At 39.5% G+C, this 72,089-nt stretch overlaps 6 protein-coding genes across 9 annotated transcripts in view; 2 read left to right on the forward strand and 4 right to left on the reverse strand.

The window, feature by feature from the left end:
* Positions 1-1,840: 1,840 nt before the first annotated feature.
* On the reverse strand, positions 1,841-7,058 carry LOC124113797 (protein unc-93 homolog A-like). The gene is made up of 3 exons (XM_046474318.2): positions 6,043-7,058; positions 4,696-4,963; positions 1,841-4,288 (listed from the first exon to the last, which is right to left on the reverse strand). The coding sequence occupies exons 1-3, from the start codon at positions 6,886-6,888 to the stop codon at positions 4,011-4,013; spliced, it is 1,392 nt and encodes a 463-aa protein (XP_046330274.2). The 5' UTR covers positions 6,889-7,058; the 3' UTR covers positions 1,841-4,010.
* A 6,819-nt stretch (positions 7,059-13,877) lies between these two features.
* Positions 13,878-36,434, forward strand: LOC124113778 (protein unc-93 homolog A-like). The gene is made up of 3 exons (XM_046474295.2): positions 13,878-14,772; positions 16,009-16,276; positions 34,665-36,434. Exons 1-3 carry the CDS (start codon positions 13,927-13,929, stop codon positions 34,946-34,948), a joined length of 1,398 nt encoding a protein of 465 aa, XP_046330251.2. The 5' UTR covers positions 13,878-13,926; the 3' UTR covers positions 34,949-36,434.
* Positions 36,435-41,103: 4,669 nt separating this feature from the next.
* LOC124113777 (protein unc-93 homolog A-like) lies at positions 41,104-47,259 on the reverse strand. Of its 3 annotated transcripts, none has more exons than XM_048381369.1 (4): positions 47,173-47,259; positions 43,097-43,964; positions 42,060-42,327; positions 41,104-41,426 (listed from the first exon to the last, which is right to left on the reverse strand). In XM_048381369.1, exons 2-4 carry the CDS (start codon positions 43,940-43,942, stop codon positions 41,161-41,163), a joined length of 1,380 nt encoding a protein of 459 aa, XP_048237326.1. In that variant the 5' UTR covers positions 43,943-43,964; positions 47,173-47,259; the 3' UTR covers positions 41,104-41,160. The 3 variants fall into 3 exon arrangements, with proteins under 3 accessions (XP_048237326.1, XP_046330249.2, XP_048237325.1); XM_046474293.2 differs by lacking the exon at positions 47,173-47,259 and adding an exon at positions 45,986-46,068; XM_048381368.1 differs by lacking the exon at positions 47,173-47,259 and having other exon boundaries at positions 43,097-44,108.
* A 10,922-nt stretch (positions 47,260-58,181) lies between these two features.
* LOC124113792 (protein unc-93 homolog A-like) lies at positions 58,182-60,967 on the reverse strand. The gene is made up of 3 exons (XM_046474310.2): positions 59,867-60,967; positions 59,076-59,343; positions 58,182-58,647 (listed from the first exon to the last, which is right to left on the reverse strand). Exons 1-3 carry the CDS (start codon positions 60,710-60,712, stop codon positions 58,319-58,321), a joined length of 1,443 nt encoding a protein of 480 aa, XP_046330266.2. The 5' UTR covers positions 60,713-60,967; the 3' UTR covers positions 58,182-58,318.
* Positions 60,968-61,804: 837 nt separating this feature from the next.
* On the forward strand, positions 61,805-67,267 carry LOC124113793 (protein unc-93 homolog A-like). Its single transcript, XM_046474311.2, has 4 exons — positions 61,805-61,907; positions 63,002-63,867; positions 64,946-65,213; positions 66,937-67,267. Exons 2-4 carry the CDS (start codon positions 63,013-63,015, stop codon positions 67,161-67,163), a joined length of 1,350 nt encoding a protein of 449 aa, XP_046330267.2. The 5' UTR covers positions 61,805-61,907; positions 63,002-63,012; the 3' UTR covers positions 67,164-67,267.
* A 969-nt stretch (positions 67,268-68,236) lies between these two features.
* The window catches only part of LOC124113791 (lactase-phlorizin hydrolase-like), a 22,768-nt gene continuing 18,915 nt past the window's right edge, over positions 68,237-72,089 (reverse strand). For both annotated transcript variants that reach the window (XM_046474309.2, XM_048381397.1), the window contains exons 14-17: positions 71,979-72,089; positions 70,993-71,122; positions 69,471-69,652; positions 68,237-68,466 (exon numbers count right to left, since the gene is read on the reverse strand). The exon at positions 71,979-72,089 is cut by the window's right edge and continues 129 nt beyond it. In XM_046474309.2, coding sequence (XP_046330265.2) covers positions 68,267-68,466; positions 69,471-69,652; positions 70,993-71,122; positions 71,979-72,089 — 623 coding nt within the window. In that variant the 3' untranslated portion in view covers positions 68,237-68,266. The remainder of the gene's footprint in view (positions 68,467-69,470; positions 69,653-70,992; positions 71,123-71,978) is intronic.

The following is a 72,089-nucleotide window of genomic DNA, read 5'->3' on the forward strand; positions in this document are numbered from 1 at the left end:
TGGGGTAGTCTAGTGGTTTGATTCCCGACATGGTTACGATGTGTGAAGCTCATGGACGTTCTTGAATGAAGGTTCAAATCCTTGTTTGGCCTGTTCAGGGAACTCACAGTGGAGGCACAGTCTCCAGAGTCACCGCAATTCGCCGTGCAGAGTTGCATCCCTTTGGCATAATTACGTTTCCAGATTTGTCAGCTTCATACCCATGCTCGTGGGTTTTACCCCTCGTGCTCGTGTTTTTGTATGTACCCTTTCAAAAGTGAGTGAGTTATGTTCAATGCCGCTTTTAACAGTATTACAGGTATATCACTACGTGTCAGCTTAATCTGGGAGGAAAGCCCGACGTTATGCAGGTCTCAGACGTTTACCACTCCGTCGAAACCCACGAGCACGAATATGGTGCTGACAAACCAAGAAACATAATTGGGGCGAACCGGGATTCGAACCCACAATCATAGGTTTCTGGCGTGCCCAAGGGACGCAACTCTGCACAGCGATTTGCGACGACTGGGCCGCCCGCGGCCCCTCCCTTCAAAAGACTAATATTTAAACGTTTTTAAACGTTTATTAAGTACTTGAAGACAGACCATAGCACATTTAACAGAGCACACAGCACAGACAGATGCTTATGATGGCCGATACTCAAGGCAAGTAGAGATTGCTGCAGAGCATCAACTGTTCCCTGCCATATAATGTCATTTGCAGAGGAAGGAAGAGTAAAGCAATGGAGAGGATTGGTGTAAAGTACAAATTGGTTGTTGTTTGTGGACTTATCTTTAGAAGGCACAATAAAAGAAACAGTGTCTTTAAATTGTCAGCACAAGGGAAACCAAGGCAAGAAACATAACTGGTCCTGTCAGGCAGAACTTGGTATATACCCACTATTAGTACTAATGATATAGAAAATGATTACAATTCCTATATACATAACACAACAAATGTCTTTCTCAAACAGCAAATATCAATCTTTCTGGTAAAAAAATATTGGCAGGGTATAAACTTCAGTCTAAACGTAAAAGTATGTTCACGCATTCATGAAGGGATTCCCATTTATCCAATAGCAAGTACTGAACATACAGGTTGGTCAAGTCATCTATAAATATTTAGAGTTATCTTACATATTGTAAAACTAAAGTCATAGTTCACATTTTTCAAAACTAAAAATTAAAAATGGTAGATATATAAAAACACCAACCCCATGGGAACAACGTCTCTGTGAAACATGTGATGTCTCAGAAGATGAGCAACATTATGCACTATCTTGTATAAAATACAACCAAGAAAGAGAATCACAAATTATCCTCAATCATGATAAAGAATTTGGTACACTCTGTTAAAAGGAACAATTCTTGATAATTTTAACAACAGTTATCCAGAAACAATTTCCAAGATCTGTTATCATGTCTACAATTATATACAAATTCCTTTGTTCACTGAATGTTACGCAATACATTTTTCATCTTAAACATCTTTGTTGTATGATGTTACTGTTGTATACAGGGGCACGGTTGACCCAATCGCCTAAGGCCTGCAGTTCGCTATGCAGAGTTGTGTCCCAGAAACCTAGGGCAGAGTGTTCGAATCCCGGTTCGCCCCGACTATTCCCGTGCTCGTGGGTTTCACCAAAGTGGTGAACGTCTAAGACCTGCATCACTTCAGGCATTCCCCCAACACCAAGCGGACACGCCGTGATATAAGTGGAAAACTATTCAAAGCGGCCTTAAACCCAACTCACTCACTCACTACTCTTGTGTACGGTTCCGTTTGGTAAACTGGGTTTGTGTTATTACTCCCGGTTTAGTATGTTTAGAAGAATGTTACTATGTTCAACCAAAACATCGTGAATATATCATGCAACCGTTTTATTTTTTAGGAAATAATTCCAAACTACAGACCAAGCTGTTGATTGACTATGTATCAAGAAACAGACATACATGTATACGGGTGTATAATCTCTGCCGGAGGTTAAACAAAACTGTCAAAACAATAAACAATGCAGAACCGTATACCGCCGCATGAAACGGTATTACAATACACACAGTGAACTTCTTAAATCAATACTGTGCTCAACTATGCACAGCAAACACAATGCATGTGATTATGAAGGCAAGTAATTACAATTTTTTTCATATCAAACACTTTCTTTCACATGTGTCGATTATTGAACAAAGTCATACTTTATAGAAGCCTTGTATTTAACCGTGTTGAACAATAAGTTGCAATAGCAGCGTGAAGGGAGAATGATTGAATACGCGTTACATGTTTGACCTAAATTCCTCCCTGGAACCCTTCTTTCTTGCTGCCTGAATAACATAGCAAAGGTAGTGCTCAACACAGCTATTCGGTAAGGAAGATAATCACTCACTCTCAATGATACAGCTTGAATAAGATACGATGTACAGTATTGCAAGGTCAGTGCGTGATAAAGCTCTATACTATAGCTACTCCTATAGCTAAAGGAGATATCGCTCAATGCGCAAGTTTATTCTTACGAGATAGAGACCGGATATATTTCCCTTAAACATTTTTAGCTCTTTTAAAAACACAATGAACAAATTGCATGGATTATCTACATTCCGAAACATAACTAAGTCTTAGAATGTGACAGGCGATTGTTTAAAACATGTCCAGATTAAGTCACTCTCATTTCATTTTAAAAACTCTAAATGTTTCAGAGAAACCAAAATGGCGCTAGCCATCAGACAAAAACAAACTAACACCTTAAAAAGAAGGTTAGTAGAGCAAGTTTGACACAGAAACACTGCGACCATGTAAATGATGCTCCAAGCCAAGCTACTGGTCCGGACTTTCATCTACATCTCTCCTATCTAGTAACATGTACGTAGTTGTCACATTAAACATTCCTAGGGGAATGTACAGCAATATATGTTGTCTCCCACCGCCACCAATAAACTTTCCAGATACCCTATATCTTTACAGAAAGTGTACAAAAACATCATGCCACATGTTTCGTTACGATAGAAAAAGTGAGAAACGCCCTGCGCACTATTTCAAGAGGCTAACGATGCACGTTGATTGAAGCGCGCAAAACATTTTAACCAAGGCCTGGCGTATCAGGCACAGTGAGTCAATATCATAAATTATACTTCACATACGACAGTTGACGTCTTTGCGTGAATAAAAAGTAGACCTACGATAAGGTTTTGACATGATAGGCAGAAATACTGCCCCTTTCGCAAACATTTTCAGTGATACTTATCTTTTTTTTTAACTGCTATTTTGCCGCCCAATGAAATGTATTTCGACGGGATAACAGAGACTTGTGATTCCCTGACGTTGATGGTTTATATTTGAAAGAAATGGTCTTCGAAAATTCAAAGCGTTTCATACGTCTCTTGCTCAAAAGTTCTTTGTTTATGGCTACATCATTCAAGGCCTCAAGTAGACATGTGGAGTACATTTCCAATTTTGGCTTGAACCTTAGGTTCCCGTTTTTTTGTATTTGAACAACTGACAAATCCGTTCACACCCGAACACCTAGTAGCATCATTATTTGATAGTGATTCATAAACGCATGCTCATGATATGGTCGGAATCGTTCAATGGAGATTTTTTTATGATGATGGAAAGGGTTCAAAATGAGACCGGAAGTGAAGTGGATACATGCTCTGTATTTAAAGGCACATACAACAAGTATGATATTCATACATTGTTTTTATCAAACCGTCCATATTGTCGTGTTGTTAGGTAGCCAACATGACAACCTCAAACAGGGATACACATAAAACATGAATATTTGGAAATTTACATTCTGAACATAGGATGGGGAAAGTTTGATTGGACAATGCTAACAATGAACCTTCAGCGGATTGCTTACCAGGGCGATAGCTCCCCATATTATCGTGACATTATATTCGTCTTACCTGAATACCCAGAAATCACAGATACGGTTTCGTGAACCGCATTGGTTGACAACGATTTGAACAAACGAAGAGAAGCAAACAATGTTGAAACTACACACCCTTGTCAAATGTGTATTCTAGCACATGGTGTTAGTTTGTGAACGTAGATTTTTTTATGCCATTTGAGGTAATTTCTACTGAAGTGGTAGCTGTGACCTCCTTGCGCTTCTTGTGCACTCGTGCATAAATCTCTACGCCTGTGTACATAGTCATAGCCAAGGCTAACAAAGCCAGCACACAAATAAGTTTTGTCTTCAAACACAGAAAGTTGCTGAGTGCAAATGTGAGCGTGAATCCGATGGCTTTCCATGTGTGGAAGTTGGCAAAGGCTGGCTCCTTCTTCTCCGGGAACAGCATGGCTATCAGAGCTGAAGAAAATCAAAACAAGGTTGGCATTAGTATAAGCTAAACAGCGCTAATAACAGTATTTTAACGACATTATGTCCGAGAAGACGTCGTAGACCGACAACGTCTTTCGTTACGTCATACCGTCAAGGGATGCCGGTCGTTTAAATGAATGCCCTTGTTCTGTTTCTGACTATACTCTGCGTACCTTCTTCTTTCCCTTGGGTCAGTTTTACTTTGGTGAAACTTACTTTCATGGGTATGGTGCTGACAAACAAAGAACTCGGGTCTGAGATTACACCCCACGTCCATACGTTTCTAATAGGCTTGAGGGCACAAATGTGCACAGCGAATTGTGCCCTAATAATTATGAGATTTTATCATTCGGAATAGCGTTAACAAGAGAAAGAGACTAATGCCTGGTTCTTACAGTTAGATTGTGTTTCCCATATTCCTTCCCCGATGGCCCACACAATGGGGATGACGAAGATGTACTTGGTGTCGTCGCTTGTCGGCGTCCACAGATACAGCGTTATAAACACCCCAGCTTGTAAGACAGCAGCAGTGAAGAAGAGAATGTAACGTCCAATGTACTTCGCAATGCGACTGAACACGAAGGCACAGGAAGAAGTGGTTGCCCCGTACGTTGCCATGATGAAACCAACCATGTGTATTCCGATAGGACAGCTGACATAGGACTGCAACAGACCGTATGATGACTATTGATACATCCAATGCTATTAAATACCAACTGGCTATTGCATACATACTTCTTATTGCATACATACGGCTTTATGTATTCAAACTGTCTATTGCATAAATAATGTCCATTGTATTCATTCTACCTGTTACATACATATCGCTTATTGTATTAATACTGCATAAATATCACATTTTAAGTTCATTCTGCCTATTGCATACATACTACTTAATGCATACATACTGTCTATTGCATATTTTAAGTTCATTCTGCGTATTGCATACATACTTCTTACTGCATACATACTGTCTATTGCATATTTTAAGTTCATTCTGCCTATTGCATACATACTACTTACTGCATAAATACTGTCTATTGCATATTACTGTCTGTTGCATACATATTGTTTTGTGCTTACATACTGCTTTATACTGAGGGAAACTGCAGACTCTCATATCAACAGCATTGTTTTTACATTTTAAGTTGGGGCGGTGGGGAAGCCTCGTGATTTAAGAGTTCGCTGGCCATGCTGAAGACCCGGGTTTGACTCCCCACATGGGTACAATGTGTGAAGTCTATTTATGGTGTCTCCCATCGCGATATTGCTTGGATATTGCTAAAGCATCGTAAAACCATACTCTCTCATTCACTCACTCACTTGAGTGAGCAAGTGTGTTGGTACGCCATCTTCAGCATTAGTCCAGCAACACATGACGGGAGACACCAAGAATGGGCTTGTCACAATTTACCAATGTAAGGAATTGAACCAGGACCTTCGGCGAGACGAATCAACGTTTTAACCACAAGACTAATGCCATCGTAAATTGTGATACACAAATCACAGGTGTGGGCGAGTGTATCTTGGTACATATAGTAACACAGATTCTTCTTGATATACAGTTACTGTCAACTGAGGGACAATCTTACCGCTTCCATCGACACCATTTTTTCTCCATTTGCGAAACACACAGCATATATAGAGAAACGAGAAACGTTCATGCGATTAATAGATATTACATTTTCATAATGTGTTGCAAATATCATCACGATACAATGGCTAAAGAACAAATAACCTACCCTTGTGTAGTCTGACCATAATATGGCTTGTTCCACTGCCTGGAACATCATGAAAGGAACCAGGAATATCATCTTGCTGGTGAATAACGTCACGAAGAAGGAAATGAGAGATTGCTTCAAGCTCACATTGCTGCTCCAGTCACTTTTCGGTAAAGGTGGTAAGAAGACAATCGTGATGATCAAAGCAATAACACCACATCCAAGATAGATGCCAAGAAGAATGTACACCAGACTCATCTCTGGAGTGGCTATGTCTGTTCCGTTGGATACCCCAGGACAATAGTCAGACCCACAAACAGCTTTTCCTGTGACATTGCTGTAAGTTCCTGATCGTAGGATTAGTGACGACACAAGGTTGCCTGGAATCTGGGTTGTTTCAAAAACGGTGAAGAACAATCCATTCAATTTACTGAGGACATCGTAGGGGGCTGCTCCTGTAGACTTGGCAAGAGAGTAGGAACAGACTGAAATATAAATACTCTGACTCGTCCACAGAAAACCAGAGATGGCCCCGAGGAGAATTGAAGAAGGTATGAGGGTGGAAAATGCCGGATAGAAGTTCGAGCTTGTGTACAGAAGGTGGATCACCCAAGACAGGATTAAAGACAATTTAATTCCCATGAACCGGATTACAGCCGGAGCCATAATTCCAGAAAATATAATGCATGCATACAGAACGCTCAGAGAAATGATTCCAAGATCTTCCGCTTCATTGAGACTGCTTTGTAGGTTCTGAATAGCCATGTAAGCAGCAAACGCCGCAAAGAAAGCAGCTGCAAGCACAGCGCTACTTTTTGTTTCCTTCCCTTCAAAGGCATACGTCTTCGGTTCCTCTTCGTTCTTCATTTTGAGATAGTTTTGTCAATAAACTATACCAATGCCAGTTGGGTGGAGATTCAATAAGAATCTAAACTGACTTCAATTTCAAAGTGCAAATGTGTCCATTACAGCATTACTCGAGGAGTGTGAAGGTGAAACTGCGGTTCCCTTAAAAAATCAACTCAGGATCCTTGTGCAGGAAACGTCTTAGGTGGCAGTGGGCGGATCTAGGATTTCGGAAAAGTTCATTTTGTTCCCATGGGGTTGTTATGTTTAGAACTGGGACCCGCCAGTATTATATCAGCATAATAAACAATAGACATGAATCCTGGCAACCCCCATAGGAATGAGCTGCTCTGATAGTGTAATTTATTGAAAAGGCAAAGGTCAAACATATGTTTACCAGTATAAAGGAATGTGGATGTTGACGGACGTTTCTAAGCATGGCCATGACTAAGCAACAATGACTAAGGGGATCTTGCATCTAACCGCTGGGTACACAATAACACCATTCTCTTATCTGAATCCCTTTAAATACTGTGATCACTATGTGAATACTATGTTTTGACCTCAATGATTAGGCATGTGAAAGGAGGCTTCAGGTAAACGTTTTGGTAGCTATTCATCTTACTTTCAGATGTACATGTTTAACCTTTCTTCCTGTTGTTGACCAGATTGATCAGATGCCCTCAGTTGGGATTCAAGATTAGAATGGTAGATATATAACGTCAGCGACAGAGAACAGCCATCTTGATTCCAGTGGGTGTAAAAGGCAAAAAATATTGGGGCGGTTAAGGCTGGATTTTAGTCAAAATTGTGCACTTTGGGTTAAAAGCACCAAACTGAGCACGCTTATACATTGAACCATTCCGAACATTTCTGGATATGGATCCATCTCAGCAGCGCCACCTTGTGGTAGGAAAATCCAAGATGGCCGCCCAAATGGTTAAAATTTCTTACAATGTCAATTTAAATTCAATTTATCATTATTATTTTGTCAATGTTAGTAATTCATGCAAACTAAATTGAAACAACGTTGTATATAATTCAAATCTAATATGCAGCGTCCACTGGTGGCGACGAAAATCCAACATGGCTGCCAAAATGACTTAATCTTCAAATGTCAAATGTTTGTCCATAATATCAGTATCATTTGTTCATTGCAATCATTTCAATCAAATTTGGCTTCAAAACTGTAGCGGCCCGGACCCGAACTTCTGATAAACCTCGAAGTCTGGATGTAACTGAGAGTCAAAACACTTCTTTTCAATGAATAATTAGTTTTTATTCATGTGGGTATAACAATGCCTTATATTGACAACACAATGCTTCCAAATAAGTAGATCCCTCTGAGCTTTAAGGTTTATTTGTAAGGACTAGTGTCAGGGCAAAATAATTATTGCCTGTAACTATAATGGTAGTTTACTGCTATAAATATATATATATGGATGACTTCTTTATCTGAATAACTTTACAGTTACTTAGATAGCAATTTGTGTCTGTGTTCAAAAATTCAGTCTATTTATAGAAATGATTACATAAGGACAAGAGGAACTTTTTGGCTGAATTATCTGCCCTTTGATTGAAACTGACCTTTAGACTGCCAAAGTCAGAATGACCCAGAATGGATCTCATCGTATTTATAGGTGTGAGAAAATGGTCACATGTCTGTTATTGACCAATCAAATTACGAGAAATTACGTCTCTTTACGTCCTTATTCCTTTGAGGGATCTACTTTCACAATGTAAAATCACTGAAATAAAGAGGAAGGCAAACCATCTCAGGAGGTAATTTGGTATAAAAATGAGTATTTATACCAATCAATTAATTCGGTCTAATTGATTCACTAATTGCCTTCCAATATCACAAGATAAACAATTACGTCCAGCTACGTCAAAGCTACGTCCTTGCTGCCTGCCGAGAGGACGTAATAACAACAAGCAACATCGACTGGGAATTACGATGGACAATTCAAAGAGGAAGATTACAAATGTCAGGAGGCAATTGGAATTTATCTGATGCATAAGACGTTTAATAACACAAATTGGCCACTGGTATGCTTTGACAGAAGCACTGGATGTCATATTTATGAGAAACATGTTCATAAATAGTGACGCTAAATACTGCGCATGAATACATCAGCGAAGATTACATAGTTCCTGATGTCAGAATTAACAGTAACTTAAAACACGTCTTGACATATCATCAAATACGATTCTGGGTTCCTCTGGACATAGTTCATTAGATTAAATAAACTTTATAATGCAAAATACTAAGCATTAGCCAAATTCAGTAACTTCATCGCGACCTAGGCTAGCTGTCACAAAGTTAAAATGGCGGGCGTCGGCGAAACACGTAGCTCAGCCCTGATCACAAATTCACACAAATATGGATAAATATCAAGCTGCCAAGTGATTGTGATCTGTTTGTTGAAGAACAAAGGTATGATTAATCTGTATCTGATGGTTAATTTGCGTAACTGTGTGCTTAGAACGATGAATTCTTCAAAAGTTACGGTCAATGCAAAACTCTTGAAAAAAGTAAACAAGATCGTTTTGACAGGCACGTTGTTGACATCGATGCTTATGAGGTAATGGCACATCCTAAACAATATGCGTAACATGATGGCATGGACATGTGATTATTTTTACGAGATAACAGTGTGCCATGAAGCTCTATAAAAGCATGCTATGATCCTCTGATAGATTTCTTACCAAAACGGGATTCAAAACATTGAATTACGTGAAAACGAGGTTGGCAAAAGTATACTGATATATACCTGCAAAACTAATTACAGTTTACAGTATAATTATGATATAATTCGTGCACTGTCATATAACCATCAAAAATACAACAGGGAAATATTTAGGAAATATTTCTAATTTTTACAAGCTGTCATAACTTACATATTTTATAATAATAATTAATATTTATATATTCTTCGTGATGGCCATCACAAAACAATTCCAGGTAACGCTTTACTGAATGTATAAGCCTTTGGTACTAAAATTCATTCATTTGATGCAAGATCTGTATTCCGGAAGGCAGGCCTGGCGAATATATTAGACTGCATGAACTTAGTTTAAATTCTATAACTGAACAAAATACAAGACTGGTATCGAATCTTGCTAGCATTTTTGAGAGATTACAATCAAGGCAAAAAGGTCAAATTGGAGTTTGATAAAGATATTGGACCAGCACTGAAACATGCCTTTTTGATTCTGAATCATTAAGGCTAACTAAACGAGCAACACTTCCGCAAAGATGTTTTAAGGTTGAAACAAACTTTCATGGAAACATTTCCTCCTGACTGCCATAAACAGTCTGTACCTGCCTTCTTTGAAAGCTCAAGTCAGTATGAAATTTGAAGGACCAAGTAAAAAAAAAACAATCCTCAAGCATCCTAAACTATCTCAGAACACCTTGTCTTCAAAGCGTGAAATCTCGGTGCACCAGCATATCATCACAAAGAAACCACTGAGACCGAGAAATGCAAGTCCCAGTTTACTTGGTATTAAAAAAACCTGTGATCTTGTTGACACATTTCATACATGTTGTTCTTTTATACACATATCAGGAAAACCATTTCCAAACAGCCCAAGTATATACTAATGTACCCCAATCCTGTTTTAGCAAGATGGGTGATTATGTGTCTCATTTAAGGACCTTTCACCCAAGACGTAGATAGTGTTAACACAATGCATGTGATATGCCTGACCATGAGTAAATCTGCTCATATCACATGAAGGAAGTACTGCGAAAACAAGACAAACGCATCCTTCAACAACTATGTCCCATATGCCAATATTTTAGAATGTTCTGTTGCTATGATACAGCATTCAATTAATTTGGTAAAAAGGAGAAAAAAAGAATTGGACATTTAAATCCTGGTCAGATGCATTTGCTTGCCATGGATGAACCACTATACACAATTACTGAAACAATCCAGTGGAACAGTCCTGAATTAAATGATGAAGTTCGTTACAAGTTTGGTAGATTTGCATATTGAAATAGTTGCTTTCAGGATTCTCAGAAACTGTCCCGAAGGAAGTGAAATGAAAACTGCAATTTGTGCTGCTGGGATTGCCTCAGGCAGATATGCTGATTCCTTCATCATGTGTACCCACCTTGCTACAACATCACGCATATGTGCAATATAAGGAAATATAAGCGAACACAGAAATCGAAGATCCTTTCAAAAACTGTAGTGCACCGAAGTAAGCTGCTCAGCCCTTGTTTCACTACTGGCCTCTTGTTCTTAAACAAGAAATTTGCATATTGTGTCTGGTGGATGCATTTCAAAAAGCAGATTTCCCAAAGTTTGCAGCATCACTTGTTATATAAATAGCTTGCATTTATGTCCCCCTTACAGTAGAGCACACGCACCGCTGTACCACGAATATTCTTCCAGTGGATTAGTGACCCACAAGACTAAACGGACATTCTCTGGTGTGGCACAAGGTGAGACACATGAACAATTCAATAGCCGTATGAAAGAAGATGGCGGTGCAGTTCGATTGACTGAAACAGGCGAAAGTGTTCTTCTTGAGGCCCTAGGAATTCAAAAACATTTTCACGATTTAATGCCTTCACCAGTTCATATGCTTGGGATACGTGTGAAGTATTTCCTGAAGTCACCAATGCTTTCCCATCATATGCAGATTCATATGCAGTTTGTCGTTCTCAGTGGTTTATTTGAAAAGTCAATGAAAGGCGACATCTCTGTTCATGAAGATCTCAGACAACTGACAACATTTCAACGTCCCAGAATCTTGAAGTCAGGGTTTGGGAGAATACATGTTTATAGATACCCAAGACCCAACACTTGGTCAGGCACAAAGAAGTGTTATAAACTAACACTACACCTGTAAGAAGTCTTGCACCCCTTTGTAAACTTAACACTGCCTGTCTTGAGTACAGTGCTATGTGATACGTTTGGGGACAGTGTTCACTGTAACTGAAATATAGAACTGTAAACACATACATTGAACCGATATTCCTGGTCATAATTAAGTAGGAAGTACGTTGATGTCATATGTTCATGGCCATAATGTAAATAATACGTGTACATACATTCCAGTTGTTAAGATATGAATCCATTCCGAGATGATTATGAGTGATTTTAGGGTGATCTAATATAAACTAGGTAGAATATTTCTCAGTAGACCATTTATAAAATAATATGCCGAGCCACCATACGATTTGATCATACACAATTCATATAAATTGATACAATTTGATTTATAAATGTTTCATTGTATCAAAACGTATGGACTTATCCTTAGTCCAAAGATATCAAATGATATATATATGATATATATATAGAAATAGACAATTTCTGAAAACTAAAACATATTGGAGGCCATCTTGGATTTTCGTCATCACCAGGGGGCACTGCATACCAGATTTGAATTATATAAAGCATTATTGAAATTGATCCTGAAAAAGTTACTTTGATAAATTGTATGAATTGACCAGATAATTATGATAAGTCATGAGGGATTTCAACAATGTCGGCGGCCATCTTGGACTTTAATCACCACCAGAGGGTGCTACATACTAGGTTTGAATTATATACAGGATTGTTGTGATTACTCCTAAATACATTACAATGATAATTTGTATATATTGGCCAGATAACTATGAAATATTGAGTATAGATTGATATCATTTGAGATTTCAGTCATGCTGGTGGCCATCTTGGATTTTCAACCACCAGGGGGCGCTGCAAACTTTTTTTGAATTATATACAGCTGTGTTGAAATTAATTCCGCATGCACTATTATGGATATATGTCTAAATGGACCAGATAAGTATGATATATTGAGTATGTATTGATATCATTAGATAGTTCAACCATGTTGGCGGCCATCTTGGATGTTTTTACCACCAGGGGGCTCTATTGAGGTGGAACCATATAATAAAATGTCCGGAATGGTTCAATGTTTAGGTGTGCCAAGTTTGGTGCTTTTATGAATGGATGAAAATCAGTGATGACACAATGTGTTCGAGATACTGCTGACCCAAGTTTTAATTTTCTTAGACCTTCATCGCTTCGTGCTTTCTCCCCACATTTCAAAGATTAACTTAGCTGTTTGATGACCGCTCGCAAGGTGCCCTGAACCTCACGAGCATTTCAATCTATTCATATCTTCTTTTGGATTTTCTAAATAAGAACAGTTTTGTGTGTTTATTTGTTGTTTATCACCACATATTGCACTATTCTAGCCTTATGAGGGAGGCCAGTAAATAATGTAGTCAAGACCAGACCAGCAGTGATGCATGTAACATACACATCCAACGCCTTCAGAGTACGACACGCAGTCACCTAGCCTGATCACCCGAGCCATTTAGTCGCTTTTTATGACAAGCATATATTACAAGGGACAAGATCTACGCCGGTATTCCTAAAGGAGACTATACATGACATATTTTAGACATAGAAGGGTCCATAAAAGTTTCATTAGAATCGAATTTGCTGGTAAGACATTCAGACAAGAGGTACGCATCCCCAAGGGCAATAATTTTGCTCCTCTTTTGCGAATCTGTTTCTTAATGCATGTGAATCGGAATTTCTGCTCGGATTGGCAAAATCAAAATGAGCTTAAGGTATATCCATGATCTGATATTGTTCAATAACAATAAATAGTCAATTCAGACATGTTACCAATTCAATTAATCTACCTCTTACGACAAGCTCTATCGTCTTGGGGACCTATACTAGTCCCCACAAGAACGTTTCAACTTCTGTCAATCATGATCAATCAATAATAAACTAAACCTCTGAAAAGTTTAAACAGCAAAACAAGCATGCCGAAGTATACCGTGTGCTGTACTAATGTACAGCTGATTTCGTTAAGGAGCACGTGTTGTTCTGTTGTCCGTGTCATTATTATGAAATGCAATGACACGCTTTCGCGGACATTACTATCCATAGACATGCATGTCCTATGTGCTGTGACCAAGACAATGAAATGCCTGGCATGCTTGAATCACTACACCAGCAGAAGGCTTCAGTGGCCATATACACAGACTAATTGAAAAAGCAAATACCTTGTCCAGCAATGGCTGACGAAACAAGGAAACAACTAGGTTCGTTTGGGGGCAAAGAAACAAGAAGCTGTGTGGTACTATCAGCTTCCTTCTTCTGGGCTTTTGCTGCGTTTGTCGCCATCCAGAACCTACAGAGCAGTCTCAACGAAGAGGCAGATTTAGGAATAATTTCATTAAGTGTGTTATACGCGTGCATGATATTTTCTGGAATCATAACTCCAACTGTTATCCGACTTCTTGGTGTGAAGAGCTCAATTATTGTTTCCTGGGTTTGTCATATTCTGTACACTGCCTCCAATTTCTATCCAGCTTTCTTCACCTTGATTCCCTCTTCAGTCCTTGTTGGCGCAATCTCTTGTTTATTGTGGACTTGTGCGAGCACCTACGTCACCGCCTGTTCCAACTCCCTTGCCAGTTCTACAGGACAATCTCCTTACACTGTGGTAAGTAAATTGAATGGACTGTTCTTCACTGTGTTTGAAACCACCCAGATTCCAGGCAACCTTGTGTCGTCTCTTATTTTCCAACAAGGATCATACAGTAATGGAACAGGAGAGACTGTTTGTGGGTCTGACTTTTGCCCTCAGGCATCCAACGGGACTGACATTGTCACACCAGAGATGGGTCTGGTGTATATTATGCTTGGCATCTACCTTGGATGTGATATCATTGCGTTGATCATCACAATTGTGTTCCTGCCACCTTTGCCGAAAAGTGATTGGAGCAGCAACGTCAGCGTGAAGCAATCTCTCGGTTCCTTCTTCGTAACTTTATTTACCACCAAGCTGATTTTCCTTGTTCCTTTCATTATGTTCCAGGCAGTGGAGCAAGCCATATTATGGTCAGACTACACAAGGGTAAGTTATTGGTTCTCTAGCCATTGTATCGCGATGAGATTGGTCAAAGTTTAGCAAGGTTTAAACCTGAGTGGGGCCTCAGTTATTTACTGCTATTTGCCAGCTTCATTACCTCCTTGGAAAACAAATATACTACTTGATGACTTCAAAATAACACATAATCTTACCGCACTGTACAAAATCAATTTAAAGTGCTGAAGCCATAATAAGAGTTTCCCATCGCATGTCGACACACAAAACCAAAAAATGAACAAACAAAATTCATATTTCCTTCTTTTAGCTGCAGATATGTTTCTTCTTTAAAACAGATGTCTTTCAATATTCAAACAGTCCATGTTCACAAGGCTTTTCATTCAACATCATTTGTAAAGTGCACTTGTATTGTTTGCTTGCATGCAAAGGTGAACAGCGAAATGATACTTTTGAAACAAAGCATGTTACATTCAGCGTTCATCAAATTATAATTTTTTTTAATTTGAAGTTTACACGATTATATGGCTTTTCGATTAAACGAGAGGTAGGTCACATGACCGCGAGGTTGACGTTCATAAGTGTATGAACGACACTATTTGACGTTCATACGTTTTTCACTAGAAAATGACGTAAACACTGGCGGACTACTTCCACATTTCTGGGGGAACCCCTGGGAATTCCCTAGCACGAATACATACAGAATCGTACTTTCTGACCATTTAGACACTTTAATCTTGAACTCAGCGTTTTAGTATGCATTGAGACACGTCAGAGAGTTTGACTGCATGATGGTTCACTAAACGAAGTAGGAGATTGAGGTATGAAATTGCGATAAATAATTATAAGAATTGACTTTCACATTGTTCATACAGTTTGACGTCACTCTATGGAGGTTCATACTCAATGAACTGACACAAAGTGAAAGTCAGTTCTTAAATAACAGCTGATAAGTTGGAGAGAAATAAACCGTAGTTTCATGGAGTAGATATCAAACACAGTGTTTATGTAGTTGAGTCTACCGAATCACATAAAGATCTCATTCTGATGTTTAGAAAATTATTATTAATACATTTAGGTAGAACTCATACCCTTTAATTATTCAAGATATTGATAGGTTACAAGCTCCAAACAAAACAATAAAATCAGATTTCGGTACATGCTCATATTTGTTCTACTATTCATCAATATTCATCTAAAAAATAAGCAACCACAATTATGTTGAGGATAACACTGTGTATGATGTATTTGTGTATTTCTTTGTAGTCTTTTGTCAGCTGTCCTATCGGAATACACAAGGTTGGTTTTGTCATGGCAACGTACGGGGCAACCACTGCTTCCTGCGCCTTCCTATTCAGCCGCATTGCGAAGTACGTTGGGCGATACATTCTCTTCTTCACTGCTGCCGGTTTACAAGGTGGGGTGTTTATAACGCTGTATCTGTGGACGCCGACAAGCGATGACACCAAGTACATCTTCCTAGTACCCCTTGCCTGGGGAATGGGGGAAGGAATATGGCAAACTCAGTCAAACTGTAAGGAGCATATCCCACTTAACTTTACAGTAAAAATTCATTATATTTGTCCATTTTTTGTTGAGCAATATGTTATATTTAGGGCCATTCAACCACGACCAATGTGAAAACTGAAATTTCACATTAAAATTATGCAACCGTTTTATGATATGTGGCATATGTATAGGTAGTTTTTTGTAATGTTTGCACAGAATGGCAATTATATATAAATGGCAGGTCTTGGTTGTTAGAGTGTTGCTGATAAGGTATATGCATATATCGATTATTCCAGCTATATCAGGGATGCCTGTGAACAACTAAATCTGGATCGAGAACTACAATGGTTGATGGAATGAGCAACGATCTAAGCCTTCGGTTAGGAGGACATACAATCAGCCACACAACACGGGTAGAAAGTGTCCCCAGAACCCCATTGTTGGTCGTAAGATGCCACGTAATTGGGAACCTGTGGGGGTTGCGGGTCAAAAGTGATCCTCAACAACCAATGTTATTGTCTGTTGTTTAACACCGCACTCAGCAGTATTCCAGCTATATGGCGGCGGTCTGTAAATAATGGAGTCTAGACCAGAAATTCCAGTGATTGACATCATGAGCTTCGATCCACGCAATTGGGATCGATGACATGCATCAATCAAGTCAGCGAGCCTGACCACCAAATCCCATTAGTCGCCTCGTACGATAATAGATACTGAACCAGACATATCAGTCATGGATTCCGTGAGTAATGTGCCACGCCATCGGGTACGATGACACCCATTTTAGCAAGTTAAACACTTTTAGTCGCCACTCACAGCATAGGTTGCTTAGGACCTATTCTAACCTGAAATCGCAAAGGTGGGCATCTGATCAACTTGATATGCGTACACCTGACATGATTTTTTGTCTTGTTTGTTTGTTGTTTAATGTCGCACTCAGCAATATTCCAGCTATATGACGGTGGTCTGTAAATAATCGAGTCTGAAACAGACAATCAAGTGATTTGGATAGGATGACTTGCATCAACCAAGTCAGCGAGCCTGACCACCCGATCCCGTTAGTTGCCTCTTACGACAAGCATTGTCGCCTTTTACGGCAAGCATGGGTTGCTGAAGACCTATTCTACCCTTGATCTTCACGGGTCTGTGTAGGTAGTTGTAGAAGGGGTCAACACAAATATCTTTAGACTACATTCAAACATGCACTTATGGCCAATTCTCAGCAATTTCATCTCAAACGTTTGCCTCTGTAAACATCTCCTGTGAAATTGCCGGCCTAAGGAAACCGAACTTTGGCATGTATATTTCTCCATATTATAACATAATATTTTGCATAAATCATTAGGATTTTATTAGATTTTTTGTGTGAAACAAGTGGATTCATGCACATGACTCGGGGTTAAAGGATGATACTTGATGTTACCTTACCTGGAGCTAGGCATCAAGGCATCTAGGCATATGACAAGGACTGTTCGGCTTGGTACATGCAAGTCACTGTCTTATTTCGATCACAGCAAAAAAAATGCAGTTTCCGGTATCCGGATACCTGCCGGATACCACCGGACACTTACCCAAAACGCGTCCAGGTATCCGGTGGCAGATACCTTGCCGGATACCAGATCTGTGGTATCCGGCATGGACACCTCACCGGAAAGTATGTCACCTGGAATCCGGGTATCCGGCACCGGATACCTCACCGGATACCTCAATCTGGGTGTCCAGGGATCCGGCACCGGATACCTCATTCTGAGTTTCCAAAAACATGTCACAATTTGGGGGGTGCATTTTGTTCAATTAAGTGTGAAACACCTAAAAATATATTGGAAACTAACCATGAAAATTGAACATTGCTGAAGGTATCCGGCAGGTATCCGGCAGGTATCCGGATGCAATTTTTCGAGATGTCTTTCTCCTAGTAAATAATGTTAGCCTGGGCATAGCAGATAGCTGTAGTAATATGCTGTGCTATTTTAGTTGTAAATATCCCCTTGAAGTTGAGATCTATGGGCATGTACTTTTGGTGAAAACATTTTTCAAGTTCATATATATTTCAATTTAGATGTTCAGCGTATTAAATGAAAAGCATTCAGTCCTGGTATGATGGTATCCTTACATTTCATCTTCATATTCCCAGTTTGTTCTAGCCTAGTGGTTGAAGCATTCGATTCACCACATCGGTACATTGCTTGGTGTCACCCATCATGATATTGTTTGAATTTTGCTCATAAAGTGGCATAACACCATACTCACTCTGACAAAAAAATGAAAGTCATTGGCTATGTGCTCACTTGGGCCTTTGTTCCTGATGAGATTAAAAGTTTATTTTGGAATTGTATCAATACTTGTTACATCTTGACAGACGAGTTTCATTGAAGTTCGAAACAGAATATCATTAACCCAAATGGGTGCATAAGACTAATGGCATCCACAGAAAACACCAAATAAAGTACTGGTACATAAAAATATCAATGTAACTTTTCTACTGACATGGAACTAAAAACTTTGTTCAGTGAGCTGCATTAATTGTAGGAAAACATTCAGGGCATTAGTATATTTGATATATGTTAGCACCTATGTTATGAATGATCAATATCATATTTCTTTAAAGAAGCAAAACAAAAAATTTGTTAAGATAAAAAATCATATTTATTGATTTTATGACATTTCATTGGTTCAGTAACCAGAGGTGTTTGCAAGAACATTCAAAAACAGAAACAGATGCTTCAATGCCATTTTCTAAATAAACAAATTAGTCAAATCTCAGAAGAATTTCAAGGTAGAAGAATATCTAAAGTCAATTATGTTTGTGCAGTAAACCACAAAAGTCATTCAGATTTGTATAGTCAGCTTCAGTGTACACCACATAAACAGTCTCACTGCTGTGGTATTAATTCCTTTAGACTTGATTAATGTCGTAATAAAACAACCTACAGAATCACACTGATGTGGCATTTTTCATTCAGAATCATCACTTTCTGAGGTGAACCTGTTAGTTGTTCTGGGGAGGATTGTTCATCATCCGGAGAGTCCTTTGTATGACTTGTCTGATCTGGTGTCATTGTGAAATTCAGGTGCCTGAAACAATTTATAACATCTTTAAAAGCTTGATATTAAAAATATAAGAAACACACATATATTGACAAAGGGTAAAAAGTTGGTTTCTCAAAGAGTAAGGTAATGACAATTTATCAAGCAACTGTTAACCAAACCATGTTAACCAATGTAAAAAAGCCATAGCAAACAGTAAATTTTACAGAAAATACAAAATTGTAATTGATCTTCTGAAAACAATTCCTGTAGTGCCATAAGGCAGGCTCACCTGAATTTTTCTCAAATGTTTGCATTACATCAAAACATAAGGAAAGGCAAACAAGGCAATGCAAATTGCATAAAATAGGTTTTTATACATAAAAACAGAACTAAAGTATTTGACGTAATAAGCGCCTCGCTCTAATAAGCGCCCATGGGAATATTTGCTAATATATTGGCTAGTGAACAATCCCAATTAGCACCCTTTCCAATTAATCTATTTATACAAGACTTATTTATTTGCGTATAATACACACGTGTGTGATATGCATTATCATATTTTTCATATCATTTATCCTATCTTTAATTAAGATTTACAATAACGGCAAAAACTGCCAAATATATTGGTCAAGTGTAATCATAATTTAAGTAGTTCTATTTGGTTTTGGAACTTTTCAAGGGTAATTGTAAATATATGTGTATTCCTATTTGAATGCTCATTTGATTGTTATAAAATTACACAGTATTGCATCTATCGTCTGTTTCTTAATACAGTGGAACCTATCTTTGACTTGTGTGACATAATTGAATCATACCCCAAGTTCATTATGCATTGTTATGCATCTGCACAGAGTGGTCAAAGTCCTTGTCACACACATAGTTTGCTACAAGGCAGAATCCAATAAGTACAGTTGAGACATCAGGTTGTATCCAGACAAACTGTCTGATAATCTCAAGTATGGTCTTGGTCGCATCAAGGGATGTAGCTAATCCTAAATAAACATTAAACAAGTGACATAATCTCTTCTACAGAACACTTGATCAAAGCCTGCCCCACCTTTGATGTTTATCATCTCGTTACGCTCACAACAGCTCATTAGCAAGATGAGCTCAATGTCAACTCATGGTGGATTAGGGATTAACAGGGTAATTAGTGTCAGGTCGGTATTATCACTTGCAATTGTCTGTTAATTACTTAATTGAGTAGTGACGGCTTAGTTAGTTTCCAACCACACTGTTATGCTACTTATCAAGTCAGTTTACTGGTGACATGTGTCTGTGGACCAAGGAAATGTATCATGCCAGATACTTAAAAAGTTCTACTCATAAGTAATAAAATAATGACAGTTTTGATATGCAATTCTCCCTACAAAGACATTTAACATTTGATATACATAAACTGTCTGTTGAAACTATGATGATGCTAATATACAAGTCGCACAAAACAACCTATTCATATACTGGTACCTAGCCAAACAAACATAATTTTTTTACGTGTATGCACATGCTTGTACACATATACCTCTACTGGCATATCACACATACAAACAATCATTAGATGGATGTAATCGTTCAAAAATATTTTACATACAAAAACAAGTGAACAAATTCTGTAATAGCATGGTTAATATTGGGAGATGTTTTAGCATTTCCATTTTCACAGAATCGAAGGCATATCCTTTCATGACTCAGATCAGCTTGTAGTGATTTAAATTCACATAAAACTGATTCATGTCAAATGACCTATCCCGCATGTGTGGGACCTGTTATAAAAATACCATTCATTACTTATTTGTGTGTCCAAATTATGCTATTATTAGAAATAATAGGTATTATTATACAGCATGGATATGATATAAGAAAGCTTTATATTGAATTGTTGAAAATTATGTACAGGAAAACATTGAAATAAATCAATCAATACGTGCATTTATCTCAGAATCTGGTAGATTTAATCAATATGGACTTCTCCTTCATTATCTACTTATAATCAGATGATTACATTATTGCTCAACTGATAGTTTGCAATAGTATAGAATTAGTATTTTATTAATACTTATTTTGTATTTCAGCATCATTTAGATAAGCCATCGGCTTGTTTGCAAATCCAGTTCACTATAAAAAAAATATATGTTTAAAACACATGTAGTAGAACATATTGCAATAGTTAAGACCCGAAAAGAAGTTATGTGTAGGATCTTCAAAATGGTATCCACAAGAGCAGGTTGTAGAATCATGTTGGTGTTTGTTGTTTAACTCTGCACTCAGCCATATTCCAGCTATATGACGGCGGTCTGTAAATAATCAAGTCTGGACCAGTCTATCCAGTGATTGACATCATGAGCATCGATCCACACAATTGGGATACAATGACATGGATCAACCAAGTCAGGGAGCCTGATCACCCGATCCATTAAGTTATCTCTCACAACTAGCATAGGTTGATCATGTTGATAGGGACTAACTTCAACCTGGAATCCCCACGTGAGTAAGTATGCGGCTGTTAGCTTTGTTTGATGTTTAACGCCACACTCAGCAATATCGCAGCTATGTGGCAGGAATCAAACCTGGTTCTTCAGCACAAAGAGTGAACGCTTCAACCGCTAGGCTACCCCACCACCAAAAATTCCCCCATGATAAAGTTGTCATCATGGTTATTGTTCAACTAGTTCAAGTGAAAATGTTCATACCCTTAAAATGTCTTATCTTCCACTTCACGATGATCTCTGATGCAAAACTTCCCTGTTATTAAAGCTGTTCTTGATTCTTCACATTTGGAAAAATATGTTGAGGCTATTAATCATTCTCACAGAGTACAGGGAGTATATGAAATAAGACAGTGAGTCACATTAGCATACAAATTATCCAGTTAAAGTAAACATATTTCTACATTATATACATAAGCAAATACTAACATATGATAGACAGGCTACTTGTCATATAAAAATATAATTATACATTTACTTACATGTCGGCTATAAAAGTTAATGTGTCACATGTGACAGGCTTACATGTGGTAAATTACTTTAATACGTGATCATTGTAACATTCACATATTCCTTACCTTAATGTGTCACTTCAGCTGCCAGCATGACCTCAGCTGCAATCTCAATATTTGGCCAGTTTTGACGAAATGACCGATCGTGTTCAGTGTATAAGCTGGGCCTCGTCTCTAATATAACTTGGCGCAAGTTGACGACGCGCATAGAGAGCCGGGAACCAGCTTATGTCGTGTTAACCTGGTTCCCGGCTCCCTATGCGCGTCGTCAACTTGCGCCAAACAATATTGTGATATTAGAGACGGGGCCCAGCTTAGTGTTAACCCGGAACAAGCCATTTTACCCATATTCCCCTACGGTCCAGGGCGCCATTTTAGAACATGGATGTAAACAAACCTCGTGTATCGATATACACTGTGATGCTTGATTACGATAAGCTTACCTCGTGTATCGATACATTGTTCTCATTCACCTCCACCACGGAAATGCCGGCCGAAGTTGCTCTCAGCCATCCACAACGCGGAAGTCAACATTATTTGGAAAGGCGATTGGCATTGCCAGGTACGTAGCAGGGCTTCGAGGCCTTATGATTTCTGTGCAGAGATCTTATGGAACGGATTGAAGTAGATATTTTCCTGCTCTACATACTTTACCGTAAACGCCAAGGGTCCTTTTTTTAGTATTATGGTCAACTGTTTGTTAGCATAAGGGGCGTAATGGATTTGTGGTCAAAACAAGATGATCCAAATTAGATCCGCTTTTTTATAGATAATGAAGAAAAATATCAAGATCTAGGAACGATTATTAACTCCAAACTTTCGTGGGATGCTCATACAGATTATAATTTACAATAATGGCCACCAAAGACTTTATTTTTTTTACGCTTAGGATATTGTTATAATTACACTGTTATGTCCTTGTTTTGTATAAGCTTCATAACTTAATCATTCAATATTTCATGGAATGACTCTGACCTTGGCGAGGATCCTTTTTGCAACAAGTGATTCCTTATGTAAAGTGTATGTTGAATGACCCTGGCTTTGTTGTCAAATAATTGTTTGACAGTTGTTAAATATGGGGTTATGTTTTATCTCTGAATGTTTGGGATGAAATATTTTAATAAGGACAGTTCTAAGTTGGAAACTCAACTGGGGCCTTTTCAATTGAATTCAATGTACAGCATGTACAGTTTGGACATTTCTGTAATGTGAATGCTACTTATGTTTGCAGAATGTCTGGATGAATGAATGAGTCAGTCATCTGCACGGCATCAATGGAAAAAGGGAAGCAATGAGGAACAAGAGAAGAGTAGCAGTGAGTGGTAAATATTTGAAATTATTCTGTTTGGTTCATCATGTTCATGTAGCTATTCTGCAAATATTTCTTCAGTTTGCTTGTTCTTTATCAGTAGAGGACGTAACGTGTACGCGAGACGGCTCTCCCGTCTCGCGTACAAGTGACCCCCTGAGAGGGGTCACGCGTATGCGTGACGGCCTGTCAGTGGACCATGGATTTCTGCATGTTGCACAAAAATGTCTCTACAAGCGTTATTTGTGAAAATAATAAAACAAAATTAAGTACAGTTATTGTTTATCCTACTAGTTATCGAATGACATGAAAAAAATGTCATAAGAAAAATAATAAACGGTCAAATTAGGAGAAAAATGTGTAAAAATCGAGCAAAATGTTCTGTTTTTGACAGCGATTTTCTCCTATGTACATATTTTTCAAAAACTAACACGTAGTATTTTCTAAAAGCTTATTCATCGTAGAGTTACAAAATATATAAATTATTTCACGCACACCAACGCACACCCATTTTCCATCGCGTTGAAACATGTTTACTTTCTTCGAAACTGCGCGAACCGTCTCGCGTACAAGTGACTGGTCGACAAGCCGATAAAGGGAGTTAACCGATGCCTGACTAAAATGTTCAATCGGAACATACGTCTTGTTACACTAAATGTGTCTGAATCAGAATGATGCGTGTAATATGCACGATATTTATTTAGCGCGTAGTTTCGTGGTTAGAACAAGGAGGAAATGTATTTTGATCACGTATTAGAAAAACAATTTTGCAGAGGGTAATATATTTTTAGGTGGAAGTAAAATTGTTTGAAAACAAAGTATTTCTGTGAAAAAATGAGTAATGCACATAACATATTGAAATTAAAAGAGTCAAATTTGCCGATTTTGGACAGCGATTTTCATCTATGTGCATATTTTTCAGGAACATAATTTCAGTATTTTCTTCAAGCTTATTCGTCGTAGTGTAACAACATATATAAATTATTTCACGCACACCAACGCACACCTATGTGCCAGCGCGTTGAAACATATCTACTTTCCTCAAACTGCTCGCAGTTGCTAAACAAGTCGTCCCACAGCCCCGTTACGCGTACGAGAGACGGCTCTCCGAACAAGCAGTGAAACACGGCCTGAGAGAGAGTCACTTGTAGGCGTGACTGCCTGTCGAAGGATTACAGATGTCTGCATGTGACACCAAAAAACCGTCTCTACACACTTCCTATGTGATTATATAAACAAATATACGTAGTTGACTGTTAGATGCTTGTTATCGAACGATATAAAAAGTAGAAAAATAAATTAAAGGGGTCAAATTTGGAGAGAAATGTACGAAATTGGAGCCAAATTTGTCGATTTTGGACAGCGATTTTCTCCTATGTGCATATTTTTCAGATACATAATTTCAGTATTTTCTTAAAGCTTATTCGTCGTAGTATAACAACATATATAAATTATTTCACGCACACCAACGCACACCTATGTGCCAGCGCGTTGAAACATATCTACTTTCCTCAAACTGCTCGCAGTTGCTAAACAAGTCGTCCCACAGCCCCGTTACGCGTACGAGAGACGGCTCTCCGAACAAGCAGTGAAACACGGCCTGAGAGAGAGTCACTTGTAGGCGTGACTGCCTGTCGAAGGATTACAGATGTCTGCATGTGACACCAAAAAACCGTCTCTACACACTTCCTATGTGATTATATAAACAAATATACGTAGTTGACTGTTAGATGCTTGTTATCGAACGATATAAAAAGTAGAAAAATAAATTAAAGGGGTCAAATTTGGAGAGAAATGTACGAAATTGGAGCCAAATTTGTCGATTTTGGACAGCGATTTTCTCCTATGTGCATATTTTTCAGATACATAATTTCAGTATTTTCTTAAAGCTTATTCGTCGTAGTATAACAACATATATAAATTATTTCACGCACACCAACGCACACCTATGTGCCAGCGCGTTGAAACATATCTACTTTCCTCAAACTGCTCGCAGTTGCTAAACAAGTCGTCCCACAGCCCCGTTACGCGTACGAGAGACGGCTCTCCGAACAAGCAGTGAAACACGGCCTGAGAGAGAGTCACTTGTAGGCGTGACTGCCTGTCGAAGGATTACAGATGTCTGCATGTGACACCAAAAAACCGTCTCTACACACTTCCTATGTGATTATATAAACAAATATACGTAGCTGACTGTTAGATGCTTGTTATCGAACGATATACAAAGTAGAAAAATAAATTAAAGGAGTCAAATTTGGAGAGAAATGTAGGAATTGGAGCCAAATTTGTCGATTTGGACAGCGATTTTCTCCTATGTGCATATTTTTCAGATACATAATTTCAGTATTTTCTTAAAGCTTATCCGTCGTAGTGTAACAACATATAAATACTTATTCAGGCACACGAACGCACACCTATGTGCCAGCGCGTTGAAACATATCTACTTTCCTTAAACTGCTCGCAATTGCTAAACAAGTCGTCCCACAGCCCCGTTACGCGTACGAGAGACGGCTCTCCGAACAAGCAGTGAAACACGGCCTGAGAGAGAGTCACTTGTAGGCGTGACTGCCTGGTCAACATCCATAGATTACAGATGTCCATAAAAACAAACATACGTAGTTATTGACTGTTGTAATACTTGTTATCGAACAATTTAACATCAAAACTAACGAATAATTGGCGTCATTTTGCATGGTGTTTGTCATGCACCTCACTGTCGCAGTTTAATTAGCATCTCTATATGATTATGTAAAAGAATATTTGAAACGGTCCGAAAGGCATGCATTAGGCACCTCTGTTCAAAATGTAAACATATTAACTTGGTCTCGTCGCCATATGGCTGAAATAATACCGATTCGACGTTAAAAATTAACTCGCTCACTCTTATTTCAGAATAGGTGCGTTAGTTTTCTAACAAGAGAAAGGTTCGATCACGTGATACCCTGCACAACCGCAGTGGGGGGTGAAAATAAGGCGAGCATGGCCGAGTGAGCTCGGGGGTTATCGGCAATTGTTTGTAAATCTTGCCTCGCGAACGATCGACGTATCGGCACTTTTAATGACTGTCAGATCAATATTTAGGACAGAATATACATTAATTTGTGAGATGATGTCTTGGAACATGTATGACACGATAAACTTTCTTTATACACAAAATATACCCGAGCACAGGTGGACAGGAAATAATATAATCTGGTCCAAACGGCCTATCACGCATGCAGAATACACTACTATATAGAATATACTACTGCATCGCACGTGTTTTACCTAATTGCCGAGACTGCCTGTATATTCAGTGCAATTTGAGGTGGTCATAAATCCTACAGGTCCCTCCCCGTACCTATACATGGCCTTTTGGCCCTGAAGGACTGGCCGTGTGCGCGCTCACAATGTATATTTCCAAATACAATTCCAAATATATATTTTTTTTCATTACTAACACCATACCCCATAGATGCGGTAAAGTAAATATAAAATTGGATTTGCTTGTGGGTTTGTACCCCCCCACCCCCCAACCCCCTCCCCACCAGATATTGATTTATTTATACTTTATTAGGTCATTTATGCTAAAGCGATGTAAACCATTATATATGCCTATCAAAGACTTCGCAGAAACCGTGCTTGTATAAATTTCGTTGGCTTCCTTTGGATATGGCTGACACAGCCTACCCACATGTGTGATTCGAGTGGCTAAGCGAAATCAGTATACACGTCCCTGATATGCTGCCGATTGGTGCGAGTAGTGATTCAACTTGGATTGGAATTGACACTTATTGAGGTTAACTAATCTGCATAAGCACCGGTTACGTGTTCTTTCATAATGGGATTATCAGAGGATAGTAATTGACACAACTGTTCCCAAGACTTATTTATTCATAAAAATATACAATGACAAAAAAATCATGATAATATACATGTGTGTCTGTCTCAACAGTACAAGTCATCTTCTGGAATCCTGCCAGTTTTCGGTTTTTGATCAAGCGTGTGCCTGTTGGAGACTTAAAAGGGATTAACTTTGGACCACTGTCGTGGTGAATTTACTGCACTAAATTTATCGTGAAAGAACGGGGTAGCGTTCTGCGGAGATCCATCATTCATCGCTGACGTGATGACGCCAGGTCTTTGGGACCCTACCCACAAATTGTCCATCTGGTAGCAGCAGTTGATGGATGAGGTGTCGAATTGGTTGCCCGGTTCTTGGTGAATCTTCATCATGTTCAACGGCAAGGCGATTGGTGGTTATACCCGGAAAGCATGATATCTGCAGAATAAAAAAGACATGTCGATTTCATCCAATTGATGAATACCTGTTTTTCAGTTATTTCGAATACATCGAATGCTGTGTGTATAGCTGTTTGTAGACCATTTATGAAAATTTATGATATCTTTGAACGTTTGCATGTTCCACAAGTGTGGGTTTCATCTTTACTTCGCAAGCCTCAGAACTGTCGAGTAACCATTAGGGTAAGTCGAGTTGTTTCGGCATATGTTATATTCCCAAATCCCGTCGAATCAATGACATCAACTATTATCAGTAGTATATTTGTTGTAGCATAACACGTCATCCGTCTAACGTTTGTGGTTACACGCATGCGCTTTTAAAATAAAGTTTGGTAGCGGAATAGAAATTGAACTAGTACGCTGCTACAGTTCCTTACTTACCCATAAATTGTGGAAAATACCACTACAGGATACACCGACGCGTGTGTAGTGACTGGAAAAACTTCGGATCCCCATCCAGTAGGTCCACGGAAAGAATGCACATATTGAACTAAGGACGAAAACCTTTTCGTCAGCAGATCCATAACTTTAGTCTAGTGTGGATGAATAAACGGTTATGCTCACGCTTGACAAATCTAAATATGACGAATGAATTAACAATTGTTGAACAGTTGCATTAGTTTACATGACATCAACCGTGCATGGATATTTGTTCATAAAATAGTAATTGCTAAACGGTAACAACATATATTCAATATGAAACAGCACGGACCTACATGTGATGCAGGTGATTAAAACCGCTTAGTTGTGGGCATAGTCTGACCACCGACTGGCTCACACTGGCTAATCCCCTTCTGATCGATCAATATACAACTGTATCGTGTTAAAATATGCACTCGTCTATATTTATATTATTTTCAGACATTGTCATGTTACTGATAATACGGGATTAAATACGAAATGCTATACATTTTCATTGCCTGTTTTCAATTGTGTTCATACAAGAACATAATTCAATTTCGTCTGCTGTCATTACACCACCAGTTAAAAAATTATATGGGAGGGGGCATCAATTGGTGCGGGAATCGTATATAGGTAACTTTCGGGTCTCTCGAGGGGATACGTATAAATAGTAATCCTCCAGACTTGTACAAACGAAATATATTTTATACTGTTAGCACATTCTTTGTTTTTAACGAGCCTACTATCAAAGTTCTTGCAGCAAATACTGTGCTATAGTTAATCACTGTCACTGTCCTTGTGCAATTGAGGCTGTAATTTGAGAACACGGTACCAGCACCAATTGCCTTCAGTTGTATATTGTCGTTTAACAACGCGCATTTTGATAGGCTGACTGTTGACACGTGAGCAGCCAAGCTCAGGTATTAACCGTTCGCTATCGTAAACATTGTCGTTGACAATACACACGGGTTCTCTCTATACCCGTTATTTCGTTATAAGCGCTTTCATCATTGTAGTATTCTATTCTATCCTCATCACTTTATTATGAGGACAACAAAACGCGGGTCAGTCGTCTCGCCGGCGCCTCTTCAATTAGATCGCGTAATCACAAGATGCAAATTAGCAGAACACCGGAAATCCTGTTATTACACGATTGAATATTCCATTCAATACTTTTCAGATATACGAATCGTGCATCAATGAACGGATTTATTTCCAGAAACACCGCTGACGAACAGGTAGATGTGAGCTGATTGCTATTTCCGGCCTATAATTTACGAGAAAATACATGCGGTATTTTTAATATCTGCATATAAAACAATGCCAAGCAGAACAGAAAATATAGGATACTGCGCATAATATGATAATGATCGTGTATACACTAATCGACAACAAAAACACGTCAATGTGGCTGCTGCTCAGATAGGTGTCGTTTGGCGCAGCAAGAATAGAGCGAACCGCAATCAGGCGGATTTATCATGATGACTAAGCGTTTCTCCACTGCCACAAAAGGCTAAATTGCATATCACGTGATCGGACATTTTGATAGTTTTTCTTGTTATATCGCCGAGGAACAATTATCGCTAACCGTTATAGCGCGCACGTGGTTGCATCTCATTTTAGTTTTGAGAGTCTTAGTTTTCATAAGAGGAGAGAAATATTTATCCGAAAACAATGATCAAAAGGAATCTTGTGCGGAAATATTTTTTCAAAACCCGCCATATTCACCTTGCTCAATATCTTCAATATCCTATCTTCCTCAAAATACAATTCTGAAATCTAATTGAGGTACACATAGGGATAAGCAAGATCGAATTTGGGGAATATTGTCAGTTTGCAAAGAACAAATTGATAATAGCATTTCTTATTAATTTTGGTGAATTAACATAATATTGAGCGCGATAACTGAAATATCCCCAAAATGTAATTTGTAAACTGGAACTGTGGGCGTGATCACGTGCTGTAAGGCGATTGCGAGAGCTGGTACAATAAGTCACCGGTAAAGTTTCCACTGTTCCCTATCGTAGCACAGACAGACATTGTAACGCTATAACCGAAATCAACTGAATCTTATTCAAGAAAGCGCATATGCTCACAGTTTCACAAAAATTAAAGTTATTGGTACATTCAACTTTGTAGCCTGCAGCCTCGGGTTTCGCGGTACTTGTCATAAACGGAACAAATGGCACTCACTAACATTTATGATTATTCACTCCTGTTATGCCAAAAGTATGTATTTATAATTTGGCTACTAGTGAAGAAAGTACTGCTAAGTATGAAATTTTGGCCCTAATTATCTCCTAATATATCCTGACCACAGCGCGGGAAAATGTGCGGGCTACGTAACTTCCGTTACCTTATTAGTCGCCATGAATATGTAGATGAGCTAGTTCAGGTCGAGAGAGAAAGTTTATTTGGGAAACTGCCGGTCATATCGCTGTCCATTGACAGATGGGGGTAAGGCAATAATAAAAAAATAAAAAGATACCAGAAGTAAGTATCAATGCGATAATGACCCCTAACTTGCAGCAGACGGAACATTCCGAGGAAATCATTGAAATTGTTTACGGAGCGAGCACTTCCTGGTTACTGATTGTCATAACAGACACCCGCTAAAAGGCGTGTCCCGCGTGAGCGACCGGTAATCACAAATGCCGCGATACGATGAATGCCGCGGTACCACGAGGTCAGAGTATACACGGAATATGCCAGAAATAACATGAAAAAATGGCGATAACTGGTCGCTAGCTTCGACGTGTACACTTTCAAGTGTATCCAGTCCAGAATGACATGTTGACATGTTTTAACTGTTCGAAAATAGGGTATGTGAAAATAGGAAGGCGGATGCCCCGATGCACACGCGACCCGCCAGTCACGACCGTGGGTGATTTTACATAGCGCTTTAATTACTTTCGTGGAGGTCGCGGGTGACAGCACAGCCACGGTGATTGAATTAATTAGTATCAAGCGCTTCACTGAGTACTGCGGACCGCACCGTCTCGCGTACAAGAGACGGCAGAGCCGTCACGCGTACACGTTACGTCTGTGACTGTTTATCACCTGTTGGCATGGATGGCCTAATTATCAAAGGCCCTACAACTTGCTGTGCATAGTTGCATCTCTTGGGCTTGACAGAAACCGATGGTCGTGGGTTTGAATCGAGGGTAGCATCATACACTTGCTTGTGGGTTTCATCAAAGTGGTAAACATGTAAGACCTGCATCACTTCGGGCTTTCTTCCCACATCAAGCTTACATGCCGTGATATAACTGGAATACTGTTCAAAGAGGCGTTAAACCCAATTCACTCACGGCTAAATGACAAGGATTATAGATTAATCAAATCTCACTTCTCAACTAGACAAACCAGAGATTAATGTTATGAGCTCAATCCAGATGCACCGATGATGACTGTTATGGACAACATCCCACGTTATTGGGTACGATTACGAGCTTTCAATGAGCCCACTTGCTACCTCATCTATTACTTTGGCTTGTATGGCAAGCATAGGTTGCTAGGAACATTTTTAAGAGATGTCAGTTAATGATTGTTTCAACTCATCAGCATGGAACAATATATATCTCAAATGTTTGGTATATAACAAAACTCAAAGATGATAAATTAAGTGAATTTGCTGCCTTTTATCTGTAAGTACATGTTGCAACAATTCTTTTCTTTTGCTACAATCTTTATACATAATTTTGCAGAAACTGAAGTCCAGCTTGAGATACCCGGATGACAGGTTGACAGTCTGGAAGGACCCTTCCAGATATCCGAAGTGATTGGCAGACAGCGATGAGGAGAGTCCTGTTATTTCAATGGGAGCCTACCGAGAAGTTATATGCCAATTGGCACTGGGACACACTCACAAAGGGTGGTCAGGCTAATGTGAGAAGACCACCCAATGCCAAGTCGGAGTGGGACCCTTCAAGGACGTTGAAGAAATTATTGTCTTTGGCCATGTGGTAATCACTTGAAAGGAATGATGTTTGCGACTACTTGTCTATAAATGTGGACCAAAACACCAAATAGAATGTTCACAATTCTACTAACACAATGCAACAGGGATAGAGCTCATCTGGCCTCCCCTCATCCTGGTTCCTGTTTTTCCATGGCAATATAGACGGAAAAGGATGTTTGAGGGCAAGTAACTCTGAACTGGTGAGCATGGTCTGCTGATGCTTTCAAGCGAACAGTTATCCCGCTCTGTTATGAGCATTGAAGAATAGGAGGAAAGTGCATACTGCATCAGGAACCATTATGTGAACACTGTTCAATGTGTGATATATGCATATAAATAAAAGAAATTAATAATTTGTTTGTTGTTTGTTTCTTTAGCCAGCTGTGTAAATGGGGATTTTCCAATATTTTGCCTCAGTTTGATAGCCACAGTTATTGTATAAAACCATGCATTGCTTGGACATCTTTGGAATAACACATTGATCTGCTATGTCAAAGGTCAATGTCACAGCCAGACAAAAAAATTGTTAATGGCCAAACTCTTCCTTAGGGCAGGGATAGAAGTTGGCAACAGGTCATACACTTACTTTTTATCCCCCGGCATATAATACGGGGGATATAGTGATCAGCCTGTCTGTCCGTCTGTCCGTCCGTAATCATTTCCTTTTCCGGGGCAGGATTCCCAAACCATTCAGTGTATTTGATCGAAACTTGGCAACTCTTATCAGGCACATACTGAAGTGGTGCCTTTTGATATTTTGGGATTTTTCTAATTTTTATTTTTTTTAATTTTTATGGAATGAAGTTGGACATAGACTCAATTGGGGATGGGGTTCGTTTCCGGGGCAGAATTCGAAAACCATTCAGTGTATTTGATCGAACCTGGCAAAGCTATCATGCACATACTGAAGTGGTGCCTTTCAAATTTGGGATTTTTCTAATTTTTATTTTTTTATGGAATGAAGTTGGACATAGACTCAATTGGGGATGAGGTTCATTTCTGGGGCAGAATTCGAAAAACATTCAATGTATTTGATCGAAACTTGGCATTCATATGGATGCGACCATGGTGGATCTTTTTTGGGTAAACAATGTATGCTTCTTAAAGAACATTCAACTGTTGACTCATTACATACAGAATTGCACTAGTGGTTACTTTACAGACAGCTGCCGGGGGGATATGTCATCTTTCTGATGACTCTTGTTCTCTAATGTGCCTTTTCCTGCAGAAGTCTAAATAACTCTTATACATATAGTTGTATATCATTGTCATATGTTTGTCAATATTACACTGAATGAAGCGCTTTACAATTGTTTTTGAAATAGTCGCAACTGATATTGAAGGTCAAATTAGCTTTCAATGTCTTTCAGTAAAAATGTTCAGTAACTGAGGAACAGCTCTCTGTAGTGTGATGAAATCTGGTACATGTCACCCTCAGAGTGAGGCATATTGTGTTTCAAACTTAAATGAAGCTGGTATGCTCATAACAAGTACTTGTACCTTTACAAATAATCATATTATCATCTCACTAGGACCAAAGGCCCAAGTGAGCACACAGTCGATGAGTTCATACTTTCACTCAGAATAATCTGGAAGTCTGAACATGAAATTTAAGGATATCATCATACATGTATTAGAACTGATGTTTGTTCATTAAACAGCTTAACATCTAAAAAGAATTATAGATGAAATTGAAAAAAATTGTCTTCTCCAAAAGTACATGCCCATAGATCTCAACTTTAAGGGGATATTTACAACTAAAATGACACAGAATATTACTACAGCTATCTGATATGCCCAGGCTAACATTATTTACCAGAAATAAGACATCTCGAAAAATTGCATCCGGATACCTGCCGGATACCTGCCGGATACCTTCAGCAATGTTCAATTTTCATGGTTAGTTTCCAATATATATTTAGGTGTTTCACACTGAATTGAACAAAATGCACCCCCAAATTGTGACATGTTTTTGGAAACTCAGAATGAGGTATCCGGTGCCGGATTCTTGGTATCCGGTGCGGATCCTTGGACACCCAGATTGAGGTATCCGGTGAGGTATCCGGTGCCGGATACCCGGATTCCAGGTGGCATACTTTCAGGTGAGGTGTCCATGCCGGATACCACGGATCTGGTATCCGGCAAGGTATCTGCCACCGGATACCCGGACGCGTTTTGGGTAAGTGTCCGGTGGTATCCGGCAGGTATCCGGATACCGGAAACTGCATTTTTTTTGCTGTGGATAATCTTCAAAGTCAAATTGTTATAAGATAACGTTGTCTGCCCCAACATAAATATCTATTTCGCAGTTTATTTTATCCTGTTTGCACTTACCAATATTTAACCGAATATTAATTGGTTTTGTAATCGGAGCATGGCAAATTGTAACACATTTCTGAGTAAATACTAATAATATAATATTCCATTTCCAGCTCTCATTGCTGTCCTGTTCCCGGATAAGAAGGAGGCAGCCTTTGCTAATTTCCACTCATGGAAATCCTTTGGATTCACTCTGACCCTTGTACTCAGTAACTTTCTGTGTTTGGAGACAAAATTGATTTCCGCGCTGGTACTGTTAGCCTTGTCTATGTCGATGTATACAGGCGTAGAGTTTTATGCGAAAGTTCATCAGAATGCATCAGCCACCGCTACTGTCCACCCTGTAACTTTAACAGCTGTCACATCACGGAACACAGATGAGCCCAGGAGAACATGATGTACACCTCCGTTATCGTCATTTTGTATAATCGGAGCGTCGATGGCCATGTCGGCCAGGGCGCTGATACAAGTTGTACATATTTGCTTCCCTTGGGCATGCCAGGATCCTATGATTGAAGGGTTACTGTGTTATAGGGTCAATTAGGGCATAGTGAATGAGGTATCACTTTGTCCATTGTGGCTTCATGGAGCATCTTTATTTGGAACGCCTATATTGAGAGTTCCGGTCATGAACTGTTATTAAAGTAAGAAGAATTCCTTTAGAAATTGTACTCCGTTTTAAACATATTAGAGTCTTAGTCTTGTAGGCTTAGTCAATGACTGACGTTCTACAACAATGGGGTTTATCGTATCACAGACGGAATCGCCTTCATTGCTTGTGTCATTGAGTTTAAACATTGTGAACTGTAAACATTGTGAATATAACCAATTTCTCCATATCTCCAAACAATATGTTGTTTGGAGTCTTTGATAGGCATTTAGAACTTTGAAGAACATCAACACATACCACCTTTAATGGAAAGCACCTTCTTTTAGTCTTTGTCACGACGTTTCAGAGGTACTTCTTGCTCCTTCATCAGGTGAATGCTGAGTATGTAACGACAAACTACTTAGGCTCATCGTTTTGATTTTAAAATGTTTTTTGCATCTGTAGCTGATACATTATTCAGTCTCCATACAAAAGCCCAAGCCCCCCCCCCCCCTCAGTATATTAGACAGTCGGTCCCTTAAAGGTGGTTTGATGACGAGTTTGAACAACTGAAAAAACACACGATCGTTCACTGAATAGTTTAAGCAAACATAATGATGGTCCAACGTTTGAAAAATATAATAGAATCAGGAATGTGAATAATGGTACATGTAAATAACAAAGAAGAGAATATTTTGGGCATAAACAAAAATGTTTAGAACGATGCATTATTGAATCGTAGTTGTTTCGGTCCACCCTTACATATTTGAATATACACAATCATGGTTTTCAAAACAATATCAGAACCATTGAATGGTTTTATAATTTTAGAAATAATTTTGCTTCTAATGGCGTGAATAACAAAAGCGATTTCAATCCTGTGCCACCCAATGAGAACGAAAATCAGCCTTACACTTACACACCATATCACAAGATGTTCTGGACACAAAAGATGAAAATCTTGACAGCATTCAAATCTCCTTGGACTGATTCTGTGTTAATAATTATTTAATCAACCAAGTCAGCAAACCTGACCACCCGATGCCGTTTGTCGCCTCTTACGACAAGCATAGTCGCCTTTTACAGCAAGCATGGGTTGCAGAAGACCTATTCTACCTCGGATCTTCAGGGGTCCCCAGAATGAAAGAATTCTTTGCATGAAATGTATTGAATAGAAACAGCGAATACAATCAGAATGACTAATGTGCCTTGTGTATTACAAATACGAGGGAACGAGTTCGTGATTATTGCAGTTTTATGTCGTGAATGCACATGCGTACTCATCCAGACTTATGCCTGTTTTATAGTGCGAATTGACATACCGTGTTCGTTCCCCACATAGGTGCAATGTGTGAAGCCCTTTTCCGGTGTACCTCGCCTTGATATTGATAGGATATTGCTAAAAGCGGAGTAAAACCATAATCACTCACTCACGACTCAGTGTTTTTTAAAGAATAAAATGAATTACATGTATCAAATGTCGATACCGAGGAACGTCACACCAACCAGGCGTCATGTTTGTGACATCATGATTATATGGATGACGTCACATTGTATTGTTCTCAAGATAGAATCAATGTGACCTCAAATCGATTCAACTGACCAATCAGTATTGAGAATAGGTAACATGCGCTTCTGCAAATATCAGAGAGTCATTTAGGAGACTTTCGTGTTTTCAAACTAGCGAGGTTTATTTAGTTTTCGATGCTCAGAAATTCCATAGAACCGTAAACCTGGAACCGGCGGTGTTAGTCGAAGGTTTCAAAGTCTATGTAATAAGATCCTTGAATTGAGTACTAAACCCGCACAACTGAAAACCCATAATTGTTATTGGCACTGTAACATACAGAAAATTTAAATCATTTTCTGAAGCACCCTTTCTCAACCTGAACTCTCTATGTTGTCCTAATAAATATTGATCCAACATAATATCTAATTAACGTGGTATCGCCGTGTTACACGTTTTCTTAAACTTGGGATATATACGATGTGAAGGAAAGTATTCATGCCCTGTGAATAGTGCATGACATTTCATACTTTTAAGATTGAAACACACTCTCCTGTTCGTAACAAGAGATCTCTGCATCCTTTTGGAACCTCTTGGTGTCAGTGGTCTCTTGACAATATAAGATACCATCGAGCAATAACAAATACAAACAAATACAATTTAGTATACATACTGTTCAATGTGTTACATGTGCTAACACACATGAGCATAGACGGACGAACACACATTAACATACACGGACGAACACAAATAAACATACACGGACGAACACACACCACACACAGACATACACACAGACAGACATGCACACACATACACAGAGACATACACACACAACACACAGACATACACACATTCATACACACAACACACACAGACATACACACATACAACACACAGAGACATACACACAGACACACACAACACACGCAGACAGACATATACACACATACAACACACAGAGACATACATGTACACACAACACGCACAGACATACAACACACAGAGACATACACACAACACACACAGACATACACACACAACCAACAGACATACACACATACATACACACATCACACACAGACATACACACATACAACACGCAGAGACATACACACAGACACACACACAACACACGCAGACAGACATACACACACATACAACACACAGAGACATACACACAACACACACAGACATACACACATACACACACATACAACACTCAGAGACATACACACAGACATACACACACAGCACACGTACACAGACATACACACACAACACACGTACACAGCCATACACATACATACACAAAACACACACAGACATACAACACACACAGCACACACAACACACGCACACAGACATATACACACATACAACACACAGACATACACACAACACACGCACACAGACATACACAGTGTCACACAGACATACACACATACAACACGCAGAGACATACACACAGACACACACCACACGCAGACAGACACGCGTATGAACATAAAATCCGAGCACACATACGATAACAAGAATACTAAAAGAAAGCAATCACATTTATTATTAAAGTACAATTTACATTCCTATAAATAGAACATGTCAAGAGGGGTTAAAATAGTGCTACTTTCTTGTAATGTTATCAGGTATGTATCGCAAACAGTAGCCATTGTTACTCTCGAATAATGTAAAAATTAAGGTTTCTAGATATAAGTGATTTAGTGAATGTCGTATAACGTCGCCTTTAGCAATATTCCAGCTGCCATGACGACCTGTACACGTTAGTCTTCAAGTCTAAATCCTGCGTAATATTGCATGAGCAAACAAGGACAGACAATCTGCGAAGTCATATATTGCAACCACCCAATCCTCCTTTCGGTCAACTTGAACAACAAGCATAGAATACTTAGGGCCTCTTCTTCTCCAAGAACACTCATTAGGACATCACGACACACAGTCAATCCTGTTGAATACTACGACCACCAATGCTTTCTCAGTTTAGTCGACTGTTACCACAGACATAGGGTACTACATAGGGACCTACACATTCCCTGATCCCCATAGGGCTTACTACTAGAATATATGATGGTTCTGATGCCGATCAACTTCGAGATAAACACTGGGAAAAACAACCACGACATTACCAGAGAAGACTTCATAGATGCTGGTCAAATATTTCACACTCGATCTACAATGTTGTGAGTGTACTAAACAGAACATGTAGCATTGTTTAGTAAGCGACCAATTATTTGATATTCTGGTGTTCGGGGAATAATGTGGCTTCAGGTTTAAAAAGAAATACATTTTTTCGCTGGTTTGCTGGTTGTCCTAACCAAATGTGAGAAAAAAATCCTTTTTTATCTCTTCAAGCAGTGACCGGAAGAAGATGTCTCCATTTGGTCCGGTGTTTTTGCAGGTGAACAATTAACTTGCCTTTGCGTGTGTTTGTGACGGGTGACATCGTGGGATAGGATACGCTCACTTCGCGGACACCTGGTATCATCACTGTTTGATAATGTTTAATAAATATTACAATTGACCCTGCTTTCAGCAGAATTTTCTTATGATTATGGAAAGGGTTTTGGCGCTTTTATTTGTTTTCAGTTAAACCTAAATTGACTTCCATCACACAACATATATCGAACATATATCATATATATATAGATATACTTTGAAATGAGAAGCCTATATCTTTTGTATATTGACGCCCTAGTGTCGCATGTTGGAGAAGAACTACTTTCGCATATTGGGGACTTTCTTTCAGATACTGGCACCCTATTACAGGCCAAGTACTAAGAGTGAATCCATATAGTAATACCTAAATTACTGAATAAAGATATAAATACTCGCAATGTTTTCATTCAATTTATTACATATTAAATGTGACTCTAGCTCCGTCGCATTCCACAACGAAGTGTACAGTTTTAGATTCTGTACATTGCTCGGGTTACTTGACGTCACCGAAGTAAAGTCTGTGTGGTGCTGTAAAAATATATTTCTAACATTTAACTAAAACCTCGTGCGTTATATACATGACTTAGACTAGTGCTGTTGCTTTTAACGCTCTCTACACCATGAGGCGTTCATATCAGGGGAGAACAATTATTTGAGATTTTCCTACTTCGCGCTCAACGCATGTCTGGAGAATAATTGTAGATATTACATATTATAGCTAAAATGGATAGAATTATCATTAAACCGCCCGCATGTTATCAGAAATCAGCGGGCCACTGTAACTTGATAATGCCCTCATATTGCTTGATGACGGGCCATTGTCACGCCCGTTGTTAGGTGACGTCATAGGATAGGGATAGGTGACGTCACGTTGAATAGTGACGTCATCTTGTTTGTCTCCATATTTGTAAAAGTGGGTCAGTGATATTGGTGTAGATTGCAGTAAATGTTTCAAAACCGATATTGTATGTATCTTTTTATTTGATAACAAATTCCATTCATTTTAGCTATACTGACGGTAACGCTATTTTTCAGGGCATTATCATTTGCAGAAGCCCTCGGTCTTTTCAACTGCCCTCCTTCGTCGGGCCGTTAATGGAAGACCTCGGGCTTCTGCAAATGAATGCCCTGAAAAATGGCGTTACCCTTATAATAGCCGCGTGCAATGGGTTGATGAATGACTATCTGTTCCGACGATGTGATGCCGATGCTCGAGGACATTAACACACGCGTATGCCTTAGTGCATGCTCAAACTACAGGCGGAATTGTACATTTGACTCTGCGTTTAGGAAAGATTTTCTTCTGAGTGTTGAAATTGGTTTGTCGTTTTGTTTAAAAATAACATTCCCGGTCCCCTCCACAGAATATACCTTCCCCATATACACCAATGGCGGATCTATACCTATCAATTAAACATACATGTTCTGAAGGAAGACAAAGTCGAGTCATGCTTTCAGGTTGTGACCACTCAGCCAAAGTGGTTTCGCGAACACCTGGGTGAGGTGAAATAGATTATTGCACTTATATAGCGACGTGCTTGTACGTGTGTGTTTTTGTGTGGCTGGTTGTACTAGTCCGGACTGATGCCGATTTACAGTGCTAGCTCACTGAGATACCATGCCGCAGTTTAACATGAATACCCCACTCAGACACAGTTTACTGACTCCGAGCCGACCAGTCCTTGTTTTAGCCCCTTAATGCCGAGCGCCAGACAGGGTAACAACAAGTACCATCTTTCAACGTCTTTTGGTATGACGCGGTCGGGGATCGAACCCCGGACCTTCCGCTCTCCGGGCGGACGCTCTACCACTAGACCACGGATGTGGTCGCGAACACCTGGTGTCATCAATGATTTTCAGTGATCCATTCATATAATGTTCGCAACTCAACGGCTTTAACGTCCAATGGATTCTGTTGCGGCAGATATCGAGACTTATTTTTCTCTGGAGTTGACGTTTTTTTAATAAAAACAATATATTTTGCGACGTTATTAATTTAAAGTGTCATCTATGCAATTTTATTAAAATTATTATAAAATTATGAAGAGGCCAAAATGTGTTACAAGGAAGTTTTCGATTCTTTTTTGTCCTCCATTTTAATTTCCGATTTGGTGACGTCACTTCCGTGAGATCTCCTGTTATAAATCTCCACACCAGTGTACATCGTCATACCAACCACTAGCAGGCTCATGACGAATATCAGTTTGGTCTTCAAACACAGAAAGTTACTGAGTATAAACGTTAGTGTGAATCCGATGGCTTTCCAAGTGTGGAAGTTAGCAAAGGCTGGCTCCTTCTTCTCCGGGAACAGGAGGGCAATGAGGGCTGAAATGAAAGATTTTGTTACATTAAGCTACTTCTCAATCGATATGAAACTTGTGAAAGATTGCATGCATCATGATGTGAACTTGTCATAGGTCAATACGTAGTTGGTTTGATGTTTACTACACAGCATTTCTTAGGAGAGTGCATAATGTTGGACTGTTCGTGATAATTGGGTAGCATTGTTTTTGCATGTATTTCTTTGTTTGTTTGTTGCTGTGTTGTTCTCTGTTCAACGCAGCACTCCGTAATATTTCAGCTATATGATGGCGGTCTGTAAAATAATCGAGTCTTGACCAGACAGTCCAGTGATTGATATCATGAGCATGCACCCACGCAAATGGGATACGATGACATGAATCAACCAAGTCAGAGAGCCTGACCACCCGATCTCGTTAGTCACCTCTTACGACATGCATAGTCGCCTTTTACGGCAAGCATGGGTTTCTTAAGACCTATCCTACCCCGGATCTTCACGGGTCTTTTTTTAAAAGGACAAGGTATGATAAAAATCCTACAGCGTACAGAATCCCCCCTTCCTTGTGAGTGATATTCATTTGTATATACCAGCATATAAGCGGGGTTTCCGGATTAAAGACATGTTCACTAATAGGAAAGTTAATCTGGTAAACTTACAGTTGGATTGTGTTTGCCAAATACCTTCTCCAAGACCCCATGCAACCGGAATCAAGAAGAGATAGGTTGTGTCCTCACTTGTCGGGGTCCATATGTACAGAACTACAAACACCCCGCCTTGTAAGACAGCAGCAGTGAAGAAGAGAATGTAACGTCCAATGTACTTCGCAATGCGACTGAATACGAAGGCACAGGAAGCAGTGGCTGCCCCATACGTTGCCATGATGAAACCAACCATGTGTATTCCGATAGTACAGCTGACATAGGACTGCGAAGAGAATAGAAAAATTCATCACTCATTTTACACCGGACAGAGAGTGAGTTAATATGTAACGTCACATGGGGAAAATGGCAGTATAGAATAATGCATGCATTACATAACACGTTTTTTAACCTCGTGTATTTCTGTAATAACAAATATGATGTATTTGGAATAATATATATTTTAAATATTTTTTCATATAGATATCGTTTATTCCTAACATATGATACTTTACGATACGGAAACATGGGTAATAATCATTGGATGGGTGGGGAGTGAAGCAGTGAATGAATCATTTGGTTTAACGACGGTTTTAACAATCTGGCTTAGCATGACGTCAAACAATTTATGAGGTCAAATGTTATCATGGGGACTTAACAACCTGATCAGAAAGTGCAGAGAAGACATGATAAATCTGAATGTACATTTTATGAATTAACATATTATGTTGGTTTCAAATTTTGTCTGAGAAGGAAAATAACATGTCGAGAAATGCTAACTTGCTGCAGCCGACCCTTCATACGATTTATAGATCTTACAATTTTATAAGTTCTTGATCAACAATGCTCAATCTCATCGGGGCGGTCGGGTTGCCAAGTGGTTAAAGCGTTCGCACGTCACGCCGAAAACCAAGGTTCGATTCCCGACATACGAACAATGTGTGAGGCCCATTTCTGGTGTCCCCCGCCTTGATATTGCTGGAATATTACTAAAAGCGGCGTAAAACCATACTCAATCTCATCATGATACAATGACTAAAACAACTCCAACCTACCCTTGTGTAGTCTCCCCATAGAATAGCTTGTTCCACCGCCTGGAACATGATGAAAGGAACCAGGAATATCAGCTTGCTCTTGAAGAGGGTCACAAAGAAGGAACTGAGAGATTGCTTCAAGCTGGCGTTGCTACTCCAGTTACTTTTAGGCAAAGGCGGTAGGAAGAAAACTGTGACAACCAAAGCAATGACATCACACCCAAGGTAGATGCCTAGTAGAATGTACACCACGCTTGTCTCTGGGGTGGCTATTTCACTTCCATTCACTGACAATGGACAATATTCCGGTCCACACACGGCTCCCCCAGTCACATTACTGTAGGTTCCTGTTTGCAGAACCAGTGATGATACAAGGTTCCCTGTTATTTGTGTCGTTTCAAACAGTGTGAAGAACAAGCCGTTCAGCTTGCTAAGAACATCGTACTCGGTCTTGTCTGTAGATTTGGCAAGGGAAAAGGCACACACAGATATGTAGATGCTCTGACCAGTCCACATGAAGCCCGATATGGCACCAAGGAGGATGGAGGATGGAATCAACGTGTAGAATGTTGGGTAGAAGTTCGAGCCTGTGTACAGGATGTGACATATCCATGACAGGATCAGAGACTTTTTCACTCCAAGAAATTTGATCACAGCCGGAGCTAAGATTCCAGAAAATATTATACATGCGTACAAAACGCTCAGGGAAATGATGCCAAGATCTGCTGCCTGATTCAAGCTGCTCTGCAGATTCTGGATTGCCATATAAGCTGTGAATGCTGCGAAGAATGCAACGGAAAGAACAACCGAACCTCTGGTTTCTTTCCCGTCAAAGGACGACGCCTGTTTTCCATCTTCTTGACCCATGGTTGTCCCTGTATCTTGAATCCTGAAGAATAGAAAATGGGATTTTTATCTGCAGAAAGACACCGAGCTGCCGTATTCTACTTTATACCGAAGCGGGTAGTAATGTGTCGGCTTGGTCAATGCCTGTCCCTTGTCGCCTGAATGTGTTCTCAAATACGTTATTTATTATATACATGTAGTATGATGGTACGTATCCTTTAATTCCTAAAGGCTTGTATACCCACACGTGATACTCCAAAGTTGATATTTATATGGTACTCAAAGCTGTCATGCGAGGCAATGACTAGGCATATATACTATGATGAACGAGAGCATCAAGTCAATATATATGCTGACTTCTAGAACCAGTTCTGATTTTATCTTCTGGTAAACATTTCTATTCCATCAACAGTAAACGGAATGTTATGAATGAAATACTAATATGACCATGACAAGTCTGCAAGATAGAATATAAACAATAACTAATACTATGTGAGGGAGTGGATGTTGTTTAACGTTTAATAATTAAATTTTCGTTGTGTTCATGGAAATTCCTGCACTCTGATTAGCTGAATTGGTCACGTGTTATTGCATTCATTTCCAAATGAATGTAAAAAAATGAGCCATGCCCGCCGCGGCGCACTACTTTTATTACTGCGGAATGTCGGGGAATCCAAATATTACAGTCGAGGGAATTCCCTTTCTGCTCACGTGTATCGTCATGCACAGGGCATTTAGCGACTTTCATGCATATTCATTATCCAAACTACCCTTTGAAAGGCCGAGAATGAATGAAACAGCAAACGTGCAGGCTCGCTCGCCTGTTTTTTTCCCGCTCGTTTCGGTTTAACTTTCATGTCTTCGGGTTTCATTTCTAACTAGCATTTCTCCAGCTGTGTTTTACCGTAATCAGGGATGTAATGTTTGGATCACGCAGTAAATGACCATGTTATTTGAAACAGCCGCCTTCTCTCGGACATATTTCTTCCGGTTCGTTACAGTCTGACTGTTGCAGTTCCTTTCGCCTCTTGCCTTAATTGACAGGTCAAATGAACATTGTTTTAAACCCACTCTCCGTTGATTGGCTACTGACTGTGTAGACGTGTCAAATTATGTGCATAAATTAAACGATCACCTGATTCATGTCACGCCACTGTATGTATTCCTACACCTGGAATGTTTATCAATGTCGTCATTTTTGTCTGTTTTGATATATGCAACTGTTTTGGGTTAAACTATTGTAGATAAAACATGTTTTACGTTGTTGAATTTAATTATAAGCATTGACGGTATATGTTTTTCGGTTCATTGAGGTATGAATCGAAAAACCGATGTGCAAACTTTTGTAAGAATCCGCTACGCGGATTCATACAGTTTGCACATCGGTTTTTCGATTCATACATCAATGAACCGAAAAAAATACACAGTCAAATCATTAAATGATCCAGTTATGTCAGCGCGATCTGCAAATGATAATGATTACATTTCTACGCATGCCAGTATGCTCAACATTATTTCTCCGTTCAGTGGATCATTGTGCACTCGAGTTTCATTCTCAGCTCCCTGGGGAGTATACACATAATCCTAGGCCAGGCAAAAACAACGATCGAGAGGATTACAACAATCACGATAACGAAACATAGTCATCCAGGTTACACACTGAAAGTCAAAATGGTGCCAGGCTCTGTACCAAGCTGTACGACAAGAAGGATAATTTAGATTTTCCAATCCTAAATTTCCCCTTCATGTCGAAAAATGTACCGTTACCACCGGCTTATGCCACCTTCGTCTCTGAACTCTCTACCGTACTTTGTATCATGTATTCAAATCTCACAGAGAGAAACAATTTGCTTACAACTAGTTTCCAGTCAAGATTTCTCCATCAAAGGCCTGGTTAAATCATTCCAGAAAGCTTTTGGTTGACATTCAAAACAATTTACATAATTTACACAATACACCACGCTTGTGATCATGATTCCCAATGCCATGACAATTACACTGCACATGTTTTTAGTGAAAATTGTGTTAGTGGCGGGTGCAACTGTTAGAGAAGGGCATGCTTACCCTTTTCCCGAACACCTGGTTTCCTCGTTGATTTTCAGGGAGACATTCAAATAATGTTTATCGCTATTTTGCCTTTACCGCCCTATGGGTGGGTTTCGTGACTAGTTTCTGATTAGTTTCCGGCGTTGGCGTTTTGAATAACATCGTGGCATTTCCCATTACCCTATCAGTGCAACCATTGTGTACGTACCATATTCTGCACCGAAATCACTATGGAGTTGCTGAATAGTTTCAAACAAAACAACGCTGTAAATCTAGTATTATTTATGGGCACATAATAATAATAATACCTTATGTGTTTTATAGCTACAATTATTGCCTCTCACAGGAATAAAGGTACGATACGGCTTGTTACTGTAATGTATGCCCACGTTAAATTACACTGTACACTGCAGCTGTTAGCATTATGCTTAAACATTAGTGTTAAGCTTTGAGTAAACGTCAGAAAGGAACAAGAAGTATTCTATCACAGAAACGAATACCTTTCTATCTAGTGGATAGAGCTTCTCACCTAAACCTCACAAACAAAAATTAAATTTACATTTATACCATTCTTTGCACATTCATGGACAAAGTACATTTTATAAGCTGTTAATAGGTAAACGTTTCACTGTATTGTATCATTTAGATAGCTATGTATATACATACAGGATCCTTATATATATTATATATTATTTCGTATGTTGTTCCTGTATGTTGTATGTTTCAGAGCGGGCACGGGTAGCCCGGTTGTCTAAGGCGCCGCGATTCACTGTGCAGAGCTGCGTCCCTTGGGCACGCCAGAAACCTATGACTGTGGGTTCGAATCCCGGTTCGCCCCGATTATGTTTCTAGGTTTGTCAGCACCATACTCGTGTTTCACCGAAGTGGTGAACGTCTGAGACCTGCATCACTCCGGACTTTCCTCCCACATTAAGCTGACAAGCCGTGATATAACTGGAATACTGTTAAAAGCAGCGTTAAACCCAACTCACTCACTCACTCACTCACTCACTCACTATGTTTCAGAACCGATGTTCAGTATCATAGTTTTATTCTTTACAACTGATTTTACGCGATATGTCTCTCTTGTCTGTACCATTTTCTTGTATATTAATTTTATTCCCCATTAAAAGTGCTGAGTATCACATGCAGCCAATCATATTCAATCTTGGCCATTTATTTCTACCACAACCAACTCCACATACCTTGACTGGCCCGTCTAGACTGGCAGTTGTCCTGCTTGATATAACGGTAAACCCAAATGCAAACAAAACAGGGTCAGTACCGGCGTGTCATCGGAGAATATGTTTTATAGGAAGACAATTTTTATTACCAACTGTGTATATGTCAAAGGAATATGTCACCATATTTAGATCTCTATTTTTGTCACTTGCTGCGCTCCTTCCTACGTCATATGTTGAATATGTATCACGTAAATTATTCAAGATATAAACCTGTCTTAGTTGTTACCGTTGGATACTCTACTTGACCCAAAGAAAATGCGACCCCCCCCCACCCCCCGACACACATACAACCCCCAGACCCCCCAAAACCCAAACCAACAAACCAGCCCCCCCAAAAAAACAACCCAAAAACAAAAAAACAAAACAACAACAACCCTAAAACAAAACAAACCAAAATGACAATAAAACAACGACAACAAAAAAACAACCACCCTTAAAAAAATCCCAAAACAACAACCCCGAAACAACTAAAAAAACTTTGCACACACCATAAATCAGCAAAATGATGGATTCAAATAAAAAATAATTCATGTTTAAAAGATTGAATTTGAAATGTTAAAAACAGAGTGAGTGAGTGAGTTAGTTTAACGCGACTTTATTTGATCACGGGTATGGTGCTGACAAACCAAGAAACATTCAGGGCGAATTTGTGTTCGATATAGGTTCATGGCACGCTTAAAGGACGCATTGTTATATAAACTACATAGTTAGTAGTAATAAGTGAGTAATGATTCCCAGCCCAAGATCATCTGAATAATAAGCTGTCTCTCTATTCCCTATTCCTGCCATCTCTCTCCCTCGCTTCCATTCTTGCTCTTTTAACTCTTTCTCTTCCCTCACTCTCTCCCCTCGCTCTTTCTCTCTCTTGCTCGTTTTGTCCCCACGCACTTCATCACTATCCCAAGCTTTCTCTCCACCCCTCTCTCTCTCCACCCCCCCCCCCCCCCCCCCCCCCCTCTCTCTCTCTCTCTCTCTCTTCCTTTCAACATCCGCGCAACTTCAAAATACAACATAGATGTTGAATTTTATAGTGTGGAACTCCAGGGACATTGAACATATGGGGCAACTGTGGCAACTGAAAACAATCGCTTGTCCTTGACTGAAGTGTAGCCCGGACCCTTAATCACGAGTGTCAAAATCCACCAGCAAGCAACTCAAGTCCACATTTGACCTCCTATCATCGTGCTAACACGGCCTTGCAGCCACACCCTAGGTAAATACACTGTATGTTATTTGGTGATAACATACTGACAAACAATGACTTATATACCTATATTTCCATAAATCATTTACCTATGTACTTTGTCCCTCAAGTTACATTTGCATACACTGCATCTGCCGACCTTAATCTGTCCCTGTCCCGCCCATGGCAAGTGAGAGTGATTGATTGAGTAGCTCACTCCACTTTTAGCAATTAATTTTTCAGCAATATCACGACGGTGAGACACAACAGTGTGCTTCACATATAATTCCCATGTAGGAATCGAACCAGGGTTGAGCATACGGTGTAACCACAAGACTACCCCACCACCCTTTGAAAGTGTGTTACGATCTAAATAGTAAAATGTAACAAAGACATAAATTGTTACGCTACTGCGGTAAACCTATTACGAATTTTAAGACAATACTGCGATAAAATGTAATAACTGTATTACAATAAATTGTCACGAATGTTATTCGGTAAATTTTAACAACTGTACTGTGGTAAATTGTAATGGCTGTACTACGGTAAATCGTAATAACTCCACTGTGGTAAATTGTCATGACTGTATTACAGTTATTGTAATGGCTGTACATTGGTAAATTGTAATAACTCCACTGTGGTAAACTGTAATGAATGTACTGCGGTATATTGTAATAAGTTTCACTGTGGTAAATTGTAATGACTGTACTACGGTATATTGTAAGTACTGCACTCCGGTAAATTGTAATAACTCCACTGTGGTAAATCGTAATTAATATACTGCGGGTTATTGTAATAACTCCACTGTGGTAAATTGTATAACTCCACTGTGGTTAATTGTAATGAATGTACTACGGTATATTGTAATTACTGCACTCCGGTAAATTGTAAGTACTGCACTACGTACGGTAAACTGTAATGCATGTACTGCGGTATATTGTAATGACTGTCCTACGGTAAATTGTAAGTACTGCACTACGTACGGTAAACTGTAATGAATGTACTGCGGTATATTGTAATGACTGTCCTACGGTAAATTGTAAGTACTGCACTACGGTAAACTGAAAATGAATGTACTGCGGTATATTGTAATGACTGTCCTACGGTAAATTGAAAGTACTGCACTACGGTAAACTGTAATGAATGTACTGCGGTATATTGTAATGACTGTCCTACGGTAAATTGTAAGTACTGCACTACGGTAAACTGTAATGAATGTACTGCGGTATATTGTAATGAGTGTCCTACGGTATATTGTAATAACTGCACTACGGTTTATTTTAATGACTGTACCGCGGTAAATTGCAACGACTGTACAGCAGTAAACTGTAATGACAAATCAGAATTGAGTTCCGTCAGAAGTCATGTCAGAATTATTAACTGCTAAAGTAAAGGAATTGAAGTAACATGTAACATTGAGTTTTGAATGACTTAAATGAAATGTGCTGGTAGTGCTCACTGCCGCGAGAGGAGTCGCCCATTGAAATGCTGTTTGTTGTGTAACGCCTCAGTCAGCAATATTCCAGCTATATGACGGCAAACTTTAAATAATCGAGTCCGGCCGAGACAGTCCAGTGACTGACATCATGAGCATCGATATACTTAATTGGGATACGAAGGTGTTGTAGTTACATGTATGTTGTGACATTCTTGCCCTTTCATGTGTTTAGATAAAACACGCAAACTCTTTTTTCCGTTTAGGATTTTAAACACAATGACATACAGTTAGAATTAAACGTGACTTTTCTGACAAGTTCTGCGCCCCTCGTGGTTTATTCTCCCTCCAGTGTTTTATTGTACGGTAAACAGCGACCACGAATCGTTTATTTCTTATATGAAATATCAACATTATGCACAGCCTCTTTAAGGATGATGATAAAATGTACAAGCTTTAAAAATATTTACCCGTATTTTAATAATGTTGACTCCCTGAATAGAATCCGACCTCGGCAATGTCGGACAACTTCATTTTATACACAGGTGGGTATTTCCCGCATATTCTCACAATCCTCACATCAGTTACCTATACGTTTTGTCCCAATACCAATTTTCACATCTCTCCGCTTTTGGATGCAATCGTTCGGCCATTCCGTCCATGTGCGATGTCAAGCTACATCTGTGGCATGGGGAACAACTCACTAGACAATCACCTCTCCAAAATAACGTCGACCAAAATACGACGTTATCAAGTTGCGAGCGCATGTTCGAATCTCCAGAAATGAGGTCATGATAGAACAATGTTTCATCGCGTAGCTATCTTGTATACTGTGATGATGTATAAAAGTGTTGATATCAATCTCCTTATCGATTTTTAAATAGTTGCATATCATCACAACCTGACAGTGATTCATAAACACAACCGCCTCCGTGCTCTAGTGGTAGAGCGTCCGCCCGGAGAGCGTAAGGGCCGGGGTTCGATCTCCTCCCGCGTCATACCAAAATACGTTAAAAGATGGTATTTGTTGTTACCCTGTCTGGCGCTCGGCATTAAGGGGCTAAAACAAGGACTGGTCGGCTCGAAGTCAGTATACTGTGTCTGAGTGGGGGTATTCATGTTAAACTGTGACATTGTATCTAAGTGGGCTAGCACTATAAATCGGCATCAGTCCGGACTAGAACAAGCAGCCACACACACACACACACACACACACACACACACACACACACACACACACACGTGTGCATGCACGTCGCTATATAAGTGCAATAATCTGGGACGCGCCGTTTAACCCCATTTAAACTCATCTCACCTACCTCATAAACACATGCTCATATATATGACATTCGGAATCGTACAATAGCAGATATGTCTCATGATTATGGAAAGGGCTTTGTCGCTTGAGGGTGTAATACCACAAATATAGGTCACATATCTGGAACTCGTTGAAAACATTACTATCTGGTCGCACACTCAAGACTGCCTGTTATCGGTACGGCCTACTTTACAATCTTAAGCACACATTTAGTGTTAATAACACTGATAACATGCCCACATCATAAGAGGATAGAGTTAACAAGTCAGGAACAAAGTATGGAATAGTTTACGGGTCATTGTCTCATTCTCGCCATTTCGACTTTTGTTAAACAGTAACAAATGTCGAAGCTGCGCAAAGTCGAGAACGCTGTATTTGACGTAAATAGGAAGGTCTCGTGTTGTTTTCAGATACATGTAATTGTACAAAGTAAAGGCAAGCATGCGATACTGTCCCTTACAGTATTCCATATTGAACGCTCGGATAAATTAGCATTGTAATCTTGTACCACTCTCTCGATGGGAAGGCGGTGGGAGGGGAATGACAGATAAAGGAGACAATATATCACGGATAATATTCCACGTCATTGTCCACACATTTATGTCATTAACTGTTATACTTTATTGACACTCGTCGCAGTCATAAATGAAATAGTGCTCATGTGACGTTTACCGTTGACGCACTCCCTTCAGTTGGAGCTCGAGAAGACATGCTCTTATGTAGGGATTACTATCTGAGTATATGTGTTGAATAAAGGATGAGGTTGGATAAAGGCCCATTTTACACACCCGCAATGAGTAATAATGGCATGAATATTATCAGACGTGTGCAGATGGATGACAACTCACATGTATTCCTTCTTGCGCAGGTCTATGACACAAGATGGCCTATTTTTACCACATGTTCGTAGTTCAACTGCTTTGGGGACCCGTGAAGATCCGGGGCAGTATAGGTCTTCAGCAACCCATGCTTGCCTTAAAAGGCGACTATGCTTGTCGTAAGAGGCGACTAACGGGATCGGGTGGTCAGACTCGCTGACTTGGTTGATGCATGTCATCGATCCCAATTGCGTGGATCGATGCTCATGAGGTCAATCACTGGATTGTCTGGTCAAAACTCGATTATTTATAGACCGCCGTCATATAGCTGTAATATTGCTGAGTGCGGCGTTGAACAATTATCAAAAAAAACAAAAACCACATGTTTGTACCGTTATAGTCAAAATCTTCTAAGAATATCAGCTTGAGTTAAGGATTTATTCATAGTAAGTAAAATACCTCATGAAAACCGTTAAAATCTGCATACACGGAACTCTGCTCTAAGCAGGGATTTCTTATGATTATGGGGGGCGGTCGGGTAGCCTAGTGGTTAAAGCGTTCGCTCGTCACGCCGAAGACCCGGGTTCGATTCCCAACATGGGTACAATGTATGAAGCCAATTTCTGGAGTCCCCCGCCGTTATATTGCTGGAATATTGCTAAAAGCGGCGTAAAACCAAACTCCCTCTCTCACTCTTATGATTATGGAAATGGTTTGTCATTTTTATTTATTTGATACACAGTGTATTTATTATTTGTGTCTGCATATAATTGGTAATACAATTCAGAATCTTCAGTATAAAATGTGTATATATGTTATATTGGACATTCCCGAGAATTGTGATTCTTGAAATGTTCAATATGCAAGTCTGAAAGGCACTTAAACCGGTTACAATGAACTGTACATGTTATTTGTCAAATCAACTGGAAATGACTAAACATTGTATCTTAAGGTTATCAACGATGAATTGAGATCTCCAAACGTCCCTTTTCCTCAAAATAAAAACGAAAGGTCTCATCAAAATTCAAAATACAGATTTATTTAATAAATTAACAGTACTGGTATCAGCTGGTATCATCCATCACTGATTTTCAGTGATCCATTCATATTGTTTTCGCTCCTATTTAGCCTGTTGCCCCCAATGGAATATGTTTGGACGGATAGTCGAGACTGGTTATTCTCTGGCGTTGACGTTTTATATTTAGCATTTCCAAATGTAGAATGTTTGAGATTGTTGTTGCTTTGGGTGTTACTCTTGTTTTTTTCTCTGTAACGTGTTGTCCTCTTGGTTGTCGCTGGTGCAGTCCACCTTCGTGCTGTTTGTCTAATCCGTGCCAATTGTTCAATGTTTTAACTGTTTGCGAAGCGGCCCATAGCAACATCTCGTCATTTCAAAGTATTGTTATAAATACGCGAAAACGTCATCCATTGCTCATGAGGTTTTACGTGACGTTATTTCAACAGAGATCGACTGAGTTGATACCTTTAATAGTAACACCCACATTGTTTCCACATACTTTTAGAAAAAAGTCTCTGGGTAATAGATTAATTTACGGATTATCAGTCCTTCGTGAAATGGTTTTGAAAGTCGCCAAGGTTCTCAGCTTACATAATTAATTCACTCGGGACAGGCAATCAGTAATTCCTCGTATCCGTAGGATATTTTGTGATTATTCATTCTTTGTCCATTTATCAGGGCGGTGACACGTGAGGAGGGGTATAAACTGTCTTTACTGGGTCACTATTGTCACGTATGGTTAATGCAAAGTCATGCTCAACCTTTGGGTCATAAGGTACAGGTCGCTTTATAAATCTAAAGATGACAGTGGGCGTTTTTTGCGTTCACTTACCAATTCAACAAGGCCATATCCGAAGTAAAAGTCAATTTATCGTCGAAATGAACTGACGATGCCGATGAGCATCTTCTTCAAGTCATATTGTCAAGGATAATGCTGTTTATTTGTCACATGAGAAGCGATTTTTTATTCCCATTTTGTAACAGCTCGCGTTTTCCTTCCAGCAGCGTTATTAACTATGACATTGTGAAATCGAGGGATACATCATTTAATGTACATGCTTTTATGCCTTGTGTAGAAAATTGGCACACTAATATGTGAAAAATTATGTTGTTTTCTTCAATAATTTTTATTTCAATATGTGGTTATTAAAAATGTTGATTAGACAGACAGACAGGTTTATTTGCATTAAAGGCCGCGTGACCTAAATTACAAAACTTTTTACATCATGATTTGCGTTACCACATGAAGATATACAAACTCAAATTAACAAAATTACTTATTAAGCGGAACCGTTCTTAAAAGTTGTGTTAAGGACTTGGTAAATGGCAGTAATACATTCATATCTGACGAAGTACATAGGCTTTTAAGTGAACAACAGAGCTTGTTTGACAATTTAGGTAATAACAGCTTACACTCGTCTTCATGATATTTACAGACATATACAACATGAATTTCATCTTCAATAGCGTTGCAATGTTCACACAGAACATTATGATCGGTCAATGTTGATACACCCTTACGTAGATGCTGCACACCAAGAGAATTATAGCCATTTCTAAACTTTGTTAATGGACGTTTGTACTCCCAGGGCATTTCAAGAGATAAATATTTTTCACAATCTAACAATGATTTCTGGGTTTTATAAAAGGTTAATACATTTGAGTCTAAGGAGGCAAAACTGTTGATTATAGGATTATGTATATGTCCCCCTCGTACATCCATAGTAAAATGGTTGGTTGGTTTCTTGTTTAACGCCGCACTCAGACATATTCCAGTTACATGGAAATATTTATATGTAAATAATCGAGTCTGGACCAGACAATCCAGTGATTGACCACCCGATACCGTTAGTCGCCTTTTACGGCAAGCATGGGTTGAATACAACGTGTCATAACAAATTGTGAATACAAAGTTTGACCACAAAATGTGAATACAAAGTTTGACCACAAAATGTGAATACAAAGTTTGACCACAAAATGTGAATACAAAGTTTGACCACAAAATGTGAATTCAAAGTTTGAACACAAAATGTGAATACAAGGTGTGAATACAAGGTGTGAATATAAAGTGTAAATATAGTGAACATTCACCGTCATGTTATATTCGAACATGAATTGAATGATTGAGATGTGTACATAGACTATTTGAGAAAGAGCTGAATACTCTCTTGACAGACTAGCAGCATCATTAATAACAATCACTGGGTGAATTTTTTTCCACGATTGACATCATCCATTTTTTGTTTAACGTCGCGATCAGCAATAACCCAGGTTTATGACGTCGGCCTATAAATCAATTTATTCGCCTCTTATTACAAGCATAAGTTGCAGGGGAGTCCCTACGTTGTCATACATTTTATTCTGGGATGAATGCCCCAGATAGTGCAATGAACCTGCGGACAAAGCCTTTTCTTCTTATCAGCTCGTACATGTTGGTAGGCGGGATGGTACTTCATACTGATTGATTTATATCACCTATCATAAAAAAATAACATACAGTTTCTATATGGTCTGTGTGCCCTGGATGTCACTATCTCAGATATGCCTCCTTAATGCTATTCAAGGCAGGTGTGTATGTGTTTTTGTTTGTTGTTTAACGTCGCACTCAGCAATAGTCCGTCAATTTGGAAGTGGCCTGTAGGTAATCGTGTCTGGACCAGACAAACCAGTGATTGATGTTATGGGAAACGATCCACGCAGCGATCAACCAATATAGTCCATGAAATCTTACATTACAAAATACCCTCCTCTCCTCTAAAATTAAAAAAAGATGCTGATTTCATATAATTGTCCAAATGATGATTTAACATGACTAGATTTGATTTTGTATATCTATTGTTTTCATAAAAATATATTCATATATATATTCCCCAGTCACGGTGCAGGACTATGATCGACCGGGTCTATCCATGCTATCAATTTAAAATCTCCTGTTGCAATCATAGATTGGTGAGGGACCTAAATTGACCTTTGTTACATGTCCCAGATAGCAAAGGCTTACATATACCTACGGTCACCAAACTGTCTTCTTATCAGGTTGTGCGGGTTGTTAGGCGGGGTGGTACTTCAAACTCGATGATTTATATCAACATCCAGGTTACATAAGTACAAACTGTTCATCCGAAGAAGTAGAGGGTGAATAACATGTCTTACTTATAGGTGAAACGTATTCCCATTTAAGGTATAAATGTCTCCCCATGTTGCAAGGCATTTGTAAAGACCGTCTGTTAATGATAAATCTGCTAAACTCTGAAAATCCTGATATGATCCATGCTGTTTCTGTATTCTTAAAACATGACTGTATAATGAGGAATGTGTAACTAGATTTAAATCTAATCATGTTCATCACGTGACAAATGTTAATATCCAATCTGCACTGTACTATGGGTCCTGGTGCCTACATTACTGAATAAACTGTCTGTCTTTATATTTTTCACATTGTCCGTGTGTGGTTGATGCTCCTGTCTCAAATATGTCTCTATAACTCTCGCCAACAGTGTTTATAACTTCGTTAACCCAAAGTCACTCTCTCACTGCATCTATCGATTAAGATAATTACAGAAGGCCTATTTCAGGTTTATGGACATGCCATAGATTTGTTAATGGGTAGCCGAAAAAGAATAACATAAGATTGTGCCATTCGGGTTAAGAAAAATGAACTGATTGTAGGCATAACTGGTTAGCCTTACCACTGTTGTCTTCCAACAGTATACCCTGCCTTGCGCATACAAAATATTGAGAACAGATGACCTTCACCTTGAAAATCTACTGTGCCATATAGAACCTGGGTCAATTATGTGTGCCAATTTTGAACTATCAATTACCATCTGTTGATTATTTATATGATATGCAAAATCTAAATCTAACATCACTTTCGTTAACTTTCTTTTTTTGCAGAGTATACATTAAATGTGAATGGACAAAATAAATATAAAAAGGATGAATGTATATTTTAAAAAACTGTCTGACAGTGTCCTTCTCATTGCACTTGTAACAAAACGGCTTCAGTTAATTTATTTAAGGCAGACTCAATAGTGACATCGACCTTGTTTGTATCGACACTCTATTTGTTGCAATATACGGTACAAGTGCACATTATAATTTCAACAGCGATGTTTACACCGTTGTCACTGGTGCTACACCATGGCTGTGGAATATATGGTTTTTTTTATAACTCAAACCATCTAGATTATACAAAACCAAGTCTAGCCAGATCTATTACAGAGTCAGTTTTTAGGAAGACAACAACAACAACAACAACAACAACAACAACTTCAAGAAACACGATAATCTGGGCTAATCCAACACCCCGGATTATTATCATCAGAGTGAGTGTGCTTTATATTGCAGGGGACGCCCAAATGGGCTTCCCCCTATGTACCCATGTGGAGAGTCGAACCCGGGCGCCCGGCGTTACAAACGAACTATTTAACACCGAGGCTAGCCCACCATCTTCCGATTAATATCAGAAATGAATAAATGAAGAGACAGACAGACAGACAGACAGACAGACAGGAGTTAGTGTACTGTGTCTAAGTAGGGCATTAAAACTGCGGCATGGTGTCTCAGTTGGCTTGCAAAATCGGCATTAGCCTGAACTAGTACTAGTACAGACAGACACACAGAAACACACGCACGCTCGCAGACGTCGCTTTGTAAAAAGACCATATCTATATTGTCCGTTGTGGCTACACCATACTTAAACTGATTTTTGGATCAGAGACCGAACTAACCAACATGAGAATGACTTGTCTGACTTGTCATTTAGTCGTGACAGGATCCCCTAACCGTGAGATCGAATCCTAGATGAGGCAATGTTCATTCATATGTTCTTCACATGATTCACATCATAGGTCTTCAGCAACCCATGCTTGCCGTAAAAGGCGACCATGCTTGTCGTAAGAGGCGACTAACGGGATCGGGTGGTCAGGCTTGGTTGATACATGTCATTGTATCCCAATTGCGTGGATCGATGCTCATGATGTCAGTCAGTGGATCCAGGGCCCCGTTCCACAAAGCGATCGTAGCCCTACGACAGTCATAAGTCTATGTTAAAGGATGGTAGTTACGATCGTCTTAGAGCTACGATCGCTTTGTGGAACGGGGCCCAGACTCTTATTTACACACCGCCGTCATATAACTGAAATATTGCTGAGTGCGGCTTTAAACAACAAACAAACATGATCGTTTAAATATTAATTATAATATTATATGACAATGTACATTGCAAGTTTTTTGTTTCAATGGGTGCTTTCAACTTACGATATTGAATAAATGTACATCACACAAATAATAAGGATGTACACTGTAAGAAGTTGTTCTTTTTCAATCCGTTTTACGAACAGTTCTTATCTACGCTACCATAACCAGCAGTCGGGGATTGGGCCCCTGTTGCTATGGGAATTTTGTGCTTTGAAACTGCTTTGGGTGAATTTCCGGAATTAATTTCAGCAGTTGTGGCGTCTTTGGTCACTTTGGAATAAATCTCCACCCCCGTGTATAACACCATCGCGACGGCAAGTAATGATAGCACAAATATAAGTTTTGTCCTCAAGCAAACAAATTCACTGAGTACGAACGTAACAGTAAATCCGATAGCTTTCCATGTGACAAAGTTGGCAAAGGCGGGTTCCTTGTTGTCGGGGAAGAGCAGAGCAATAAGTGCTGAAAGAAAAAATCAAATTCATTGAACCGTGGAAATATTATACAAGTTATATTGTCTGGTACTCCACAACGAATCCATAGACAAGTGAATGAATTAATGTATTAAATAATACTCCTTAAACCAATGATTCCTTTCATAATAATGCCTGTTTGCTTAAATTTGGATCGGGTGGTAACAATACCCGACTTTGCTGTTTGAGTGCCTTTTACATGGATAGATTGGTAAAGGATTAGAATCATTGTCTTACAGGTCGCTGTGATATTGCTGTAATCTGAAACACTCAAACACCTGAAGGCAGTGATATTAATGCAATCGAATAGGAATAGGCTATATCTTGTCGAACGATATCATTGGCAAATCTTTTAACATATATGTAGACTACATAATAATATTGTTTAAGTTTAATACAATAGAAAGACAATCTTACAGTTTGACTGCGTCTGCCATATGCCTTCCCCCATACCCCACACCATTGGCACCATGAAGATGTATTTGGTGTCGGCTTGTGTGGGTGTCCATAGAAACAGCACGGTAAACAGTCCAGCTTGTGACGAGGCAGCAGCACAAAACAGCAAGTACCGACCAGTGTACTTGGCAACTCGACTGAACAGTAATGCCGAGAGAGAAGTGACAACCCCGTACGTTGCCATGACAAACCCAACCATGTGTATTCCGATAGGGCAGCTGACATAGGACTGTAAAATAAGATTACAACACGAAAGTCGACCTGAAAACATAATACTAATGATGATGAAAGTCTCACTGAAATTTTCGTTCCTTTTCCAACAACTGATCATGAATATCTCTTATCGGAAACGAACATTACTAGAAAATTCTGCGTGAAAAGCCCAAACATTGCAAGAAAGATTTTGAAATTGAAATTTTGACTATGTTTTATTAGATTACCATTTTACGAAATTTGTGTTGGTCAGTCTTCATCCTAATAAACACCTGCACACTTTTAAACTTTAATACAAACAGGGACGAGTTATGTTCTTTCACAAAACACAAAATGATTTAAAAGAACATATGACAGTAACTTCTGCTTTTGAGTTCAGATGACAATTCTAATATAATACGACACATCACAATTTATTGTGCTTACTGACTCTCAAAGTTTGGATAACATTTAACGCGCAAGTTACTAAGTCGATCTGAGTGATACAGAAATGTTTGCACAATACATTGATTTATTGATATATATTTGTTCAATCTTACCAGTGTGTAGTCTCCCCATAGCACTGCTTGTTCAACAGCCTGATACATGATGAACGGAACAAGGAATATCATTTTAGATGTAAAAAGAGTAACGAAAAGAGAACTGAGAGACCCTATTAAGCTGGTGTTGGCACTCCAATTACTTTTGGGCAACGGTGGAAGAAAAAACACCGTGATAACCAAAGCCGTAATGTCAAATGCGAGATATATACCCAGCATAATATACACTTTCTCACTTCCAGGTGTGGCTATATCAGTTCCATTTGAAGCCAAAGGACAAAAACCAGGCCCACAAATAGCTTCTGTTGTGCCATTTGTGTTCGTTCCTGTTTGAAAGACAAGTGACGACACTAAGTTTCCCGGGATCTGGGTTGTTTCATATACCGTAAAGAACAGTCCATTCAGTTTACTGAGAACAGTGTAGGTGGATTGTCCTGTAGAACTGACAAGGGAGAAGGAACACATGGTGGTGTAGATGCTCTGACAAGTCCACAGAACGCCGGACATTGTCCCGAGAATAACGGAAGAAGGAATGAGAGTAAAGAATGCTGGATAAAAATTGGATCCGGTGTAAATAAGATGACATATCCATGACAATATAATTGTATTTTTCACTCCGAACCATCGAATGACAGCTGGGGACAAGATTCCGGAAAAGACAATACATGCATACTGCACGCTGAGTGAAATCGTTCCCAATCCGGCCTGTTGATTAAGGCTGCTCTGTAGATTCTGAATCGCTAAATACGCAGTAAATGCTGCCAAAAAAGATGCTGCAAGCACTCCACAACTTCTCGTCTCCTTCCCTTCGATGGCAGGCTTCGGTTGTTCATATTCTTGGGTCATGTGGGTCGTTGTTTTAGGTGTTGGAGACGTTTGACAAAACTCAAGGATATGTTTCAAATGATTGCAACTGGTGTCTCCGGGAGGATGTTTCAAAGGGATTGCTGACTGTCTCCGGAAGAACTGTTTACACTTGATGTATACATTGAGAGGACAATATCACTAATGCGTCAATGGCGACTGATAGTCAACACTGTATAGAGTAGCCATACCAACATGTACACACTACCTCACACATCTAATCTCTTGAATGATATGACTGTTATCTGTGCCACTCGTGCTTCATCAGTGGGTTTGAGGTAGTTGTCTTGTGGATGGAATATGCATAAGCATGGTTAACTGTACATGTATGTGCAAAACATCAAATTACAACTTCCCAACGCACGTCACAAGAGGCTCGATACATCGTGAGCTGCAATTTATTATCAAAATGATTTAAATACATATCCGTGTTTTGAACCCATTTAAGAACAGATGACTATAGTTAGTGAGTATGGACTTACGCCGCTTTAATCAATATTGGATATAGATATATATATATATAAGGTACTAATACACGTGCACACTATATCGTCTTAATGAGTTGGATTTAATGCTGCTTTATTTCAGTTTATATCATGGCGTGTCAACTTGATGTGAGAGGAAAGCCCGAAGTGAAAGACGTTTACTGCTCTATGGATCCTGAAGGTGCTGTAGGCGCTGCAAAGAAGCTAAAACAGCTTCTCGACATCTATCCCTCAAACGTACAAACATGGGTTGTTTACGTTCTTTGGTCGCTGTTTCAGATGTTGGAAATATTCGCCAAAACTCAAGGATGTTGTTCAAATAAATTTCAGCTTAATACAAAATCCAGAAGAAAATATGAATGAATTCAGTCTATCAATATAATAAGAGGAAAAACTCTAATACATCCAGGAATTGACTGTTCTTCCCGGGATGGTTTTGAAAATCCCAGCTTCGCGTTCATCCCGGAGCAGTATCGCCCCTATTATAAACGCTATCACATAGGACTTTACAAGAAGGATATGTCGATTATGTATGAGACACATACATGTGTTATCAGCCTACATTGTTGTAGATAACTAAATGTTTCGCCGCGTTGTTTCAGTGAGACTCATCCCATCAAGGTACAAAGGGTTTATGTTGATTATAACGCCACTCTACAAATATATGCACTGGCCAGAACAATACAACACGGGTGAGTACAAAAACTTACCCTCAATCAGCCCCCACAAAACAATGATACCAAAAGGGTATGGAATACGATAAATCCTGTTGTCATCATTTTAATTTGAAATTCTTCATTGGTTGCTTCCACGTTATTTGGGCGTTTGTGTACGTTTAAAGCCACACACAGTAATAGTCAAACTATATAACTATATAGTGCTGAATAATCGATTCTGGAGCAGACAAACCAGTGGTTGATATTAAGAGCAATGTAATCCGCCGTCGGAGCAATGATGACAAGCAATAAGCCAAGTCGCCAAGCAAAGGTTCTGGGAAATTATTCTTTAAAAAAATGATAAACCTAATCAAGCTTGATTCTGGTGTATGAAGACCGCCTCCGTGGTCTAGTGGTAGAGTGGCTGCCCGGAGAGCGAAAGGTCCGGTGTTCGATCCCGGCCTCTCATACCAAAAGACGTTAAAAGATGGTACTCGTTGTTACCCTGTCTGGCGCTCGGCATTAAGGGGCTAAAACAAGGACTGGTCGGCTCGGAGTCAGTTTACTGTGTCTGAGTGGGGGTATTCATGTTAAACTGCGGCATGGTACCTCAGTGAGCTAGTACTATAAATCGGCATCAGTCCGGACTAGTACAAACAGCCACACACACACACGTGCATGCACGTCGCTATATAAGTGCAATAATCTTAGACGCGATGTTAGACCCCATTTCACCTCACCTCTGGTGTATGAGACACGAATGTTGTCCTTTTAGTAGCCTGGTAACCTTGACAGTTGATTGCATCTTATCTAGGTAACCGAGAACAAATACACACGTGTCAATGCACATTGAGATATAAAAATATGTATATAGCTACACAGTACACAGGTATTTATTTCGGTTACCATTTATTGTAGTACAATCAAGATCCTGATAGATGAATATTGTATTGTAACTTATCAAAATAATTATCACTCTCTTTAATTTAATTTTCCTTGACCTGTTTTGAAGCTTATTCATATAACTGACTTATAAAATGGCTTGAGAATGCAGATACATACTCATACACGATTCACACATTAGTATTTCATTGACACTTTGTTATCATTAGTCCTTATTGTTAATTCAGGAACATAAGGAATGATGACGTCCGAATCTGAAGACAATGGGAAAGACACAACGATAGAGGGCAAGGAAACCAGAAACTGCTTGATTTTGGCATCGGTCTTCCTCGCAGCATTTACAGCGTACCATGCCCTACAGAACCTCCAAAGCAGCCTTAACGAGGAACATGACCTCGGTGTATTCTCCCTCAGTGCAGTGTATGGAGCTTTCGTATTTTCAGGAATCCTGGCACCGACTGTTATACGATATTTTGGTATCAAGAGGTGTATTATTCTATCATGGGTGTGTCACCTCATCTACACCATCTCCAACTTCTACCCGGCCTTCTACACCTTGATCCCGTCGTCACTTCTCCTTGGGGGCATCTCTGGCTTCTTATGGACCAGCCAGAGCACGTACATCACAGCATGTTCTTATTCCCTGGCTAAAAGAACGTCGCAAGAAACTTACGTCGTTCTCAGCAAATTAACTGGTATGTTCTACTGCATTTTCCAAACCACACAAATACCTGGTAATTTGGTGTCCTCTCTGATCTTGAAACAAGGAACATATGACAATGTGACAACACAGGCTGTATGTGGCGCTGACTATTGCCCATTGTCCACGAACGGCACTGACATCTCGACTCCGGATCATGGAGTCGTCGATATTCTACTTGGAATATTCATTACATGTGATGTATTAGCTCTTGTCATCACCTTGTGTTTCCTGTCTCCTTTACCGAAGAGTGTCTGGATTGCGGAAGCCAGTTTGAAGGACTCGCTGTCCTCCTTCTTTGTGACTCTGTTTACCACAAAGTTCATCTTTCTTGTTCCTTTACTGTTGTACATGGCAGTGGTGGGGGCATTCTTCTTTGGAGATTACACAAGGGTGAGTACGGTATACGTTTACTACGATGTTGGCGGATGTGGACTTCCTATACAGTAAGTAGCGGTTATAACGAACTCAAAGGGACCACTTATTTTAGTTCGTTATAACCGTAGTTCGTTATAAGCATATATACAGCATATATACAACAAATGGCCGGGACTAAAAAATAAGTTCGTTTTTTCAGTCAGTTCGTTATAAGCGTGTTCGTTATAACCGTAGTTTACTGTACTTATATCGAGAGGTCTCGCTGGTCTGGTATATTCAGTGCCATCGTACTCCAACGACGTGGAACAATGTTCATTGTAATAACTACTGGTTTGTCATCGAATCCCCTTCCGCAACCATATAGAAACATGGGGCAGTTGGTGTTGTTTTTAAAAAAAAGAAAGACTCATAACGTGAATACATACATATAAATACAATGTAACATGCAACAATAGCGTGACGTCATATCGTTGTGTCAACCACAGTGAAACACCGTTAATCTTTAATCTTAAACCGAAATTATAACTACATTGTATTGACATTGCTCGGGTAACAATAATTTATTAATCCGGACGATAGCACTGGTAACGGTGCCTTCTCGATTGATGGAATTTCACTGCAATAAAATATACATTTGAAAATTTGGTGAAAAAAATTACAAACATGATCTCAGCGTTACACAGTCGCCGAAACACTGTAAATTAAGGTCCAAAACACAGTTATGATACACGTATAAAATACATCATCGAATCAACATTTCTTTTTGTTTCCTTTTCAACTACCATCAAACCTGGATACTCTCTTTGCAAGGCAGGGGCGGTCGGGTAGCCTAGTCGTTAAAGCGTTCGCTCGTCACGCCGAAGGCCCGGGTTCGATTCCCCACATGTGTTAAGCCCATTTCTAGTGTCCCTGTCGTGATATTGATTAAATTGTGCTGAAAGTGACGTAAAACCATTTTCTCTCACCTGTAGACAGTTTAGACTACATGAGTCTCCGTAACGAATGTAATACAACTTTGGCTGCGCAGCTCTGGTATTAATCATATTTCTGCATTTGCTGAATCTAAAAAAATATATATTTTCTTTTATAATAGTCCTACATCAGCTGCCCCATTGGGATCCACATGGTTGGGTTTGTCATGGCGGCCTACGGAGCTACAAATTCATTTGGATCTTTCGTGTCAAGTCGAGTAGCTAAGTATACCGGACGATATGTGTTATTTGCAACGGCGGCACTCATACATGCTGCTGTGTTTACTACACTCTACCTCTGGACGCCAAACGAGACGGATACGAAATATATAATCCTTTTGCCACTAGCCTGGGCAATCGCTGATGGTATTTTTATGACACAGTTAATAGGTAAGTATTAAGTTTAAAATCACCTAAAATAACAATCAATTGTACACAAAATTACTGATTTTTACTAATTTTCTTTCTGAATTCACCCACTTACTCGTTCGGAAACCTCGGTATCCTTTTGTTACCCTGTTAACGTATCACAACAGGCCACAATTTGCATGGCGTAAGTGCCTACGTCATTGGGGATCGGATGGTCAAACTGTGTTGATTGTGTGTCATCGTGCTCTGATGAGTGAGTGAGTGAGTATGGTTTTACGCCGCTTTTAGCAATATTCCAGCAATATCACGGCGGGGGACACCAGAGATGGGCTTCACACATTGTACCCATGTCGGGAATCGAACCCGGGTCTTCGGCGTGACGAGCGAACGCATTAACCACTAGGCTACCCGACCGCCCCCGTGCTCCGATGATGTGGACTGCTACTCACCGTTTCCAATCACCAGCTCGCTTGGTACAGTTTCAGTTATTATAGACCGACGTGATAAAGCTGTGCTATTTCTGACATGTTACACACTCCATACATAGATTTGTATCTTTAATTACCTGTACACCGTGTTACTATCGAAACCATCAGACATAATGACCTGAGCCATAGTAACCAAACTGTAAGATATCTGCAGAATAGAAAGCCCTAATATATATATTTATTATGCCTCAAAATGAGATTGACCATTCAGAGAGCAGAATTACTCATCCCCCATAAGCCCGTATACCGTCAGTATAAATCTAAGATCGTTGATACTGACCTAATGTGAGACCGTGTACCGTCAGTAACAGCCATCTTGGATTTTCCAACACCCACCTCACAAATTTCACATGGAAATGCTGGTACTGAAAATCGTTATTTGACACTGTTTTGTGTTTTACTATCATTAATTGTTATGTGCAAGGACATTATCTGTTTTTTAGATCACATTCGTGACTTTATCGATAAAGATTATAGTTAAAGTTTTAAACAAGGTTTGACCTCTAAGGTTTGAAGAGTGGTCTCCCTTTGACATCAGCAATGGCTGTCAATCGCTTTGCTTGAAGCACCGATGAGGAAATCTCTGATAAAAGGCAAAATGTGCGATGTGGATACCAGAGAGTGTAAGCTTTTAGGCATAATAAATTCCTTATGATGTCTTGATGGGCCTCGCCCAAATATGTTTCTGCTAACCTAATATGACACCGTATACGGCAACTAAAGACACCATAACTAATAAAACATTCACACCAACCCACAAATATATGTATATGTATATATAAAGTATAACATCTATGCGTTGGTATTTATTCAGTCTCAGAGAGATATTCATATGTTCATTAGGACCCCTGATTAGCAACAGTGGCAAAATTTGTTGTACAATACTAATCCTTTGTCCCTTTCAACCTTATTTAAAATTGGATTTAAAAGCAAGTCAATTACGTATATCCCAGGCTCTAACTGATAATCATACCTGGGACTGTACGAGGATCAGATACTAACATAACTCAAAAGAAAACGTAACAAACGTAAGGATTCCGCGCGTTAGAACACATTAACTTGCCTAGATGGATCAGAGAGTCAGACATGGTGTATTTGTACCTCGACGCTTGGCCCGTTGCTCATGATATCGATCACTGGTTTATCTGGTCAATAGTTATTAAAAGGCTGCGTGATGCAGCTGCTATGTCACTAAGAGTGGCGGTAAACAGCAAGATCCTTAACAAATTTCAAATGTTGCGTATTTCTAATTTCAGCGTTGGTTGCCCTGTACTTCCCAGACAAGAACGAACCGGCATTTGCAAACGTCCACACATGGATGTCCCTTGGTTCCACGCTCACGTTCGCTCTGAGCAGCATCCTCTGTGTTTATGTAAAACTATATACTATGTTTGCTTTGCTGGTAGTTGGAATGGGGATGTACGTTGTGGCGGAGATACTTTACAAAATGGAAACAAAGAAATACCTGAACATAAATGAATAAAAAATAAGTTAATTATACCCATTTTTTTTCTGATAATTTTTTCTATATGCCACAAGCTGCAATATACAGACGTCTGAAAGTAATGAATATTACTGTGCGGATATTGGCATATTACGGGCGCCTCTCACAACCGTTTAAGTACAAAGTGCTTTTGTTATGGTATAATATTTGTACTGATTTCCTGAAAATATAATTTTCATTGATAAGATGAAACGTGTCCTTTTTATTTCAAATACATGTGTACTATGAAATCTAGCTCAGGCTATAGTAAATATATATTCGATTTTCCTCCCCGCCTTCGTATTGTCAAACACCCCGCCTCAATTCATTTATTGTCAAGGCGTTTTGTTTGAGACAGAATATGTTTCAGGCAGCACTTCGAGATCTAACTGTTTTCTTTCGCAGCAATTCGCTGTGCGAAGTTGCGTCCCTTGGGCACACCGTAAACCTATGATCGTGGGTTCGAATCTCGGTTCGCCCCGATTAAGTTTGTAAGCACCCTACCCGTGCTCGTGGGTTTCACCGCACGGTAAACGTCTGAGACCTGCATCACTTAGGGCTTTCCTCACACATCAAGATGACACGCCGTGATATAACTGGAATAATGTTCAAACTCACTCACTCTTCTTCTCTGATTGGAGCAGTCAAATTGTGCTTGGACCCACAACACATTATTTACATAACATCCAAAGTGTCTAGTGAACGATTAACTTACATGTAACATCCGAGGACACACAAGTGTCCCATAAGCAACTTGCCAAAACAGCCCAAACCCGCTATGCTCAACGAATGGAATGCTTATAAATATATTCATTAAAGGTGCAAATGTGGACATTTCGTAAGCGAGAAGATTGCACTAGGAACGGTGGTCCCCGGGTTAGCAGAGTTCACTTTAATGCATGCCAAATACATTTTAATTTTTAAAATTCATTTGCATGCTATTTTCACACGCGCATATACAAGCACACGCACACATACACACAGACAGACCGACAGACAGGCACGAGTGTCAATGCGATTTAAGTATCGAGAGCAGATTGTTGATGTTTCTCCATATGCCTAAAGGTTCTTAATCAGTGAGAAACTGCTTTATTCAAACGTTTTTACTGTTTTACAAAACCATTTTCCTTGATCAAGCTTGTAATGTACAAGGCTGATTTCTTCGGCGTCCGGGTTCTTGCCGGGTCTGTAAAGTTGACTGAATATATACCGAACTTTTGGGTGTATCCACTGGCCCACTCGAAGTTGTCCATCAACGCCCATGCGGTGTAGCCCTGGACATTCACCTTGTCCCAGAGGATTGCTGGAAGAGATGTGTCCAAAGTGAGAAGTTACTACATGTAGGCATTTGTTTCCTATTTTAATAGGCTTTCAGCTTTCCCACCATTCGAACCAGTGTGTGAACCGCTGGTAGCATTGCTGAGATGAAGTATTACACACTCTCAATGAACACGGTACCATTGCTGAGATGCTGTAGTGTTGCTGAGATGATGTAGTGGTACTGAGATGAAGTATTACAGACTCTCAATGAACACGGTACCATTGCTGAGATGGTGTAGTGTTGCTGAGATGTAGTATTACAGACTCTCAATGAACACGGTAACATTGTTGAGATGAAATATAACAGAATGACAATGTCAAAGGTAACACTGCTGAGATAAATAAACTCGATTGTACCGGATATGACAGCCATATAGTCATCAGATATATAATCATACGATGCGTATCACGGAAACATATAACACTTCCATTACATTAAAGGCAGCCATCGATGGCTAATTCCAAGCGCTGCTTTGTCTCACAACGAGGCCCAAATGATCGTGTTATTTTCATTGTGCAGAAAAGAAATTACATTTTAGGTCACGTTTTACATTACGTCGTCTCGCCTTTGTGTATAGCTCGATGGCTTCCGTCGGTAAAACTTTCAAAAAGTTTTATGGTAGACATGTGGAGGACATTTCCAAATTTGACGCATCAGTGACAAAAAATGATGTCCGATGCAATTCCCTTTTTTGACTTATACCATATGGTCCCATGTTTTTCAGGTGAACAATTGACTTGCCTTTGCATGTGTTTGTGACGGGTACCAACATTGGGGCAGGATACGCTCTCCTTTTAGCGAACACCTGGTATCATTACTGTTTGATAGTGATTCATAAACACGTGCTCATGATATAGTCCGAATTGTACAATCGAATCGAGATTTCTATTGGATATGGAAAGAGTTTTGTCGCTTTATTCAACTAAAGATTGTTCGGCGTGTGTATAAGCGTTCACCAGGTTCTATACCCAAGGGCACAGACTTACCTTTAAGAAGTTCGTTGGTGTAGGATTTGTAGTACTGGACCCTCTGGTCATCCGCCAGCCCGCCAGTGTCAGCCGATCCACTTTCCGTGATGAAGATAGGGAAGTCGCCATAGTAATTCTTGATGAATTTCAACACGTTCCGGATTCCCCATGGATTTATGCTTAGCCATTCGGCAACCGTTCTACAGATAACAAAACAACACCACATTACTCCCTGGCCGAGCAACTGATCTTGTGGGGGCGGTCGGGTACCTAGGGGTTAAAGCGTTCGCTCGTCACGCCGTAGACAAGGGTTCGATTCCCCACATGGGTACATTGTGTGAAGCCCATTACTGGTGTCCCCCGCCGTGATATTGCTGGAATATTGCTAAAAGCAGCGTAAAACCATACTCACTCACTCACTCACTCACTGATCTTGTGAGGAATAGATTCGCAATATTGGAACATGGTGACCAGTAGAAAACAACGGCAAATTTGCAAAATGAGTGTGTGCAACATAATGTGTAGCACTGAAATCTATTATGTAAGAAATCGAAGTACTCTTCAGGTACGGAATGAATCTGTCCTTTGAACCGTATGCACTCCCTTCTCTATATTTATGTACACTTAAGTTCCGTCTACGTTTTGGAAATATCCACATATGACATTGATCTCATGTTGACAAATGAATTTCCAAGATACCACCGATTCCTGCTGGACAGTATGGAAAAGATAAATGTTTCTCCAGATGGTTGCAAGGTCATATGGTGTGATACACAGAGACTGAAGAAGTAACTGAAAGGATTGTCAAGTAGATATGGCCGTGGAGGAGTTACAAAACTCAACAAGGTGAGTTGAGGTGAAATGGGGTTTAACGTCGCGACCAAGATTATTGCACTTATATAACGACGTGCATGCAGACGTGTGTGTACTAGTCCGGACTGATGCCGATTTTATAGTGCTAGCACACTGAGATACCATGCCGTAGTTTAACTTGGATACCCCACTCAGAAACAGTATACTGATTTTGAGTCGACCAGTCCTTGTTTTAGCCGCTTAATGCCGAGCGCCAGACAGGTGTTACAAGTACGATATTTTAACCTATTTTAGGATGACGCGGTCGGGGCTCGCCGGGCGGACGCTCTACCACTACCACTACACCACGGAGGCGGTCAAAACATGCAACAAAAACTTACCTTTTTATACAGATTGTGCGAGTGGTGTTACCGCTAGGTTAGAACATGTTTAACCTTTTCGCGAACATCACATATGAATCATTCATATAATTTTCAACACTAGTTTGCCTTTTACGCCGAAAGGAGTCGGACAATCGAGGATGGTTATTCTCTGTCGTTGACGTGAAAGGTTGCGACATTCTATTTCGGTTTCTGTATTGCTATAGGAATATGAAATAGAAATATGTTGTCTCATTTAAAAAAAAAATAAGAAACGTTTTTCAAAATAGATTGCATAGGGAAATATGTACACACGCATGTAGCAACTGGAGTTCTGCCAGATGTATGTATGCTGCATGTCAACTTACTTGGGCCAACACATGTCTTTCCTAACCTCGGTCTCCTGGTCCTCCATATAGTCAGGGGTGGAGCTGGGGGAAGGGTTGTTCGCCACCAGGTCAGTCGTGTAGTGGTTCACACCCATGAAGTCGTAAGCCCCTGTCATGGTATATGATAAAGGGTAAGGTATAAGACTGTAGATCATTGATGTAATTCATGGACGCAATGAGAAGATAAGAAGTGACGTTTATCCCTAGATGCATTTCGCCGATGAGGGTAAGATTGGTAGAGGTATAAGCGTGTGGCAGGGTGCGGATATCTTTAGGCGAACACCTGGTATCATCACTGTTTGATAGTGATTTATGAACACATGCTCATGGAAAGTGGTTTGTCGCTGCTTTTATCATCATCATCATCATCATCATCATCATCATCATCCCCATCCCCATCATCACCACCACCACCACCATCAACATCATCATTATCATCATCATCATCATCACCACCATCACCACCATCACCACCCATCACCATCCATCATCCATCATCCATCATCATCCATCAATCATCATCATCAATCATCATCATCAACATCATCATCATCATCATCATCACCATCACCACCATCACCATCCATCAATCAATATCATCCATCATTATCCATCATCATCCATCATCATCCATCAATCATCATCATCAATCATCATCATCATCTTCATCATCAATCATCATCCATCATCATCCATCAATCATCATAATCAATCATCATCATCATCATCATCCATCAATCATCCATCATCAATCAATCATCATCCATCATCATCATCCATCATCATCATCATCATCATCATTTATAGTATTTAGTCGGAATCGTACAATGGATTTCTTATGATAATCCAAGGGTTTTGTCCCTTTTACTTTCATGTTGTACAATTTCAAAGACCAGAGGACCAACTGTACCGTTTGCCGTTACGCCTCTTTATTCTATTAAAGAAAATTAGCTTGCCATGTGTACCTTTGTTATTTTTCTTCTCCTCTGCACTGAAGACCGGAAGTCGGGAGTGTCTGAGCCCCTCCTGACGAGATCTGCGGTCGATGTAGCGCTTCATCACTTCTGGGTAGTCCC

The sequence above is a fragment of the Haliotis rufescens genome, unplaced genomic scaffold (assembly GCF_023055435.1).
Source record: "Haliotis rufescens isolate VD_foot unplaced genomic scaffold, xgHalRufe1.0.p SCAF_38, whole genome shotgun sequence".
Lineage (NCBI taxonomy): Eukaryota > Metazoa > Mollusca > Gastropoda > Lepetellida > Haliotidae > Haliotis > Haliotis rufescens.

Coding starts and splice junctions, on each gene's coding strand:
- LOC124113797 (XM_046474318.2), bottom strand. CDS start 6,888: ATGAAGAACGAAGAGGAACCGAAGACGTATGCCTTTGAAGGGAAGGAA. Junction 4,964..6,042: donor TATGGTCAGACTACACAAGG/GTAGGTTATTTG, acceptor GGTCTGTTGCAG/TCCTATGTCAGCTGTCCTAT. Junction 4,289..4,695: donor ATGGGAAACACAATCTAACT/GTAAGAACCAGG, acceptor GATTTTCTTCAG/CTCTGATAGCCATGCTGTTC.
- LOC124113778 (XM_046474295.2), top strand. CDS start 13,927: ATGGCTGACGAAACAAGGAAACAACTAGGTTCGTTTGGGGGCAAAGAA. Junction 14,773..16,008: donor TATGGTCAGACTACACAAGG/GTAAGTTATTGG, acceptor ATTTCTTTGTAG/TCTTTTGTCAGCTGTCCTAT. Junction 16,277..34,664: donor ATGGCAAACTCAGTCAAACT/GTAAGGAGCATA, acceptor TTCCATTTCCAG/CTCTCATTGCTGTCCTGTTC.
- LOC124113777 (XM_048381369.1), bottom strand. CDS start 43,942: ATGGGTCAAGAAGATGGAAAACAGGCGTCGTCCTTTGACGGGAAAGAA. Junction 42,328..43,096: donor TATGGGGAGACTACACAAGG/GTAGGTTGGAGT, acceptor TTCTCTTCGCAG/TCCTATGTCAGCTGTACTAT. Junction 41,427..42,059: donor TTGGCAAACACAATCCAACT/GTAAGTTTACCA, acceptor CTTTCATTTCAG/CCCTCATTGCCCTCCTGTTC.
- LOC124113792 (XM_046474310.2), bottom strand. CDS start 60,712: ATGACCCAAGAATATGAACAACCGAAGCCTGCCATCGAAGGGAAGGAG. Junction 59,344..59,866: donor TATGGGGAGACTACACACTG/GTAAGATTGAAC, acceptor CTTATTTTACAG/TCCTATGTCAGCTGCCCTAT. Junction 58,648..59,075: donor ATGGCAGACGCAGTCAAACT/GTAAGATTGTCT, acceptor TTTTTCTTTCAG/CACTTATTGCTCTGCTCTTC.
- LOC124113793 (XM_046474311.2), top strand. CDS start 63,013: ATGATGACGTCCGAATCTGAAGACAATGGGAAAGACACAACGATAGAG. Junction 63,868..64,945: donor TCTTTGGAGATTACACAAGG/GTGAGTACGGTA, acceptor CTTTTATAATAG/TCCTACATCAGCTGCCCCAT. Junction 65,214..66,936: donor TTTTATGACACAGTTAATAG/GTAAGTATTAAG, acceptor TTCTAATTTCAG/CGTTGGTTGCCCTGTACTTC.